Consider the following 52172-nt stretch of genomic DNA (forward strand, 5'->3'; position numbering starts at 1 on the left):
GCAGGTGCTTCGCCTCCGATATAGCGTAATTGTACTGCCCACTTGATCTTGATCACTAGGTCCTACACCAAACCAACGTATGTAACTTTAACATTAAGTGCAGTTTCGACACCTGGTCGTTGAGCACTTGATTGAGACATTTTTGCCGTTTTGGTCAAGTCTTCAAATTTTTTTTTTCGGAAAATAAAAATCATTACCATATCGACTAAATTGTAATAATTATGGGAGCGGGTTGTAATGACCTATAATTATATGGTGCTAATAATTCAAGTTTTTGCAGATACCTCGTCAATGTCGAGGTCAGTTTACTCAATCATCAAATACCTGATCAAATAGTTGGTGAGTTCATTCATTCATTCATTAATAGAACCGTTGCGATGATTTGTTATTATTACTATTATTTACTCAACGATTAACAAACTGAAATGTCGAGATATGAGTGATATTCTGTTTTTAAGCCTAATAAATGAAGGGCTTATAAATGATCGCGGGTAAATCACGTTGTAAGTGAGTGAAATACGTTGTTTCTACAGTGTGGAACAAAATGATTTTCATCTAGTTAGCTTTGGAATTTTTTCACATGTAAGTCTTCCTGCACCGCTCTACTTTTTTTGAAGCAGCTGTCAATAAATGTCATCGATCAAATTGACAATTATTAAAATGTTTACCTAGTGCCTAAAAATAACGATTGTAGTCATCCCATCCCTTCGCAATAAATCACATTTGGAATTTTGATGTATATTTTGAGGTTAGGGCGCTGCCTTCCTTTTTTCCATAGAGCGGCACTTCGTATTTTTACAAGGGTAGTGCAAAGGTAATAAAACAAAAATAATTTTGTTCCACACTGTAGTTTACCATTAGCTGTACTAATAATAATGTTATTTATAACTAAAAATTGTATTTTACCGTTTTGAAGTACCTTCTAGATAATCAAAATATGATTCATCATTATTTAAAGTAAAATAACGCATAAATATTACAATTGTATTTACCCAAGCTGTGATACATAGAGGTGTAAAATTGAGTAAAATTAAGTAACTGACGTCATTCATCGAAATAAATATAGTGCATGGTTGAAAGTATTTATTTAATTTGGGATAACAAATCAGATGTATGTATGACGTATTATTTTGTGATAAAATTTCTCAAGATTTTGTATCGAGCTTTTAACTCCTACGCCAAGTATCTATTGTATCGTGAGATATAAAAGGCTTCAAGCTGAAGAGTTTTGAAACATTTGAAAAAAATATTTCACTGTGCCTCGAATCACTCATTTACTTCGCTCAACAATGTTTCTTATTGGTGTTCGTTTTAATTTTGGAAATGAACAGTGTTCGCGGGGGCTAAGCTCTGGTAAGTAGAGCATTTTGTTTTACCTTTCCCTTTGCTTTCTTCTCGATAGCATCACGTATTTTTTTGGCAATTCATTTATCATACTATTTCCTTGTTGCAAAATAAATATGTAGTTGCCACTTTTTTTTTTGTTGAAGCGGATGTAATTTTCGACGAGGTCTTCATCCCATCCTTTTACTCTATAGATATCAAAGCGATAACTTCAATTTGTTGTGACAAATAAAAAAAAAAGTTCTTTACGTTGTTTACTAAGAAATCAGAATTTTCTCTGATTTTACTGCGACTTCTCCATCATGCTAAGTCATATCGTGAACGACATAACTGAATGTTCTTTTATATAACCTAGTTCTTTTACTAAGAAGAAAACTCAAAGTTCAAATGTAAGGAATAGTATATTACACTATAAGTGATGAAAGTGCCTGATTTTTCAACGAGCAATACACACGAGCGCCAGCGAGTGAGGATAGTATTGCGAGTTGAAAAATCGCACTTTGATCACGAATTGTGTATATTATTTTTTCCAACGTCGCTTTTGAAAACGAGTCTCAATTTTAAATTTCTTTATAATTATTTTACTCCCCTATTTTTTTAATCTTCCGGATCTGGAGTTTCAATTAATGCAAATAAGTGTTTTAAATTTTTTATATTAATAAGCAGGTAGTAGATTGTTAATGTAGTAGATTGTTAAATACATTTTTCTCACTAGTGAGTTTACTTTCTCCGTTTTCGTCACTAGTGATGCAAACGCCTATTTTACTCACTAAATTGAGAGATGAAAGTATCATTTTCATAAGCGATGTTGGAAAAAGAAATTATACTGCTCCTTTTAAAATTCATCCAAAAATTAAATTGAATTGAGTTTATGTGTCACTGATATTTTCTACAGTAAACAATTTTGAAGTACTCGTATATTTACAGTGCAAAAATATACTTATTGGCACTTATTTTTACGACAAATTTACACAAGTCAAAACCACAATGTTTTGTATTTGAATAAGAAGATTTTTTTGCTGGGGGAATGTCTTCATGAGTAATGCATTTCTCTCAAGTGGCGATTTTGTCTTTCTATAGACGTTTCAAATCACATTATCCTATGTTCATTTTGCCAAAGTAATACGGCAAAATTTACGTTTTTTGTATCTATTTACGGATAAATACTTCAAAAAAAAATTAAAATGCAAAAACAACCTTCTATATAATTAATCACCGAAGAGTCTAGGTGGATCGTTTGCTTAAGTCTGTCCAAACAGAAACGAGGAAAATAAAAATTTATCACGTAAGTTGAACGAACTGAATAAATCTTTACGATTGCGAGTCATCACATTAAAAATGTTTCAAACACATTGAACTTATCTCAATTTTGTGAATGAACATAAAAGCGCTGTGAAAAAGTTTAATGAAATCGGTACTCATTTTTCTAAATATTTATTTTATTTTGTTGTTATTAAGCAACAGGTGTGTTTAACATTATACGCATTAAGTACATTTCTGGATTCCCCTCTTCCAGTCCACTCGTTTGGAAATTTTTTGGTGGTAACCACATAAATTCACACACTGTACGTCTAATAAGATAGAGCCCCGCCTTGTTGAAGCTGTCGTTTCCTATTGGATGAAGCTAGTCTGCTTAAAATTATCGTGACCAATGTTCAAGTAAATAGATTTTGAATAATGTGTAATGACAAATCTCACTTGATTTTTCTCGAAAAAGTTTCAAATCAGATATTGCATTGTTACGATAAGGTAATTATGTATCTCATTTATCAAAATTAGGAAAATTATCCTTGATTATAAAAAAAATGATGAAATTAAATAATGGAACTTTAGATCTAAATGGTAAGATGCCAAAAATGAGATTATCTTTGGGAGAAATTGCTTAGTAATTAGATTAAATTTTAATTGCGTCTAATTATTACTGCTGCCTAATTGTCTGTGTAATTTAAAAGAGATTGACCGTTTCATAAAGACATAATTGTCTTTAGAAGGGTCAGTTTTGTGTATTAGACCTGAACATTTAAGGGATATTATTCCAGTAAAATCTGAAAAAATTTTTCTTAAAAAATAAATAATCAAAAATTATTAACTTTATGGTCAAATAAAATTATATAAAAATAACACATACTCTAAACGGTGCAATCGGGGTCAGAAAATTGGTCAAAAAAGTTGCCAAAACAATTTAGTTACAAAAATGTTTCTTCCTGAAGCAATTGCTTCACAAAGCTCTTTTAAATTATTCAACACAATCATATTTTGTTTTTTATATGTAATAATATATCTCTTTGTCATAGACAAAGCAGTATAAAATTTACCAAAGTTCGCAATGAATATCATCACAATCAGCATTCGTTTTTTGTGTAAGTGAAACCGTCCGCGGCGCCATAGTTGTAATTATAATAATCATGAATAATACCGAAAGCGCCGGCTCTTAAGATCATCGGAAACATCATATCCTCTTTGATAATTTATCAAAAACGGTAGTGATATTGTTCCCGCTGTTGTTTACTTTACATAACCTCGCGTTTAACAGCACCAATCGTAAAAATCTTTTTTCCAGTCGAAAATCCACCGGGGCCGTTACCTGCCGGACAATGACTTTGAATTGCAGCTAATAAATCTTCATAAACATTGTTAGTTCCAATTTCTCTGCAATAAACTAGTCTTTATTTGTTTTCATACTGGTGCAATAAATTCAGAAATTTTCTTGTACGGTGATGATTGATTGCTGTTGACTTTACGGGAGATCTAGATTTCAGTCCTGGAGCCACTTGCGTGGTTTTCCTCCGAGAATTAATCTGCACTACACCCCTTGTAAAGACAGTAGCTTCTTCAGGAACACCTTCAGTGAATCTTTTCAAAGTGAAACTTGTCTCTGTCGTCGGACGCTTGCACGGCCCTCAAATTTGAATGGTGCACAATTTCTGTGGGGGGTGGCAAACCCCCACTTGATCTATTAACATGACTTTAAATACTCTCGTTGTCACCTTGGCATTACTTTAAGAAGAGTAGTGGCAGTGGTGCAGTGCAGAAAATGTCCAAGCACAATTTTTGTAAGTAATTATTCTAATAATATTGTAGCATTCTGGTGTACATAACCTCATTAGTACTTTATATAAATATGCAATTTAATGACATCGTTACAATATCCGTAGATATCAATTAGCTGTTGACAGCAAGATCTCTTCAATTATCTGCACGCGAGCCCCCTCATTTTTATTTCTTCATGTCATTTTTGATCTAATACAGTTGTGTGTAGTTCACCGATCTTACTTTTATCTTCGTCGCCTTATTCATTAGTTCGAATTCTTCGCAATCTTGAGGTTTTCTTATTTTTTCTATTTAATTATTATTCTTTGTGGTTTAATCAACAGATAAATGTATAATCGTATGGAAATGACGCATGTATGTTTCCTAGCAATTATAACATTAGAACAATAATAATCATTCTTATGTAATTTCTAATAGAAAATTATCGAATCCCCTTTTATTATGATCTTAATTTTCTTAATCTCGCACATCTAGTTCCGGGAAAAAATTGTTGTGTGCGAGTTATGCGAATCATTATTAAAACAAACACCGTCTCAGGAAATGTAGGTGTGTTAAAAATTTACTTTTCGAATAGGTTTTTCCCATTGACGTACGATCGTTCCAGTTGCATTAGTGCAAGACCATGTCAAGTACACAACTAGGTTTTTTTTTCATTTGCAAAGGGTTTCTGCTAACGTCAAGATAAGTCACCATTCCTCGTTGGATGACGTGCAGATTTTTGTTTGTTTTGGGAAAAATCAAATCCCTATTAAATGAGATGCTGCAGCAGAAAAGTGAAAGTTGCAACGAGAGATTCTCAACAGTTGACACAAATATTTTAGATTCATTCGTAGATTCGTAGAAAAATAAAATAATTCATCAACAGTAATTTGAAGCTTTGGTTTAATAGTTAAAATATATCGGGTTTTCAGTTAATTTTATCCTCAAAACAGGCGTTGAAGAGTCGATTGTGAACGCACCACTCGTCAGTCTGCAGAGTAAAAACACAAACAACGCAAAAAGTGAGGTTAGATTTAAATAGCTAATCCGTGATCTGTAATCTGTGGTGCGTACACAATCGACTCTTCAACGCCAACGTTGAGGAGAAAATGAAATGAACACCCGATATTTCTGGCACCTATATTTTTGAACACCCGATACATTTGTATTGTACATTCTGAATCAAATGGATGTTTCAAAAAATGTAGAAACAAATCGAAACGTCTATTTTTATCTGCTGGAATCTGAAATAGATTTCGTAGATTAGAGAAACCTTGGAGTAGTGGAGCTTGGGGCAGTTAGCGTATTACTTAACAATTTTTCTTCCACGCAATTAACAATACCACTCGTTACACGTTTAATATCTTGTCTGTTGGACGTAATAAAATCACGATTAATTGCCGTCATTGTTTATATTTGCATTGGTAATATGCGGTGGAGTTTCCACAATTTTTGCCGTTTCTGACGGAAATTTCAGTTTACTGTTTACTCGGTCAAAGCAATTACAATTAGTTACAGTAAAGTAAAAAATGTCGGTGCATTTTCTATCAGCTCGTTATCAATCCATTTCATTCATCTTACACAATTTTTTTATCGGTGGCACCTGTGGTGGCGTTTCGCAACGTGATGGTACTTAATTAATAATTGGAGTGGTAAATTAATTTAATTTGATGCATGCACCAGGTACAATGGGCTGTGTGCCGACCCTCGACTGGGGCACATTGGATATGGTCGTATGATAAATTTTCTAGTCTGTGCACTATGCAAATTAGCCATCGGGTGTGAGAAATGTTCTCTACATTTATGAATGGGTAGCAAGGAAGTGGGCGAGGATACTACACATGTCTTATTGCAAGTGAAATTATTATATACATACTTACACTTTATGCAGGTGCCGCTTAACAAAAGAGAATTTCCACAATGGCAAAACTGCAATTTTAATTCGCAAACGCGATAATTGCCTGCATGTCTGCACTGGATTCCGATATGTAAACAACGTGACGAGGAACTAATTAGTAAATATGTTGAATTATGTATTTTATTTTATCTACGGCTGATTCATTTATTAGTAGTTAAGGTGATTCCCCGGGTGAGGACATGATTTGACAAGTTCTTACGCACACCTGATAAAGTTGCGTTCTACAAACATCATTATATATTTTAGTTGTGAGATTTGATTGGAAAATTTTATAAATTATGGACTATTGAACGGGCAGATAATTGCAAATTATGTTTGTCATAAATAATTCATAGATATTCAATTCAGTCATAAATAAAATTAAAGCCATAACTCATGTTCAACGTATGTTTACGCCGGTATTTTTATAAATCAAGGTGTATAGTTATTAAGTAGTAAAATTTAAATTAAATTAGTGAAAATAATCGCCGAACCCGGTCTAAACAAATATACCAGGTGTTTCGTCGAATTTGCATAATTGTGTCGCTCCCGTAGCATTCGTCAGCACCGCGTACAAAAAATTCATTTGTTATTATGATAGTAAAATTCAATATTGACAACGATTAGGTCACAATTTCAGACAAGCTAACAGTCAAGTTCAACATTTCACCTTGACATAGTAAATAGCAGTACATAAATTAATTGAACTGAGAAGCGCACGCATAAACCATATATACGGTGGCCCACAAATAATTTTGTCGTCCTTGTTTCACCTGAAATATAATCCTTTCGGTAATCCTTATTTACGATTGGCGTTTTTGCGGTCAACAAGTCGCGAGGAGGATCGAACCTCATCGGTTCGGTGGTAGACGACGTATGCAATGAGGACCAAAAAGAAAATGACATTGAATAATGGAGTGAAATGGGACGGAGGGCGTCGACGTGGGTGCGCATTCCAGATGTGTCCAGTGATTAGCCCGTTGACAGCAGAATGTACGAGAACAGGGCTGACCACCGGCACCCCTGAACCAGATAGCAGGACCGGGTTTAGAACTGATCCTGTACCGCAACATCGCGTTTTGTTGTTGCTGCACTTGCACCTGAAAGATTTGCAAGTAGACCGCGCGGTGGCGCTATCGACGCACCATAACTGGACGTTTTGCAAGATCCGGTGGTGAAAGTGAGAATTGAGCCCTGGTGCAGGGCCGGTCCTGCCGGATCCAGCGCTAATGAGCAGGCCGCCCTGTCGCTGGCTGCGTGTAAGAACCCGCCATTACCTGCTTCATTAAGACGGACTAATATGACATGATTGTCTCTTTCATACATATGTAACGCCCAATTACATACTCCCGACGATTATCTACGTTTACCTTATCACGCAACGATTTCGAACCACTAGTGCTGGCCCGCCGGGCAATTACGGCAGCTTTTTTAAGGTTTCGCTGGGAGTTGGTAGACGTCGCGACGGTGATCAGGTTTCCAGGTGAAGAGCATCCAAGAAAAATTCCACACAGGTCCATTCGCTGAATCGGGATGTCGGGGTATTACCGCAAGATGAGTTCAGTGAAGGCGCGTTTTTGGGCATGCAATTAAAAAAAAATCATCACAATGCAAGAACCGATTTGCATAAACCTACGTACAATTTTTCACGAGAAATTTCTATACAGGTGATCGTGAACAGTACTTTGGTATTTTTGCAGATTCAGGAGTCATTGTGAATTTTGTTTTTTGTCTGGGGAGATTCTCCAAGGATCATTATACTGTCAAACATTTTAACACATATAATTTGCTTGTCTGTTTGTTGCATCCAGATTCATTAAAATTTAAATAATCATGTTTAATTCACGAGGATAAAATAACAATCATTTTTATTCTTTGTTTACAAATTCATAATTCACACTTCTGCTAATAAATTACTGGGACCAGACTTGTAATTATCATCTGCGACACATGACTAGATAACACCGAAAAACTGAAAACTGAAATTTAGATTTAAGCATTTCTTAAATATTACTGATCCGGGGCATCAGTTTTTGCATTTGAAAAATTATTTTAAATGATTTGATCCTTTTTCACTGCCTAAATTTTGTTAACTAGTGTAGGTAGGTACTAAAAATAATTCACATTCATAAGAATTTTAATTTAAATGTAATAATTCGAATCTGGAAAAGTGTCCCGAATGCTTGCAGCATTTCCACGTTGAATGGCAAGGGAAATCCTCTCAAAAAGGAATTTCTTTGATTTTGAATCGCCTGATTCCGCGATAAGTCGGATTCCCATGACATTAATGAAATCGATGGTTTTAAACATTTACTTTAACGTTTTCTTGACAATTAAAGAAAAAATATAATTTTTTTAAAACAAAAGTGAAACTGAGAAATTTAATTTTATATCATTTATACATATTTGTATTTTTGTTTCTTGATTGCGTTATCTATTACCTGTTCAGTTCAAAACAAAACAATATTGCACAATTTAGGTATCAGTTGATTCATGTACATTTTATGATCCTTAAAAAATTTCTATTTTAAGAAAATTCTTAAGTATATTAGAAGCAAATATTTATTTATTTCTGGTGAAGCAGTAGATTCTTTTTAATTTTCGTTAAAGTGTACAGTGCCTTTTTAAAATAAATATATATTATTGAATATATTGTACAAACGTTTTAGATGTGGATTGTCAAACTCAAGGTCGCTTAAAACTTATGATTGAACTGTACGTTAGTGAGAAATCTGTCATAAATTCCAAATATGTACCTTATAAGCGCGCCTAGTTCCTTTTCCTGGTAGTGCCAACTTAACGACACATCTATGACGTTCCGACTATATTTTAAAATACATTAAAAAAAATTGAAAAAAGAAAAAAAAAATCCGATTGCTTCTTATACATAATTAAAAAAATGTCGCTAACAAAAAAAAAATATAAAACTTTTGTGAATCAATTTTCTTTTAAGATTTTAAATTTACAGTTCAGGTAAACATGAATTATTAATAAAAAATGCTAAAATACTCTTTTTTCATTATCTTATCTTATATCTTATCTTATCGTTGGTAATCACTTCCTTCATAGGTTTGTAAAAGCAGTCAGTTAAATTGTGGCGACCGAAAGAACAGGATATCATGAAGAAGACAAGTGTTCAAAAAATGTAAGTGATTGACAGTTCCTTTTCCCGAATAAAATGCATCTTCCCGGGAGCCCCAATTTTCCGCAAATGCTCCCGGGACTTGCAAAATTCCGGCGGATCTCGTTTTGCCAACAATTTCACGAACAATCGATGAATATTAAATGAGAATAGGTGTTGCACATGAGTCAGTCCGATTCCGACAGTTGTGATAGTCATCCAGCTCACGCTAATGAAGTTATAACATTGTGTCTGTTAATAGTACACAACGCTCAACTAGTTCACTTTCGTCCAATTTTCCAAGAGGAAAAAAATTCGATCGATTCAATCGGACGATTGATTATTCATCTGACGGGTCTAAAAGGAACTAAAACACGTGAAAGCCCGCGGCGACAGCAACGACGAATCTAGGCGGCGAAAAAAACCGATTTGCATATAAACAAAATTTAAACAAAACTCGGTGTAGTGCACGATCGATGACGCTCCTTCGAACTAACAAATAAACTATTTAACCGCGAAGAACCAAAATGTGCTGTTACCGTCGTCATTGTACGACGCACAGTGACGTCATTGCAGTCAATGGGATGCGATTTCTGGAAAAAAATTAGGGAAAGGGCCTATGCGGAAAATTGGTTTTGGTGGGGTCTCACGACGATTATTATTGTTATGAAACAATAACGTAGATAAAAATGGAGTAGACGTAATATGATGTCACAGTTGTAGTTGGCGGGTCCGGTTAGGTAGGTCCGGTCGAGTGGTCCAGTTGCGTCTGTTTCTGGAGCTTCTGGAGCTCTTCCGCGAAGGGTTCTGGCGCAATCGGGCAAAAACAGGAGGGTTTGTTAGAGTTAGCGTTTGACGAGACCGAGTAGTGGTGGTGGGGAGGATTATATTGTATATATAATATGGTACTATCGCGGTCTGAATCATTCGCTTTCATACATTTCATCAAAACTTATCCAGAAAGTTTCGGAAAGATAAGCAGCAAGCATGTGTTTGTTATGAAACAATCAGTATTCAGACCAAGTTCCAAGTTGAGTAGCAAGTCAAGTAGATGGCTCTGGTTCTCTTCTCAGGTAATTATTTGCATAGTGAGGTGATAAGTGTGTGTAGAATTTGGGACGATTAGTCATAGTGAGTGTTCGGCGTGGAACAGAGTGCAATTTTGGTCCAGCTCAGACCTCCATTCATCACAAAATTAATTTGTTAGTTGGTCTGGCGACCGCTCTGTAACACAAAATAAGCATGTTTAGAAGAATGTGTCGGTCGGTCCTCGAGCCCCATACGACCGATCTCGCAGTCTGTCCGCAGCCGCGATACCTTGCGCTTCACGTAAATTGCATGTCCGTCCTGATGATCCTCCGCGATGATACATCCAGCCGTCCCCGGACCCGGATTTCTCCGTGAGTCAGGCTCCGGGCGCCGCCGCCACCTGTTGCACCACTAACCGCCGCTTTCCCTTTCAGACTCGTTTAAATTCGGAATAGTCATCGCTTCAGTCGCAATACTCAGTTCCTGCCTGGGCGCACCGACGTCGACGAACCCATGGTGGTACAATGCCTGCAACACTGACATCAGGCTCAGGCACAGCAGAAGCACCAACGACCCTCTAGCCAAAGTCAAAGATCAGCTGAGAACCTTCGTCAGCAGCCTGCAACAGAGCGCCAAGAACATCAACATGCTGTACAAGCAAAAAGTGACCAACGCCAACGTACCCTACGGGAAGATCAAGTGGTTGAAGATGAAGAAGATGCTCAAGGATATGAAAAACGCGCGGCCTAACGTAAGTTGACCACGGATCGGTTCTTCTGACATTGTGCTAATCGACATTTTGCAACAGATGATGCTGCCGGAATTTTACAAATCGATCCAGTATTTCGCCGGTACCTTGGATCGGCTCCTAGGGGTGAGCATCAAGTCCAACGTCGCTCACATCCGTCAGATCCAACAAGAGCGGCTGCGCATCTACAATAACATCACCTACAGGATGCGGGCGTTAGTGTGTGAAGTTCAGGACAATTTTCAAACGTACGATATGCCGATTCCTCCAGGAATTTCGTTAGAGGAGATGAATATCGACTTGCCCAAAGAGTTAACGTTAACGGGCGCTCACATCCTAGATTTAAATTTCTTCAAAAAAGCTACTAGCTTTTTCAGAAAAGCTCAAAAACATTTAAAACAAAAGAAGAGAAAATCGGTGAAAAAGAAGTCGAATACAGTGAAACATAAAAAAAGGACGTGACTTGTGCATCAGATCTGATAATCAAGACTGTGATTTGTATTTTTAAATATTTATTCGATATTTATTTAACTTATTTTATTTATTTAAGTTTTTTACGATCAACAACAAACTGTCTGATCTTTTACAATGTAAGAATAAATGATTTTTACAGAAAAATCTTGTGTGCTTTTAGCTTATCCTTTGTGAACCTCTTGCATTTAGTCTAAACTAGTTTCCATCATTTCTTTTCTGGACATTAGTCTAGATTAAATTAAAAAAAAAAACACAAAAACAACAACAATAATTTATTATGTATGAAGCTGATCAGTTTTTCAAATAAAAATCCAGTAATTAAAAACTATAAACTGCACGGCCCAAGTCGTAAAAATCCTTAATTAATTACACGGTACGTCTTGAATCCAAATTGTTGACGTAGGTTACTTCCGCGTGGTCCTTTTTCCGGCACATCCTGATATTACATAAATCCACAAACGTAAGCGCCGATATCCGGGTCGTGTTCCGGACGTTGTTTGCTATTGTTACTTTTTTTTCGCCAATTTGTCAATGGTTTTCCACAATTGAAAGGGGATTACCTTCATTAAAAAAAATTCGAAAATGTTCATCAATGAATTTAAAAAATGCAAGATAAGACAAGCGTGCTCGTCGCAACAATGACATCACTCTTATCAATAAAATTGCTCAATTTCGACATTCCTTGCATTTTCTTCTAAAATGCTCTAATTTCTTTTATTTTAGAAAGTACTTAATCATGCAGGATGTCTTTTTTAATTACATGAACTTTAATTATGTCCAGATGAGAACCTTGTACTATCTAAATCTATAAAATTATAACAATTATGGTTTGAATAACGTTACTAATTTATCAGAAATAAAAAGTGGTAATTAACACGCCACTAATTTTCTATTTCTCCACTGTTTGATTTAAGGCTAATTATTATTTTAGTTTCATCTTACATCGACATTGTGGCGCCACCTTCTAATAACAGTTGAACAAGCTAGATAGTTTCCTATTTACCGGTAACGTACAACTCAAATTTATAGAAAATAACGTGTTAACATTCTTTTGACAATATATTTTAATACCTAAAAATATTGGTAGGTGGTTTGGTCAAAGTGTTTACGTCTTATTATTGGTATTAATGCTGGAGATGCTTAGTTGCACCTCCGCTACACAGATGGCTCTAAATCTAGAATTTTGTGCCTTTATACTTAAAAAATTTCTACTGCATTTTTGTATTTTATTCCACTATAAATTGCAAGATTATGTGCATGCTTTTCGAAACAAACAAGATCTTAATCTATGATTTGGTTTATTGTTGTTTGATAAACCTGGAACGCAAATAATTAACAAAGGTTTCATAACATACCAATCCAATGAATGATTAATATCTATTTAAAAAACTTACCAAAACTTTGATAGTAACTTAACAGATAAAAATGTCATCTTACTTAGTCATAATTTCAACGTGTAGATGAAAGTTCGGAGACATTTTTAAAACCACAGATTAAAATTATAAACCGGAGTCAGTGTTTAACATTACTTTTAGACAAATGATAATTTTGGCTAAATTTTTGCTTATCAAGATAAACCAAGTTTGGACAGGTACATTCAAGTTTATTGAAAGCAGATGACGGTTTTTAACGAGAGATATTGTGACGTCACTGATCGAACCAGGTTTTAACTTGTATAAAGGGTCCTCTATATGATTCTCTGGCGCCTTCCAATAGAAACAGTTAAAATTGTAAATAGAATTTAAATAACTAATTTAAGTATATGAAAACTATAACTATGTATGCAGAAAAAGTTCAATTATACCTGAGCAGTAAATTTTACTGTCTCTAATTAATTATCAAAGTTGAAACTAAATATACCTAATAAAAAATAGTAAAATATCTTGGGCGTAATTTTTGCTGGATTTGTGAAAATACAAAAAAAAAAAAATGTTTTGTTCGATACCTCTCCAGAAAGTGAGTCTGCATCCATTGTTAGCAGTTGGTGAAGGTTTCTCTTTCCCTTTCGTTCACTTCACTTTCGCACATCGTTTTTCGATCACTGCCTTTCACTCACTGTTTTTCATTCACCCGTGAATTTTTCCAATTCTTTCTGATAACGTAATTTTGATTTTTTAGGCAACATTTAGTACCTCGCGGCACTTGCCTTTTCCAGGACATCACCAGGAACATATAACTTTTCATCATCCATTTTCACAATTTTCACAACGTGCATACAACCACTTTAGTGACGTTACAGAACTTTGTTTATTTTGTTGTATTTTCCATAACAACAGATACGTACAAAAATGTGATTTATTTTTATTTAAAATTTTGAATACAAAGTTACAGATTGACTTTGTAAGGAGGTATCGAATAAAACTAAATACAGCACTTGAGAGTAAGACGGGTTTCGTTCACTTGAATTGCGTCGTCGAACACAGATCGCGTGAACGAAAGCTTTCACTTCCTCACTCTTACTGTAAATAACTATTAGAATAGATAAAAATCGGAAAAACCTGCACTTTTATGTTAATGTTAATATGAAAATAATATAAAATTGTACTATACATAATTTTTTAAATTATTAAGAACGATTGGGAAGAAACATTTTCCAAATTAGGTTGTCAAATTATTTCATTGTGCATATTCTCGGAAAGGGCAAAAACGTTGTGTTGTCATCAACTCTTGAGCACGACGTTCACATTCGTTCATCAGACTGTCAGAGATCGCTGATTACTAGAAATAATAAGCTTTTATAATCTCCTAAAAGGCCATGTTATTATCATCCATTTTTGTCAACTCTCACGTATTTTCCATATTATTAGCTATAGTTGCTAACTCTTTATACGCTGATTAGTGATTTGTTCTTATAACGTTAAAAAATAAAATTTTACTGAAAGATGTTTTGATTTTTTTGTTTTTTTTGTTTTTGTTTTTGTATATGACGTTTAGATCGCAGTAACGTGGCTATTTAAAAGATTAAATAAAAACTTGATTGACACCACTACTCCTTTACACAGAATGAACCAGATTGAATCTTGTAAGGAGCAGGATTACATGATTTACAGGATTTGAGCCGCTTATATCGTGTGTCTTCTTAAATTTCACCTCAAAGTAGGCGTTGAAGAATCGATTGTGAACGTACCACGGATTACAGATCACAAATCAGCTGTAACCTCACTTTTTGCGTTGTTAGTGTTTTTACTCTGCAGACTCATCAACGCCTACTTTGAGGTGAAATTTAAAAAAAACAGCCGATAGAAAGTTTGAGTAAATTTTTTATCCAGTGCTTATTAATTTAATGTAAAATAAAAATGCTAATAAAGGTTAACAAGAGATTTATTATTTAACCTACATTTTGCGTTTTCCTAATTTACCACATAATTTTCGTATTTAATTTATTTCTGTTTCTTATTTTAATTTTCATAATTGAGAGATTTATATTATTATCACAACACAAATTTAATATTCATCACAGATGACGAACAAGAAAAAAATTTATACGTATCTATTAATCACAAATAAAAGAGGTAGGTAGCCTTCTTTAGTCACAGATTTTGTTGCCGAATTTCCGTAATTTCTTGCCCAATTTTCCTTCATCACCAACCGTGGGTGTAAATTTTATTGCCCCACCACATTCCTATACCTTACATTGAAAACATCGCATGTAATCACCTTTGACCTAGGTCACTGCGGAACTTTCACTTGCCGGAAAACTTCATGTAATGGCGTCTTCCTAACTGTAAAAGAACAACCACAAACTATTTTACAACTTATTCTCACGCAAATCTTTACGACACATCGTACCTCATTAGATTTATTTTACGCAAATTCTATCCAAAAAACGTTACATAAAGCGTTTCGCACGACTCGTATATCACGTCTAAAGCTGTTTTCACGCAGATGGCGATTGCGTTAATTACCTATACATTCTTCAGTGCTAAAGAAAACTTGAAAGGGAAGCTAATTGTTTTGGAAAACTTCGTGTAACAGTTTTTCGTCAAACAACAGTTCAGTCTTCAGGCGTTACGTAACGCAACAGTAGCAGTAAAAACATTCGTGTGTCACGTTTCAGACGACTTAATAAAAACTAGGAACTGACTTAAGTTTACTCCAATCCGCAAAACTTAATCAACTTGAAAAGAGTCATTTATTTTTTAACGGAAACACAAACCGACAGTCACGATTGGTTGTTGCTGTGACAGCAAATGACTTGATTCAAAATCGCTGGTAATTGTGATAAATCTTTGATAATTTGTTTATGATGTGTTACGTCACATATTGTAACATCTCTCCCATTCTTTAATTACCCGAGTGGTGCAAACGAGCTAATACCATGAATCTGTAATGAGTTTGATGTAAGCTTGTGGCAAGAGTAATTTAGTTAAAATTGGTGGTGCCGCAATTGAAGTGTGACTTACATAATGTAAAAATATTTGATAAAGCAAATTTCGTTTGAGATCGTGTCATGAACAAACAATACCTCCATTAAGTCTTTCAGCAACTGTCAAATTGAGTGGTCTAATGTAAGAACTCAATCCAACGTGAACAACCACCAGGTTCAATTAAATTCAAGGCCGTTCTTTTTCAGTGATTTTCTCTAGTTTTGTTAGGGTTGCATAATTGTTTTGTTATTTGAACCAGAGAAATGTAGTTTACCATTATATTTTTTGTCGGTGCAATTATTGGTCAACACGTAATGATTTAATTATCTCTCCATCGGTTACATCTCCGACTTTCTTGCTATAAATTAAATGTTGCATCTCGAGCTAAACGCCGACGAAATTGTTTAATCCACGACAATAAAGTTCCCATAATTTTCGCTCATGTAATGCTCGAATTACATGCTTTATTCTCATATTGTAATAAAATTGGACAAATGAACAACACGTTTAAGCACTTGTTGCATTTCTCATCATTCTTCCATGTGCCACTTTTTTAATTCAATTATTTTGTTATTGTTGTGTTTTTCGCTCGTGCAGGCACTTGTGAAATATACCACTCCTTTTCCATTAAATTCGCATATTATTAACATTTTTGACTAAAGTAGAGTTGGAAAACTCCGTTTACTATTCTGTCATCGTTATTACAGCTAGTGAATCCATGTCATAAATGATAAAAGCACGACGGTTGATGCAGCGTGATTGCGCAAAAATTTTGGCAATCGTGTTTTTTAAATTTTGTTGAGAATTAAATTTACGTCTGCATAAACCGGTGATTAGTAATGGAAATAGTTATTGCTTTAAAATTGCATCATTTATAATTTGTTAAGTTATTATTAATATTAACCGTTAAAGTGACATGAAGGTTTTTCAGGCAATTAACAATTTATTTATACAAAGATGCGCCGATGCGGTAAACAACTTTCGCACCAATTGAAATTAAGAGCATCCTAAATAGTATGAGATTATTGTTTATAAATGAAGAAAGTCCTACTTTTGACTGTGTTAATTGGAAGGAAGCTTGAAAGTTTAATTAATTCATAATAGTTTAATCGGAAGATGTAAACTTTCTTGATGTTCATATTATTTTGTCATTGTACTCTTACCATTTGTTTCACACTGTTTGTTCTTATGGAAATGTATTATTAATTAAATACCAGTTACAATAAAAAGAGAAAAGTTTTAGAATCTAGTAATTAGCTTCTGTGTGAATCTATGAAATATTTAGTACTAAATTATAATAATTATTTGTTTGAAAACTATAACACCGAAAACATTAAATACATTTTAATCAATTAGGTGAAATCTAAGAAAACTAGAAAGAAGATTGGTCATGGAGAAAATGTTTCACATAATTTATGATCAACTTTTTTAAAAAGTTAAGAACTTGAATTTCTTCAATAATATGCAAAAGTTTGATATAGTGGAAATATTTATTTCCCGAAATGAACGTGGACAGGTTAATTCAGCAGTCGAGAGTAAGGCCGCTTTCGTTCACTTGCATCGTCAATTCGCGTGAACGAAAGCTTTGCGTTTCTCACTCTTACTGTAAATAACTATTTACCTAGTACGCGCAACAACCACGAAAAAAGGGAACCAACCAAGTTTAATGTATTACTGTCAACAAATGACCATTCGTTGATAAAAAATGTCTTTTGTCTATTTTATTTTAATTTCTCCTTGGTTTATTCTACATGTTGAAATTTTCGTAATAAACACATAATTCATTTTGCTTCTTTTTAAGGTTTAAAACTGCTGTTATATTCGTTTTTGAAGCTTTTTGAGCTTTTATACAGGGTGATTTACGAGGAATAATGAGCCCGACGGAATAGAAAATGCAACCCACAATACATTGCAACAAAAAGCCGGACATCGAAGCGGTAAATGTCCGGGTTTTTCTCCTGATGAATTGCGGGTTGCATTTTCTATTCCGTCGGGCTCATTATTCCTCGTAAATCACCTTGTATAATTTTTTTTCTAAAATTACATTTTTGAGATTTTTATTTTTACATTAGTAATCACTTAAAATAAAAAATTATTGTGTTAACAATTTATTTATCTTGATTTTTAAGAAAATACAGAGTAAAATAACTTCAAAGTATATTTGTTTATTAAACACGTCCCTTATGGCCGTTTCTTTCTTATTCTCATTTTTATCTCCATCAAACAGTTAAAGATTCATATTATTTGAAGCAAAATACAGCTCTTAAAACAAAGTGAAAGAGAAACGCCCAGATAGATAATGTAGAAAGATATTTATGTATATGTAATAAAATATGTAATTAGATCAGAAAAAATAAAAAACAATTGATTAAAATATAGACAGAGTAGAAAAAAAAAGAAGTGTATATTTTGTAAAAAGCTCGAGAGATAATAAGGTGAATGTAGCAAATTAATTAAATCTAGGACTAATCCAGAAAAAGTTATGCCAGCAGAAAATATTTTATTATGAATTTCCGATAATAATGCGGAATCTGGAAAAGTGCCCCGAATGCTTGCAGCGTTTCCACGTTGAATTGCAAGGGAAATCCTCTCAAAAAGGAATTTCTTAGATTTTATTTTAATGCAAGAAAATTTAAGTGCATTGCAATAATTAATACACATTTTTATATGACTTTTAATTTTGCTTTTTACTGTTTATGACTGGTTTGTTGTTGTAACAGGCTGTAATACTGAAACATTAAAAACAATTCGGTTAAAGTGTAGAAATTACATTTGACAAAAAGTAAACAAACAGAGTGTTGTAGAACAGTATTGTCTATTATTTTAAATTTTCTAATATCTGTTTTTATTATTTTTTACTTATCGATATGCAATATTCCAATTATTTTCTGCAACATTCCAGAAATTGTATTCGATTAATATATTTATATGAAATAAAACAGATTGAGACATCTTGTCTGTAAAGTCAAGTTCTTGCAATAATGACATTTATAACTTGATTTGCTATTTAATAGGTTGGGTTTATCTAGATTTCTTATTAAAAAGAAGAGATTCTTCATCTTCTCTAACATCGTCTTGTTGTCTTCGTAGTCTTTCTAGTATTGGTGGAAAAAGCCAGCAAGGTGGTGATCCAGATCAGTTTTTATGTGGTTTATTGGAGGACAACAATATTAAAAATTAAACAACAATATCAAATAATGAAGGTAGATGAACTCAAGTATAACAATAGTCAGGTGGGGAATTAGCCGACTGCAAGAGACTGTATAAAGCCGATAGAAAGTTCTTGTCGGGTGTTTGTCAGCAGGATTCGAGTGGAGTAAGTGTTGGTTGGTGTCCGGTGAACGCAGGAAGTGCGCGAAAATATGAAGTATCACATTGTGACGATTTTGATTATTGTCCTGTCGGACGGGTTTGGATATCCTCAAGGTGATGCTCAGGGTGAGTGTGACTTTTGCAAAATTGACAAAATTTCGTTCCCATTTGTAAATATCAACACGACCTACCTACACATAAATTATAATTATACCAACTTTGTTCCAAATTGACAATATCAGCGATCGAATCTGCTACTGACAATAGATTGCCACCAGAGCGAACACGAACTTGTTACAGTTTCCTTATTCAATTTCAAGGACAACGTGAATTGTTCCGTGAAATTTGTTTCCTTGTAGGTTGATTCCGAATGAGACTCGAGTTTTTTTTTACAAATTTACGGAAGATTGAGCGGCATTGTTAAAAATGTGCACAAGGTTGTTAGCAAAAATTTTATTCAACAAACAACATCTATTGTTTCGGCGTTTTCTCTCCTCGATCTTTTGTTGATGGTGTTTCTGGCGACCACGACAGTTTCTAAATCGTCTAATTTATTGCCGGGGTGAACTGGAAAAAATTTATAGTATTACATTTGTGGTTTTAAATGACAGAGCATCTATTGCCAAATTAGCTGTGCGGTTAGCTTGCTGTAACAGTTGCTTTCAAACTTGAAAATCATTGCTTCATTAGTGGAAGGATGAATATTTACAAATTTGGATACCTATCGGATATTTCTAAATTTAAACTATTTACTCATAATCACCCGAAACACCTCGCTTTATTATTTTTTTAAACCCAACCAATCCGCATTTACATTCGCAGTCAGATTTAATTGTCATCGCCAACAAGGCTGGTTGACAACATAAAATACAACACACATTTCATTGCTAATTATCGCTGTTGTATCCATTTTACGAATACATAATTAATTCAAAATTAAAATTCCAGTAAACATTCAAATTTCATTATTGACCTTAGTGTCCTCATCTTCCCCTTTGTAAAACCGTTGTTGTCAACGTCTATTGTCTGTTGATAATTTGCCATCACGCTTTGCTGCTGCGCAACAACCGTGTAATGCTCCAAGATGCAGTAATAAATAAACAGTGGCATTATCTGCTCATCACATCTCTAATTTGACGACATTTCACACCGTGTGGCAGCGTACGGTATATAATATGTGAGATCGTGACGAGGATGTGAATTACATCCAGACCGGCATGTAGGAGCTGGTTGTTGCCAAACCTTTCACTCACATTCTAGCCGCTCGTAAAATTGCTTGATGCACATCTCTAATCTCATACGCAACTAAATGTGCACATTAATTTGCTGTACCTTGCATACCTGGAATAGATTATATGTAATCTTCCTATATCTGATGAATTTCCTGAATTGACGAAGGAAAGTTGATCGTTCTTTGCAGTTAACATCCTTAACGTCTTTCTTGCGTGTTTCGTAATAAATTTAATGCAACACGTGGTGGTGATGAAGGTTTTAAGGTTGCTGATGTCAAAAATCATCTCACTTTCGCAAACGAATTATTGGCAGATTTGACCTTAAGGTTTGTAAACACAAACACAATTAATTATTCGCTTGTTCTAATAGAGAAATTATATAATTGGATGAGAAATTACACCTCGAAACAATAACACTTTTTCGACTCCATAAACAAAAGGTTGGACTTGATGATTTATTATCAAAATGAATTTAGAAAGTACGTTCATTTAAACTATTAACAAAATGTTTTCGGTCAATTGCCTTAAATTATACATTTGAAACAGTTCCTTTAATTTATGGCCAAGACGGATTTTTGACGCTAAACATCTCACGATCAGTTAAGTGATCGTAATAATTTTTTTATATTCCTTTTTGAAAGTGAGATTAGCTATTATATATGTTTCCGGTTTGTTTGAATATGCGAACTATTTAATCTGGCTGTTGGACCAAACCACACTTTCAAAAATTTATATAAATATAGAGGAATTTAGTTTTTAAATTTATGTAATGTCGGGATCTAACGCACTCTTCTAAATAAGGACTTGTAGGTCCTGCTTGTTACTTCATAATCTGAAACTTTTTAATGAAATGAACTCTTTGGTAGTTCATTTCTTATCTGGTTTTACGAAGATGGTTATTAACCCTGACACAGAAGACGTTCACTCACAAATAAAAAACTGTTTATAATTGAAAGGTCACGTATTGACGGTAATATATGCGAAACGTGAGTGGTGTTTCTTTTGGGACTTAAGAACTATCTACTCAATGGTATAGTGAAGTTTTTCTAAAAATGAAAATTTCTGTGAGTAGTGAGAACATATTATATCATTGTAAAAAGTAATTATTCATAAGGACATGACTGCAATTTTAAATCTCCATCGGCGGTTTAGAACTCTTTTTTTCAAGTTGTGTTGTTCTAGTGAAACATCGCTCCTACACTAAGTAGTATAGTCTGTTTCTGAGCTCGATGCCGCTCAGCCATAAAAAGACCGAAGCGCTGACAGATCCCAGTACGTCCAAAACATTTCATGAATAATTAATTACAAGCACCTTAGTCCATTCTACTGCTGCTCTAAAGTGCTGTCCCTTACCTGGCATCTTCCCCACATGATGTTTTCTCACTCTTACGCAGATTTCAGAACGAGGATGGCCAATTTATTAACGTGAGCCGAGCGCAAGTATCTTCCCGACAAAAGAAATTTGCATGTGCGTGTGATTATTATTATTGATTTATGACAACCCGGTTTTACGACTTACCGGCATCGAACTCAGAAACGGAGTATACCAACATTTGTACTTGACAGTTACTTCTAATGTGATATGAATCTCCAATTGTTGTTTATTTCCAAAATTAGCAGAATACCTTCTGGGATTCATCTTTTGGACGATGAAGCTCCCGATGAAGGTAAATGAGCGGCTCGAGCTTCAAACATATTGTTTTTATCATCAGAGCTCTCTTCAGCAACGTTACACCAAACTGATTAGTAGTTTTGCTTTTGCGACACCAAGATGTCTCCTGCCTATTGTGTTTCAGAGATAATAAGTGAACCATTCTCGGAGTATTTGAATAACATAGTTACATTGAAGTAATACAGCAAATTACTGACATAGTACTATCAAAAAACATCTTTGAAACCATTATTAAAAAAATTGGAATGAAAAAAGATCTAACCTAGTAATTTCTATTTTAAAAGCAAACGCTTAATGAAAAGATTTGAGCTTCCGCACTTAAGCTTAAATATTGTTTCGCTATTTTTAGGGACATGCTAGAGCGATGCTCCGTTATTGTCTGATGAGTAATAAATACTCTCAAATATAGTGTGTTCGTAAAGTTCGGAATAAATTCGATAAAAAGTACATATTAATTTCTGAGAAAAATACACCAAGAGATCAACTTTGTTGTCCATATTGTTCAGTACTTCACTTATGTTGACAGCTTTTCATCTCCTAATAATGACGTCATCAATAACTTTTTAAACGACAACCCCCACTTTTTTCTTCTTTTTCTGCCAGGCCTTTGTACTAGCTAAACAATGAATGAAAAAATTGATACCTTGCACAACATTTTTTTTGAGAAAATGACAAATTTTATTTCAAAAATTTAATTTAATTTTTTTGACACATTCCAAATTCCATACCTATTCAATTAAATTTTTAACTACCGCTTAGTAATATTTTTGTGACTCTTTTTTATGCCAAAGCCTTTTGTTAACAAAGTGATTATTATCATTCTTTACATAAGCTCTTTATTATCTGATTAAATTAAATTACATTTGTGGTTTTATCGGAAGTTGTGAAATATAAATAATGAAATCGGAAAAGTTGCATTGTCATTTACATTATTGTTAATAAAATTATCGAAATCGTTTAATTTAAGAAAAAAACAACCACAACAGATTAAACCCTGTAGAAATAACATGGGTCATAATATGCTGCATATTCATATATTATTTTATATAGTGGTGCAGGTTTTGCCAACCCAAGCCAAGTGAGTTGTCTTGATGACAACAATACCACCAACTTTGATAATAATTATCTAATAGTTGTAATCAGTCGACAAATTTAAATTTTATTTATGCGGGGAATGTGGATAATAAATTTACCAAACTAATTGTATAGAAGTCAAGCATAAAATTTTCGTGACAACTAACCACGATCTGTCATAAATCGTTGTTAAGATGGTGCGATAATTCACATAAAATAAATCAACTCCTGAGCTTAAGTAACAGTTGTGACTAAGTTTGGTAGCTGCGTGAAAATCTTTAAAATTATTAATTTATGGCATTTTCGTTTGGAAACATGTGTTTAAATAAATTGATGAGTTGGGTGGGTCGCTCTGTTGCCCAGGGAGCGTCATTACTTTTCGTGGTCTGAATATTTTGGCTTGAAAATTCCTCGTGGTGTAACACACCATGCAGGAAACATTATACGGATCTATCAATTGCAACTAATGTTAAAATTTGGTATGCAGGACAGCTCATAAAGTGAAACTAGACGTGGATCGATGAATACTGATAAAGGACCAATCCTACATTCTTACCGAAACAGTTCCAATTATTATGATTGACATTATGTTAATGGATAGGTATAGTTGGCGGTTTGAGCCGGAAGCCAATAAAATTATAAATTAATTTGGTTAAATCATCGCAACTTGTTATCTCACAGCAGAGAGTTAATTGCTTTGACACATTGTACAGTACCGGCTAAAGTTGGAATTAATTGTTGTGTTAAGACAAAAGGAAACTCACGTGCAGCCCCATGTTTTACATCTGCATTGATCAACTAATAGACAGTCAAGGTAAACTCTTATTGAGATGACTAACGTAACAACTTTCTGTTTTCGAAAGACGGATCAGGAACACCGTTCAAGTTCAATACTGCAGAGTAAAAAGCAAGCTTTTGGCGACACGAGTGAGATTATGCTAATTATTTTCACTTTGCACACAATTGAACAAGATTAATAAATTTAAATAAAGTTTGTTGTAACAAACAGGTTTTATGACGGCGATGCGATTATTCGTCGTGATTGATGGATGAAAGAAAGTGGAAAGCGAAATTTTGATGAGGATTACGCAACGTTCGATCCAAATCAAAATTTATTGGTTCATAATAGCAACGATACATATTCATTGGTCTCATTAGCTATTAATTAATAGGCTCATTCGAAATTTGCCAACACAAGATTCGTTGCGAATTTTACTTGCAAAAGAGTTTCTTTTATTAACAATTAGGTAAAGACGCAGTAATGCGATACGAATCTTATCATACTGTGAAACAAAGGAAGGAAACGCTCTTGGGCACTTGAGGTTTTATTTAATTTAATTATCGTTTTCGAAAGGGCGGAAATGGAAAACTGAAATTTTCGTAACATCTTGCGAAACTTATTAAACCTATTGTTTGCGTCAAGTGTCACAATGTTTACTTTTATTAATAAGGTTGTGGAAATGATATGGTACAGTGTATTGATTAATAAATATTATTAAACAATTTGTTGTTGAATGACAAATTAAGTAAAATTTTCACTTTCACTGAACTAGACTGAGTTCACATTGCTATTACATTTATTGGAATAACATTACATATTTGTTTAAATCTATTAATAATAATTTAAAAAAAAAACTAAATCTAACCTCACTTTTTGCGTTGTGAGGTTTTTACTCTGCAGACTGACGAGTGATGCGTTCACAATCGACTCTTCAACGCCAACTGTGACGAGAAATTTAAATGAACACCCGATACCTACTACAATTTTAGTGCTTAGTAAACTAATAAAAAAATCGAATTCTTTACATTTTATTCAAGCAATTTTGCCACTGCAGATTACTAAGATGCTATCTTATGAAATTTATTGCGTAAACAAAGATTCAATTGAAAGAGCACTGTTTCTTCGTGGTATTCAGGAGCAATTTTTTCCGTAAATAACAAATAAGTGTTTAAGATTCATTTGGTACCGGAATAAAAAATTATGATTCTATTTTTTGAGAAAGAGACAAGAATTCATCGATTAGATCTCGCAGATTTTAACCACAACGAAGATGTTTCCTGTCACATATTTTATTTCCATAATACCGTGCCTTGAATAAATTCGGAATTAGAGTAGGCTGTGATTTTATTATGAAGTTGGCAACATGCAATTTTTAGGCAGCACAGCAGTGACCTTGGACAGCACAGTACAGGTGTTTATATTTCGTGACATAAAACTATTGACAGTCTACCAACCGTTAAAAGACAAAATATATAGACCATAGGCTACTCTAATTCCGAAATTATTTGAAGGCACGGTATATTCTGCCCTCGTTTTTTTTTTTGTTCCAATAGAGACAGGTTTAAATAAATATAATTGTGATTTAATTATGAGTGATTGATATTTACTTTTATGGTGTTTTACCGCAGAATACACTAACATGCTTGACATTTGCAACTTTCTAAATTTAACATCAGAAAGAGTTTAGTTTATGTCCTTTTGTAGTAACAATACAGCAAAAGATTTCAAATGTAAAGCAGTTTCTAAATTATCACCAAATGTACCCATTTAGAAATATAACCTTTAAAATTCATTTTGCTTACAAAAGCAGCAAACAAACTTAACATGATTGGAAGTAACACATTTATATTTGATTTTTACAGTATTTGTGTTTTTACTATTGCACTTTTGGCTAAAAAATGAATTGACTAAAATGTCTCCATTTTCAGTAAAAAAATCTTGACAGAAAAGTTGGCCAATAGTTTCGCAATTTTTGTTAGAATCAGTATATGTTAATGAAAAAGTAAACTAGAAGTGATTAATTGCAACTTGACACTTTTAAGTTCATGATCAGAATTAAATGCAACGACTTTCAACTCCATTAATAGTCACAGAATAGTTTACTCTCACACCTACAACTTCGAGTTTTGTTTCTAAAGGGTATTCACATAATTTTTCACCAGATTGCACAATCCCAGCAATCTACAAACAAATTATCTAATACAATCACACAATTTTATCTACTATTTATTATAATTAAATTATATCGGGTCGTAAACAGCAAGGGCATAAATTAAATTACGTCACAATTCTCTTGCCAAGGAACAGGACTATTAATACCAGTAGTGATAGTAATTTTTTCCAACATCGCTTATGAAAATGATACTTTCATCCATCACCCAATTTAGTGAGGAAAATAAGCATTTGCATCACTAGTGAGGAAAATGGAGAACGTAAACCCACTAGTGAGGAAAATTTAAATTGGGTGATCATTTTCATAAGCGACGTTGGAAAAAATAGTATACACAATTCGTGATCAAAGTGCGATTTTTCAACTCGCTGGCGCTCATGAGTATATCATGTATTGCTCGTTGAAAAATCAGGCACTTTCATCACTTATAGTGTAATATACTATTTAAGCCCTGTCATTTACTTACTTTGTTCCAACTTTTTTACACCACTAGTGTTTACTTTTAATTAAGGATTTGAAGATACCTTAATTAAATTACTACTGACAATACCGCGGTCAAGTGATTGGTGATTTCACAACATCACTTATCAAATTAAGTGCTATTGACCGGCATTTTATCAAGTTCCTAATTGCCGTTTTTATAATATCTCCATAATATGATCCCTTCCTGTTATTTGATTTGAACAGGTAAATATTTGCACAACATCATTAATAATTAAACAAGAGAACCGGTCGATTAACACCTGTCAGGTATATAAATTTTGTAAACTTTCTTCGTGAGTTTCTATACTTTGACAAAATGTATACAAATAGTTTACTATATTACTCACATGCGGAGAGAGTTACAGTGACCTTCACGGAAGAAAGTAAAAGTTATCGCACTGATCCTTCCAGACACTCAACAGTGAAAGATTAAATAATTATTAAATAAAAGCGCAGAAGCGCCACATGTTCTTGAAATCAATCAATTTGGTTTTTGATTTTAGAAGGTGAGATCAACACGACAACACGAAGTTAGTAGGTTAATAATCATTTAGTCCATCCTTTTACCTCTTTCTTTCCATTAGTGGGTTTTTTAAGTCTGTTTGTGTCAGTTAAAATTGAATGTAGTTGGTTGAGGTTAATGCCACGATTTCTAAAAGAGCAAAATATATAGATATGTAATTAAAAAATGAAAAACACTTTTAAATTATAAGACGAAATGTATCAAATGTGCTGCATAAATTATTTGTTACGGTCGTTAGCTTTTATAGCACCACCATTCACGCAGCAACACGAAGAATTAGCAATTTTTCAATGACGATCACATAAGAATCGAATCTTAGTCATCAATCAAAAAAGTGATTTCTGTCACTGGGACAACCTTGCCGTTCCAACCACCACCGATTGTTAATTCAGCAGCGATTCGACATTGAAAATAACAAAAGTTCCACAAGATCCTTCCGCTCACGAAAACAACTTCTTCTACCTGATTGCGCAAGAAAGACATATGATTTGCTTATGGACAGATTTATTGTCGAATTGCTCATTTTAAATTCTGGTATAATAATAAAAGTAAAAGTTGTTGTTTGCCAACGTTTTTATCCAATGATGCATGAAGAATTGAACAATTTCAGTGACATCACGTCTGCAAGAAATATAGAAATCCTCCATTACCTATTTTTCAGTTTAGATAATTTTTACGTAAGACACATTATACGTACTCCAATCCAAAAAAGAAAAACAATAATTTTACAGACAAATACACAAGAAAAATGTTACACAAGCTGGAGTTTCTTTTGGACTGATTTAAATTAGCTCATTAGAAAGCTGTAATTAATTTTGTCTCAAAAAATCTGATTTTCAGCCTCTTCAGTCTTAGCTGTGCAAACCGCAAATGTTTTTTTTATCAACGAAAACTTGAGATTTGGGTCGTTTCTCCATTTCAGAAAAGTACCAACCCTGCGTGAGAAGTAATAACTGTTCATAAATATTTTATGGGTCGCGAGTAAATATAAGTGAAGCGTGTCTTCGTAGGGTTATGAATTGTTGATAAAGCCATAAACGTTGAAGGTGACACTTGTATCTTTCTTTCTCATGATTGTTCTTCTACCAACCTTGAAGCAACAACTAGTCGAAGGTTTAGAAAATTAGGTCAGGCTGTAAAATTTCGAATTTTTCGCGTTGGGGAGGTTAAAAGGAGATTCGCTAATTATGTCTTGTCTTGTAATAAAAATCTAATTATAAATTCTAATGAGAGCGAACACTGTTTGCATTTCACGCACCGATTGTCATGCGTGCTATTGTTATGCAATTGGACGTTTTTCTAGCATATGCAAAGAGAAGCGGTCAAAAATTGGTACGCTTATGCAATGTAGAAGACAACTAAACAAAACGAAAGGGAAAAAGTTCGGGAAAAAATCTGAAGATAATAGTCCTTAACGATTTACGAGAGCATAACTGAAAAGCTTCATTAAGTACAAGACATAATTTCTAAACAAATTTGCAGACTAACAGCGACTACTTAGTAGAGACAAAGAAAAATGATAGAAAGCTTAAGTGAATCAAGTTAAATATTGAATTGCGCAAGTGGAGTTGGATGGCACTCGAGTTGGCAGGATAATTGAAGGTTTCTTGTAGTGCACGCCACTGCTTTTAAATTTTCAACGTCTCTCAATTCGGTCCGGCTATCAGGATCGCAACAGCTCTTGGTTTCGCATTGTCGTTACACAATTCCATTGTTAACGGAAATATTTAATCGCCAGATGAACGAACCATAATGTGATCATAATTATTTTTTAAAAAGAAATTATGTTGTGGAGGAGATTATCACCGTTAGGTTCAGATACGCGGGAGAAAGTGACACTGCGGAATTAAAATGGCTATGAGAAGAACACGATCACATAAGATGCGGCTCTTCACTTTCAAATGAAGCACAATTATTGCATGTTGAAGAATTTATGGTATTCCCAGCCATAAAACTGTGAAGTCTTTACCGGGCGAATTTATGCGAACTAGATTCCACGTTATGTAGGAAATTGTCAAATTTATAAAGCTATGTAATTAGTTCCATTCCGGAGAATTTTTCTTCCTACAACTGGTAAAAATTAAGTAAGAGGTGTGTCATTTTACGGACGTTTTTCTATTGCAGGGTTTTGTTATCATGCATCATGTGAAATTCAGTAAAAATCAATAAGGAGGAAGTAATTTATAGCTGCTAGTTTTGTAATATCTAATTGTATACTGCACCCAATCTGTACAAAATAATTATGTTTGCTCGAGCCGAACTTATTCTTTTACAATAAGAAATCAGAAAAAAGTTTCCGCCATCGGTGAGAAATCTGAAATGGGAAAAAATGGCCAACAAGGAAATGGTGTGGAGTATAAAAACACTATTTATACGTCTAAAAAATATCTGTGGGCAAGTGACAGAAATTTACTACAATAAAACGCAACTGCCACAATTAATTATTGTAAAAGAAATTTGGATTACGTTTTACCTATTGTAAAATTACCATGCGTTAAAAAAGTAAAGCATTTGGAACAGTGTAAAATTTGAATTTCCCGCCGTTTGACAAGAATGACATTTGATTATTTTAGTCGGCGCATGATTGAACATGTTTGTTTTCAGCAAAGGGTGCCCTTAGATACTTGTTTCGAGAATAGGAATCGTTAGTTATTCTATTTTTAATGTAAAACATTGTAAAGAAAGAAACAAAACCGAAAGATTTTTTGTTTATAAATTTTAGGTTAGCTGTCAACATGCTCTAATTACAACTGTCAATTTACACTGTAAAAAAGCAAAAGAACAGACGGTTTCCAACGCCCAGGATTTCATTTGAACACCCGATACAAAGCTAAACAAACAAATTGTGTTTCATTGTTTGTTATTAATACTGGGTATTTCACGAGTGATAATGAGCTCGGTGGAATAGAAAATGCAACCCACAATACATTGGAAAATAAACCGGGATATGGAGGGGAAAATAATCCTCCTGGTGTATTGTGGGTTGCATTTTCTATTCCTCCGGGCTCATTATCGCTCCTGTATATTAGAAAGGGGAATATGCTTAAATGCCAAATATTGCTTTACCCCTGTTTAAACCATTTTGTAGTTGGATGGATTGATAAGTACTGTCATTTGCGTTAGTCGGAAATTTTTTTAGTTTAAAAAGTGACTCTATGTTTACATTTCAATAATCCTTGTCATCGTTATTCATTTTGATGAGTAGATAGATAGCCAAAGAACGTGTTAAAAATTTAACTGACCATATGGTGCCACATGCTTGACCAAAATTGCCTCGAATAAATTAAATATATTTACGAGTGGAGGAACTTTTAGAAGTGTAAATAGTTATGATATTCTGTTAACGATCTAGATAAAAAAAATGAGTTGCAAAAGATGCTATAGATCAGCTGTCAATGTTTATTAAAACAACTCACATTGACATTAAGTATCTTTTTAAAGCATGTAAATTATAATTGATATTGCAAAATGTATCATCACCTTTAAAAATATTTTAACACAAAGAGCCAAGCATGGGAACGATATTCTATCAGAAATTGCTAAAAAATGATTAAGTAAACTACATTTCGATGATGTGTCAACACTTTTACTTTTGTCACGTAACACAATCGTACTGTAGTAATTAATTTGTTAAATTAGTTTTTTTTCTGGCCGTGTTCTTGACTTTCAAATAAATCTTGCACAATTCCCACAACTACACATCTACCATTCAAGAATTCACGTATTAATTCTTGTCAATTGCAGGATTCGCTTTGAAAGCAGCAGCTCCGCAGGACGACAGCGACATGTACCTAGAACCTCAAGAATCCCGAGTGGAAAACCCCGGAGATCGGCAGCCAAGCCAGCAAACCTACTACCCTTCCTTTTCTCCATTCCAAAATCCACCTTTGGGCCACTCGAGACCGTTCTTCTTCCAGCAAGAAGGGGCGTACAGCCAACGACCTCACGGCGGTTATCAGCACCAACAACTTTCCTACGACTCGCCCAGATTCGCCGGATATAAAGACACCGGATACCGATCGGCTGCAAATGCGGAAACGCGAGGTCTGCTAGGATCAGGAAATTTCGGTGTGATCCGGGGTGGTACCTTCTATGATAAGGACGCCGAAGCTTCTAATTACGACAGGGATTACAGTCCCTACTTTAGGAATGGTCATGGTAGGCCGTCGTACCACAATGGAGTACCGAATCCCAGACCGTACCAACACGAACAATTCGAGAATTTCCGGGATTTCGCTGATATTAATACTCCTTCGAACACAGCGTATTCGGAGTATGTTGTTGTTTACGTTAATAAGAATGCCACCAAGCACAAGGAAGAAGATCTCAAGTTGAAGAAGAGGCCGAAGAATATTATAGAAAGCTTAGCGCTACTAGATGTGGAGACAACGACTACTGAAGTACCCCAGAAGAAGTTGTCGAAGTCGAAAGCTAAACTTGCTAAGCTTTTACCTGAGAAGAAGTATAAACTGAAGAAGAGTAGGAAAGAGATCAAAGCTTCTCGAGAACTACACGAACCTTTGTTGGCACTAAGCTAATCGTGTAAACTATTGTTTAAATTTAAACTGATATTTCAAATGAGTTTTGTGTTAGTTAAGTGATAATTAATGAATGCAGAACGTTAGTACCTGATCGAGTGCTGTCTGTATTGTCCCACGGTTGAGTATGTGTCAAAGATTTACTTTAAGCTCAACAGTATTATTAATATCGCTTTTTCTTTCTAATTTAATTTTAACTTTCTTTACCTAACGTAAACTTAATTTTAATTTTAATTTAAGTCGAGTGTAAACAATATAAATGACTGATGTGTTATTCGTTATAAGTCGAAGCTTTTGTTACCAGCAAAAGAGATACACTTTTCTGTAGGACTGTTTAGGTCTACGAAACAGTTAACTGACATCTTTAGAAGAGAAATATTTTTGGCGTCGATTGAAAACTATTACATTTGGCTTCAAAAAAAAAAACGAGAAATGAAATTTGACCTAATGTGAATTGGAAATTTAATTTGTAAATTTATGTCAATTTGTGTCTGTTTGACAGTAGTATTTCTGACACATACGTGCAGTTTTTTAACCTAAATTCTAAAAGGCCGTTTCAAACTATAAAAATTTAATAAAATTTGACAGAACTTTTTCTGACAGTTTCCGTTTTTTTTGAAGCCAACCGTACCTACCAACATGATGTACTGAGTAGGCCATTAAGGCCCATGACGTTGTTAGTAAAAAATTAACTGTCAATTATACTGTCAGTGATGTAATAATGGAATGGACAAACTAGACCAAGATAAATTTCATGTAGGTATCTCAGTTACCAGTTAGATTGTCAATTTTAAATTAAATTGTTAAAAACAAACTGTTTTGAATGTTTTATATTCACCGTAATATGTATTATGGAACAAATAAAGATTTTTTTTTATAAAATTAAAGTTTGATATTGGGTTTCTATAAAATATTGTTTGCCACAGACAATTAAACATAGTAAGACTGTCTATAATCAGCGACGCGCGATACTAGCCACGCGCTAAAGTAAGGCCGCCTAGATATACCTATAATAAGTTGCATATTCTTCAACTACTGCAATTAAATGTATAATTAGTTGCATACGGAGATATTTTTTATTGTTATTTATCTATTTTTAATATTATGGTTTTATTTGTAAAAAAAAACAAAGAAACAAACAATTATCCAAACATTTTATTCCATTATTTGTAGAATTTTTTATCAATTTTCATTAAAAACCATCTATGTATCTAATTTTCACTTCGGAAAATCATTTAAACGCCCATAGCTCCCTTATTAAGCCACATATGTTAATGAATTTTGCACCGTTGAATTGCTCTTGTCAAGGCGCTCCTTCTGAGCCGAAAATAATTTACCTGGATTTTTCCGTTTTAGAGAAATACGCAAAAAACCAAAAAATCCATATTTTTGGCTCTCACAGAAAAAAATGGGTTCAATGGCCGGAACTTTTACTATACCTGAATTCAACTCATCCTATACAATAACTGACAGCAATTTGGTTCGAATCGGCGACAAAAAATTTTTGGAAAATAACCACGTACCCCCCCCTTCTATCTAATTTTCACTTCGGAAAATCATTTAAACGCCCATAGCTCCCTTATTAAGCCACATATGGTAATGAATTTTGCACCGTTGAATTGCTCTTGTCAAGGCGCTCCTTCTGAGCCGAAAATAATTTACCTGGATTTTTCCGTTTTAGAGAAATTCGCAAAAAACCCAAAAATCCATATTTTTGGCTCACAGCAAAAAATGGGTTCAATGGCCGGAACTTTTACTATACCTGAATTCAACTCATCCTATACAATAACTGACAGCAATTTGGTTCGAATCGGCGACAAAAAATTTTTGGAAAATAACCACGTACCCCCCCCTTCTATCTAATTTTCACTTCGGAAAATCATTTAAACGCCCATAGCTCCCTTATTAAGCCACATATGTTAATGAATTTTGCACCGTTGAATTGCTCTTGTCAAGGCGCTCCTTCTGAGCCGAAAATAATTTACCTGGATTTTTCCGTTTTAGAGAAATTCGCAAAAAACCAAAAAAATCCATATTTTTGGCTCTCATAGCAAAAAATGGGTTCAATGGCCGGAACTTTTACTATACCTGAATTCAACTCATCCTATACAATAACTGACAGCAATTTGGTTCGAATCGGCGACAAAAAATTTTTGGAAAATAACCACGTACCCCCCCCTTCTATCTAATTTTCACATCGGAAAATCATTTAAACGCCCATAGCTCCCTTATTAAGCCACATATCGCAATGAATTTTGCACCGTTGGATTGCTCTTGTCAAGGCGCTTCTTCTGAGCCGAAAAAAATTTACCTGGATTTTTCGGTTTTAGAGAAATTCGCAAAAAACCAAAAAATCCATATTTTTGGCTCTCACAGCAAAAAATGGGCTCAATGGCCGGAACTTTTACTATACCTGAATTCAACTCATCCTATACAATAACTCTGACAGCAATTTGCTTCGAATCGGCGACAAAAAATTTTTGAAAAATAACCACGTACCCCCCCCTTCTATCTAATTTTCACTTCGGAAAATCATTTAAACGCCCATAGCTCCCTTATTAAGCCACATATGGTAATGAATTTTGCACCGTTGAATTGCTCTTGTCAAGGCGCTCCTTCTGAGCCGAAAATAATTTACCTGGATTTTTCCGTTTTAGAGAAATTCGCAAAAAACCCAAAAATCCATATTTTTGGCTCACAGCAAAAAATGGGTTCAATGGCCGGAACTTTTACTATACCTGAATTCAACTCATCCTATACAATAACTGACAGCAATTTGGTTCGAATCGGCGACAAAAAATTTTTGGAAAATAACTACGTCCCCCCCCCCCCCCCTTCTATCTAATTTTCACATCGGAAAATCATTTAAACGCCCCTAGCTCCCTTATTAAGCCACATATCGCAATGAATTTTGCACCGTTGGATTGCTCTTGTCAAGGCGCTTCCTCTGAGCCGAAAAAAATTTACCTGGATTTTTCCGTTTTAGAGAAATTCGCAAAAAACCAAAAAATCCATATTTTTGACTCTCACAGCAAAAAATGGGCTCAATGGCCGGAACTTTTACTATACCTGAATTCAACTCATCCTATACAATAACTGACAGCAATTTGGTTCGAATCGGCGACAAAAAATTTTTGGAAAATAACCACGTACCCCCCCCTTCTATCTAATTTTCACATCGGAAAATCATTTAAACGCCCATAGCTCCCTTATTAAGCCACATATCGCAATGAATTTTGCACCGTTGGATTGCTCTTGTCAAGGCGCTTCTTCTGAGCCGAAAAAAATTTACCTGGATTTTTCGGTTTTAGAGAAATTCGCAAAAAAACAAAAAATCCATATTTTTGACTCTCACAGCAAAAAATGGGCTCAATGGCCGGAACTTTTACTATACCTGAATTCAACTCATCCTATACAATAACTGACAGCAATCTGGTTCGAATCGGCGACAAAAAATTTTTGGAAAATAACCACGTACCCCCCCTTCTATCTAATTTTCACTTCGGAAAATCATTTAAACGCCCATAGCTCCCTTATTAAGCCACATATGTTAATGAATTTTGCACCGTTGAATTGCTCTTGTCAAGGCGCTCCTTCTGAGCCGAAAATAATTTACCTGGATTTTTCCGTTTTAGAGAAATTCGCAAAAAACCAAAAAATCCATATTTTTGGCTCTCACAGCAAAAAATGGGTTCAATGGCCGGAACTTTTACTATACCTGAATTCAACTCATCCTATACAATAACTGACAGCAATTTGGTTCGAATCGGTGACAAAAAATTTTTGGAAAATAACCACGTATCCCCCCCCCCCCTCTATCTAATTTTCACATCGGAAAATCATTTAAACGCCCATAGCTCCCTTATTAAGCCACATATCGCAATGAATTTTGCACCGTTGGATTGCTCTTGTCAAGGCGCTTCTTCTGAGCCGAAAAAAATTTACTTGGATTTTTCCGTTTTAGAGAAATTCGCAAAAACCAAAAAATCCATATTTTTGGCTCTCACAGCAAAAAATGGGTTCAATGGCCGGAACTTTTACTATACCTGAATTCAACTCATCCTATACAATAACTGATAGCAATCTGGTTCGAATCGGCGACAAAAAATTTTTGAAAAATAACCACGTACCCCCCCCTTCTATCTAATTTTCACTTCGGAAAATCATTTAAACGCCCATAGCTCCCTTATTAAGCCACATATGGTAATGAATTTTGCACCGTTGAATTGCTCTTGTCAAGGCGCTCCTTCTGAGCCGAAAATAATTTACCTGGATTTTTCCGTTTTAGAGAAATTCGCAAAAAACCCAAAAATCCATATTTTTGGCTCACAGCAAAAAATGGGTTCAATGGCCGGAACTTTTACTATACCTGAATTCAACTCATCCTATACAATAACTGACAGCAATTTGGTTCGAATCGGCGACAAAAAATTTTTGGAAAATAACTACGTCCCCCCCCCCCCCCCTTCTATCTAATTTTCACATCGGAAAATCATTTAAACGCCCCTAGCTCCCTTATTAAGCCACATATCGCAATGAATTTTGCACCGTTGGATTGCTCTTGTCAAGGCGCTTCCTCTGAGCCGAAAAAAATTTACCTGGATTTTTCCGTTTTAGAGAAATTCGCAAAAAACCAAAAAATCCATATTTTTGACTCTCACAGCAAAAAATGGGCTCAATGGCCGGAACTTTTACTATACCTGAATTCAACTCATCCTATACAATAACTGACAGCAATTTGGTTCGAATCGGCGACAAAAAATTTTTGGAAAATAACCACGTACCCCCCCCTTCTATCTAATTTTCACATCGGAAAATCATTTAAACGCCCATAGCTCCCTTATTAAGCCACATATCGCAATGAATTTTGCACCGTTGGATTGCTCTTGTCAAGGCGCTTCTTCTGAGCCGAAAAAAATTTACCTGGATTTTTCGGTTTTAGAGAAATTCGCAAAAAAACAAAAAATCCATATTTTTGACTCTCACAGCAAAAAATGGGCTCAATGGCCGGAACTTTTACTATACCTGAATTCAACTCATCCTATACAATAACTGACAGCAATCTGGTTCGAATCGGCGACAAAAAATTTTTGGAAAATAACCACGTACCCCCCCTTCTATCTAATTTTCACTTCGGAAAATCATTTAAACGCCCATAGCTCCCTTATTAAGCCACATATGTTAATGAATTTTGCACCGTTGAATTGCTCTTGTCAAGGCGCTCCTTCTGAGCCGAAAATAATTTACCTGGATTTTTCCGTTTTAGAGAAATTCGCAAAAAACCAAAAAATCCATATTTTTGGCTCTCACAGCAAAAAATGGGTTCAATGGCCGGAACTTTTACTATACCTGAATTCAACTCATCCTATACAATAACTGACAGCAATTTGGTTCGAATCGGTGACAAAAAATTTTTGGAAAATAACCACGTATCCCCCCCCCCCCTCTATCTAATTTTCACATCGGAAAATCATTTAAACGCCCATAGCTCCCTTATTAAGCCACATATCGCAATGAATTTTGCACCGTTGGATTGCTCTTGTCAAGGCGCTTCTTCTGAGCCGAAAAAAATTTACTTGGATTTTTCCGTTTTAGAGAAATTCGCAAAAACCAAAAAATCCATATTTTTGGCTCTCACAGCAAAAAATGGGTTCAATGGCCGGAACTTTTACTATACCTGAATTCAACTCATCCTATACAATAACTGATAGCAATCTGGTTCGAATCGGCGACAAAAAATTTTTGGAAAATAACCACGTACCCCCCCCTTCTATCTAATTTTCACATCGGAAAATCATTTAAACGCCCATAGTTCCCTTATTAAGCCACATATGTTAATGAATTTTGCACCGTTGAATTGCTCTTGTCAAGGCGCTCCTTCTGAGCCGAAAATAATTTACCTGGATTTTTCCGTTTTAGAGAAATTCGCAAAAAACCAAAAAATCCATATTTTTGGCTCTCACAGCAAAAAATGGGTTCAATGGCCGGAACTTTTACTATACCTGAATTCAACTCATCCCATACAATAACTGACAGCAATTTGGTTCGAATCGGCGACAAAAATTTTTTGGAAAATAACCACGTACCCCCCCCTTCTATCTAATTTTCACTTCGGAAAATCATTTAAACGCCCCTAGCTCCCTTATTAAGCCACATATCGCATTGAATTTTGCACCGTTGGATTGCTCTTGTCAAGGCGCTTCCTCTGAGCCGAAAAAAATTTACCTGGATTTTTCTGTTTTAGAGAAATTCGCAAAAAACCAAAAAATCCATATTTTTGGCTCTCACAGCAAAAAATGGGTTCAATGGCCGGAACTTTTACTATACCTGAATTCAACTCATCCCATACAATAACTGATAGCAATTTGGTTCGAATCGGCGACAAAAAATTTTTGGAAAATAACCACGTACCCCCCCCTTCTATCTAATTTTCACATCGGAAAATCATTTAAACGCCCATAGCTCCCTTATTAAGCCACATATCGCAATGAATTTTGCACCGTTGGATTGCTCTTGTCAAGGCGCTTCTTCTGAGCCGAAAAAAATTTACCTGGATTTTTCGGTTTTAGAGAAATTCGCAAAAAAACAAAAAATCCATATTTTTGACTCTCACAGCAAAAAATGGGCTCAATGGCCGGAACTTTTACTATACCTGAATTCAACTCATCCTATACAATAACTGACAGCAATCTGGTTCGAATCGGCGACAAAAAATTTTTGGAAAATAACCACGTACCCCCCCTTCTATCTAATTTTCACTTCGGAAAATCATTTAAACGCCCATAGCTCCCTTATTAAGCCACATATGTTAATGAATTTTGCACCGTTGAATTGCTCTTGTCAAGGCGCTCCTTCTGAGCCGAAAATAATTTACCTGGATTTTTCCGTTTTAGAGAAATTCGCAAAAAACCAAAAAATCCATATTTTTGGCTCTCACAGCAAAAAATGGGTTCAATGGCCGGAACTTTTACTATACCTGAATTCAACTCATCCTATACAATAACTGACAGCAATTTGGTTCGAATCGGTGACAAAAAATTTTTGGAAAATAACCACGTATCCCCCCCCCCCCCCTCTATCTAATTTTGACATCGGAAAATCATTTAAACGCCCATAGCTCCCTTATTAAGCCACATATCGCAATGAATTTTGCACCGTTGGATTGCTCTTGTCAAGGCGCTTCTTCTGAGCCGAAAAAAATTTACTTGGATTTTTCCGTTTTAGAGAAATTCGCAAAAACCAAAAAATCCATATTTTTGGCTCTCACAGCAAAAAATGGGTTCAATGGCCGGAACTTTTACTATACCTGAATTCAACTCATCCTATACAATAACTGATAGCAATCTGGTTCGAATCGGCGACAAAAAATTTTTGGAAAATAACCACGTACCCCCCCCTTCTATCTAATTTTCACATCGGAAAATCATTTAAACGCCCATAGTTCCCTTATTAAGCCACATATGTTAATGAATTTTGCACCGTTGAATTGCTCTTCTCAAGGCGCTCCTTCTGAGCCGAAAATAATTTACCTGGATTTTTCCGTTTTAGAGAAATTCGCAAAAAACCAAAAAATCCATATTTTTGGCTCTCACAGCAAAAAATGGGTTCAATGGCCGGAACTTTTACTATACCTGAATTCAACTCATCCTATACAATAACTGACAGCAATTTGGTTCGAATCGGCGACAAAAAATTTTTGGAAAATAACTACGTACCCCCTCCCCCCCCCCCTTTTATCTAATTTTCACATCGGAAAATCATTTAAACGCCCCTAGCTCCCTTATTAAGCCACATATCGCATTGAATTTTGCACCGTTGGATTGCTCTTGTCAAGGCGCTTCCTCTGAGCCGAAAAAAATTTACCTGGATTTTTCTGTTTTAGAGAAATTCGCAAAAAACCAAAAAATCCATATTTTTGGCTCTCACAGCAAAAAATGGGTTCAATGGCCGGAACTTTTACTATACCTGAATTCAACTCATCCTATACAATAACTGACAGCAATTTGGTTCGAATCGGCGACAAAAAATTTTTGGAAAATAACTACGTACCCCCCCCCCCCCTTCTATCTAATTTTCACATCGGAAAATCATTTAAACGCCCATAGCTCCCTTATTAAGCCACATATCGCAATGAATTTTGCACCGTTGGATTGCTCTTGTCAAGGCGCTTCTTCTGAGCCGAAAAAAATTTACCTGGATTTTTCCGTTTTAGAGAAATTCGCAAAAAACCAAAAAATCCATATTTTTGGCTCTCAAAGCAAAAAATGGGTTCAATGGCCGGTACTTTTACTATACCTGAATTCAACTCATCCTATACAATAACTGATAGCAATTTGGTTCGAATCGGCGACAAAAAATTTTTGGAAAATAACCACGTACCCCCCCCCTTCTATCTAATTTTCACATCGGAAAATCATTTAAACGCCCATAGCTCCCTTATTAAGCCACATATCGCAATGAATTTTGCACCGTTGAATTGCTCTTGTCAAGGCGCTCCTTCTGAGCCGAAAATAATTTACCTGGATTTTTCCGTTTTAGAGAAATTCGCAAAAAACCAAAAAATCCATATTTTTGGCTCTCAAAGCAAAAAATGGGTTCAATGGCCGGTACTTTTACTATACCTGAATTCAACTCATCCTATACAATAACTGATAGCAATTTGGTTCGAATCGGCGACAAAAAATTTTTGGAAAATAACCACGTACCCCCCCCTTCTATCTAATTTTCACATCGGAAAATCATTTAAACGCCCATAGCTCCCTTATTAAGCCACATATCGCAATGAATTTTGCACCGTTGGATTGCTCTTGTCAAGGCGCTTCTTCTGAGCCGAAAAAAATTTACCTGGATTTTTCGGTTTTAGAGAAATTCGCAAAAAAACAAAAAATCCATATTTTTGACTCTCACAGCAAAAAATGGGCTCAATGGCCGAAACTTTTACTATACCTGAATTCAACTCATCCTATACAATAACTGATAGCAATTTGGTTCGAATCGGCGACAAAAAATTTTTGGAAAATAACCACGTACCCCCCCCTTCTATCTAATTTTCACATCGGAAAATCATTTAAACGCCCATAGCTCCCTTATTAAGCCACATATGTTAATGAATTTTGCACCGTTGGATTGCTCTTGTCAAGGCGCTTCTTCTGAGCCGAAAAAAATTTACCTGGATTTTTCCGTTTTAGAGAAATTCGCAAAAAAACAAAAAATCCATATTTTTGGCTCTCACAGCAAAAAATGGGTTCAATGACCGGAACTTTTACTATACCTGAATTCAACTCATCCTATACAATAACTGATAGCAATCTGGTTCGAATCGGCGACAAAAAATTTTTGGAAAATAACCACGTACCCCCCCCTTCTATCTAATTTTCACTTCGGAAAATCATTTAAACGCCCATAGCTCCCTTATTAAGCCACATATCGCAATGAATTTTGCACCGTTGGATTGCTCTTGTCAAGGCGCTTCTTCTGAGCCGAAAAAAATTTACCTGGATTTTTCCGTTTTAGAGAAATTCGCAAAAAAACAAAAAATCCATATTTTTGGCTCTCACAGCAAAAAATGGGTTCAATGACCGGAACTTTTACTATACCTGAATTCAACTCATCCTATACAATAACTGATAGCAATCTGGTTCGAATCGGCGACAAAAAATTTTTGGAAAATAACCACGTACCCCCCCCTTCTATCTAATTTTCACTTCGGAAAATCATTTAAACGCCCATAGCTCCCTTATTAAGCCACATATCGCAATGAATTTTGCACCGTTGGATTGCTCTTGTCAAGGCGCTTCTTCTGAGCCGAAAAAAATTTACCTGGATTTTTCGGTTTTAGAGAAATTCGCAAAAAAACAAAAAATCCATATTTTTGGCTCTCACAGCAAAAAATGGGTTCAATGACCGGAACTTTTACTATACCTGAATTCAACTCATCCTATACAATAACTGATAGCAATCTGGTTCGAATCGGCGACAAAAAATTTTTGGAAAATAACCACGTACCCCCCCCTTCTATCTAATTTTCACTTCGGAAAATCATTTAAACGCCCATAGCTCTCTTATTAAGCCACATATCGCAATGAATTTTGCACCGTTGGATTGCTCTTGTCAAGGCGCTTCTTCTGAGCCGAAAAAAATTTACCTGGATTTTTCCGTTTTAGAGAAATTCGCAAAAAAACAAAAAATCGATATTTTTGGCTCTCACAGCAAAAAATGGGTTCAATGACCGGAACTTTTACTATACCTGAATTCAACTCATCCTATACAATAACTGACAGCAATTTGGTTCGAATCGGCGACAAAAAATTTTTGGAAAAATTTTATAACTCAAGAAATGTAGGGTTTGGGCAGGAAATTCTTAAATTTCTGAAAAGACGTAAGTTTCAATTATAACTCATGAAAGGGACGGTTTCGGCCGGAAATTATTAAATTTTCCAAAAAGACGTAAGTTTCTACATTTCATGCGAATTTCTTAACCAGGACTTTCGAGGCAAAAATTTTATAACTCAAGAAATGTAGGGTTTGGGCAGGAAATTCTTAAATTTCTGAAAAGACGTAAGTTTCAATTATAACTCATGAAAGGGACGGTTTCGGCCGGAAATTATTAAATTTTCCAAAGAGACGTAAGTTTCTACATTTTATGCGAATTTCTTAACCAGGACTTTTCGAGGCAAAAATTTTATAACTCAAGAAATGTAGGGTTTGGGCAGGAAATTCTTAAATTTCTGAAAAGACGTAAGTTTCAATTATAACTCATGAAAGGGACGGTTTCGGCCGGAAATTATTAAATTTTCCAAAAAGACGTAAGTTTCTACATTTCATGCGAATTTCTTAACCAGGACTTTTCGAGGCAAAAATTTTATAACTCAAGAAATGTAGGGTTTGGGCAGGAAATTCCTAAATTTCTGAAAAGACGTAAGTTTCAATTATAACTCATGAAAGGGACGGTTTCGGCCGGAAATTATTAAATTTTCCAAAAAGACGTAAGTTTCTACATTTCATGCGAATTTCTTAACCAGGACTTTTCGAGGCAAAAATTTTATAACTCAAGAAATGTAGGGTTTGGGCAGGAAATTCTTAAATTTCTGAAAAGACGTAAGTTTCAATTATAACTCATGAAAGGGACGGTTTCGGCCGGAAATTATTAAATTTTCCAAAAAGACGTAAGTTTCTACATTTCATGCGAATTTCTTAACCAGGACTTTTCGAGGCAAAAATTTTATAACTCAAGAAATGTAGGGTTTGGGCAGGAAATTCTTAAATTTCTGAAAAGACGTAAGTTTCAATTATAACTCATGAAAGGGACGGTTTCGGCCGGAAATTATTAAATTTTCCAAAAAGACGTAAGTTTCTACGTTTCATGCGAATTTCTTAACCAGGACTTTTCGAGGCAAACATTTTATAACTCAAGAAATGTAGGGTTTGGGCAGGAAATTCTTAAATTTCTGAAAAGACGTAAGTTTCAATTATAACTCATGAAAGGGACGGTTTCGGCCGGATATTATTAAATTTTCCAAAAAGACGTAAGTTTCTACATTTCATGCGAATTTCTTAACCAGGACTTTTCGAGGCAAAAATTTTATAACTCAAGAAATGTAGGGTTTGGGCAGGAAATTCTTAAATTTCTGAAAAGACGTAAGTTTCAATTATAACTCATGAAAGGGACGGTTTCGGCCGGAAATTATTAAATTTTCTAAAAAGACGTAAGTTTCTACATTTCATGCGAATTTCTTAACCAGGACTTTTCGAGGCAAAAATTTTATAACTCAAGAAATGTAGGGTTTGGGCAGGAAATTCTTAAATTTCTGAAAAGACGTAAGTTTCAATTATAACTCATGAAAGGGACGGTTTCGGCCGGAAATTATTAAATTTTCCAAAAAGACGTAAGTTTCTACATTTCATGCGAATTTCTTAACCAGGACTTTTCGAGGCAAAAATTTTATAACTCAAGAAATGTAGGGTTTGGGCAGGAAATTCTTAAATTTCTGAAAAGACGTAAGTTTCAATTATAACTCATGAAAGGGACGGTTTCGGCCGGAAATTATTAAATTTTCTAAAAAGACGTAAGTTTCTACATTTCATGCGAATTTCTTAACCAGGACTTTTCGAGGCAAAAATTTTATAACTCAAGAAATGTAGGGTTTGGGCAGGAAATTCTTAAATTTCTGAAAAGACGTAAGTTTCAATTATAACTCATGAAAGGGACGGTTTCGGCCGGAAATTATTAAATTTTCTAAAAAGACGTAAGTTTCTACATTTCATGCGAATTTCTTAACCAGGACTTTTCGAGGCAAAAATTTTATAACTCAAGAAATGTAGGGTTTGGGCAGGAAATTCTTAAATTTCTGAAAAGACGTAAGTTTCAATTATAACTCATGAAAGGGACGGTTTCGGCCGGAAATTATTAAATTTTCTAAAAAGACGTAAGTTTCTACATTTCATGCGAATTTCTTAACCCGGACTTTTCGAGGCAAAAATTTTATAACTCAAGAAATGTAGGGTTTGGGCAGGAAATTCTTAAATTTCTGAAAAGACGTAAGTTTCAATTATAACTCATGAAAGGGACGGTTTCGGCCGGAAATTATTAAATTTTCCAAAAAGACGTAAGTTTCTTCATTTCATGCGAATTTCTTAACCAGGACTTTTCGAGGCAAAAATTTTATAACTCAAGAAATGTAGGGTTTGGGCAGGAAATTCTTAAATTTCTGAAAAGACGTAAGTTTCAATTATAACTCATGAAAGGGACGGTTTCGGCCGGAAATTATTAAATTTTCCAAAAAGACGTAAGTTTCTACATTTCATGCGAATTTCTTAACCAGGACTTTTCGAGGCAAAAATTTTATAACTCAAGAAATGTAGGGTTTGGGCAGGAAATTCTTAAATTTCTGAAAAGACGTAAGTTTCAATTATAACTCATGAAAGGGACGGTTTCGGCCGGAAATTATTAAATTTTCCAAAAAGACGTAAGTTTCTACATTTCATGCGAATTTCTTAACCAGGACTTTTCGAGGCAAAAATTTTATAACTCAAGAAATGTAGGGTTTGGGCAGGAAATTCTTAAATTTCTGAAAAGACGTAAGTTTCAATTATAACTCATGAAAGGGACGGTTTCGGCCGGAAATTATTAAATTTTCTAAAAAGACGTAAGTTTCTACATTTCATGCGAATTTCTTAACCAGGACTTTTCGAGGCAAAAATTTTATAACTCAAGAAATGTAGGGTTTGGGCAGGAAATTCTTAAATTTCTGAAAAGACGTAAGTTTCAATTATAACTCATGAAAGGGACGGTTTCGGCCGGAAATTATTAAATTTTCCAAAAAGACGTAAGTTTCTACATTTCATGCGAATTTCTTAACCAGGACTTTTCGAGGCAAAAATTTTATAACTCAAGAAATGTAGGGTTTGGGCAGGAAATTCCTAAATTTCTGAAAAGACGTAAGTTTCAATTATAACTCATGAAAGGGACGGTTTCGGCCGGAAATTATTAAATTTTCCAAAGAGACGTAAGTTTCTACATTTCATGCGAATTTCTTAACCAGGACTTTTCGAGGCAAAAATTTTATAACTCAAGAAATGTAGGGTTTGGGCAGGAAATTCTTAAATTTCTGAAAAGACGTAAGTTTCAATTATAACTCATGAAAGGGACGGTTTCGGCCGGAAATTATTAAATTTTCCAAAAAGACGTAAGTTTCTACATTTCATGCGAATTTCTTAACCAGGACTTTTCGAGGCAAAAATTTTATAACTCAAGAAATGTAGGGTTTGGGCAGGAAATTCTTAAATTTCTGAAAAGACGTAAGTTTCAATTATAACTCATGAAAGGGACGGTTTCGGCCGGAAATTATTAAATTTTCTAAAAAGACGTAAGTTTCTACATTTCATGCGAATTTCTTAACCAGGACTTTTCGAGGCAAAAATTTTATAACTCAAGAAATGTAGGGTTTGGGCAGGAAATTCTTAAATTTCTGAAAAGACGTAAGTTTCAATTATAACTCATGAAAGGGACGGTTTCGGCCGGAAATTATTAAATTTTCTAAAAAGACGTAAGTTTCTACATTTCATGCGAATTTCTTAACCAGGACTTTTCGAGGCAAAAATTTTATAACTCAAGAAATGTAGGGTTTGGGCAGGAAATTCTTAAATTTCTGAAAAGACGTAAGTTTCAATTATAACTCATGAAAGGGACGGTTTCGGCCGGAAATTATTAAATTTTCTAAAAAGACGTAAGTTTCTACATTTCATGCGAATTTCTTAACCAGGACTTTTCGAGGCAAAAATTTTATAACTCAAGAAATGTAGGGTTTGGGCAGGAAATTCTTAAATTTCTGAAAAGACGTAAGTTTCAATTATAACTCATGAAAGGGACGGTTTCGGCCGGAAATTATTAAATTTTCCAAAAAGACGTAAGTTTCTTCATTTCATGCGAATTTCTTAACCAGGACTTTTCGAGGCAAAAATTTTATAACTCAAGAAATGTAGGGTTTGGGCAGGAAATTCTTAAATTTCTGAAAAGACGTAACTTTCAATTATAACTCATGAAAGGGACGGTTTCGGCCGGAAATTATTAAATTTTCCAAAAAGACGTAAGTTTCTACATTTCATGCGAATTTCTTAACCAGGACTTTTCGAGGCAAAAATTTTATAACTCAAGAAATGTAGGGTTTGGGCAGGAAATTCTTAAATTTCTGAAAAGACGTAAGTTTCAATTATAACTCATGAAAGGGACGGTTTCGGCCGGAAATTATTAAATTTTCTAAAAAGACGTAAGTTTCTACATTTCATGCGAATTTCTTAACCAGGACTTTTCGAGGCAAAAATTTTATAACTCAAGAAATGTAGGGTTTGGGCAGGAAATTCTTAAATTTCTGAAAAGACGTAAGTTTCAATTATAACTCATGAAAGGGACGGTTTCGGCCGGAAATTATTAAATTTTCCAAAAAGACGTAAGTTTCTACATTTCATGCGAATTTCTTAACCAGGACTTTTCGAGGCAAAAATTTTATAACTCAAGAAATGTAGGGTTTGGGCAGGAAATTCTTAAATTTCTGAAAAGACGTAAGTTTCAATTATAACTCATGAAAGGGACGGTTTCGGCCGGAAATTATTAAATTTTCCAAAAAGACGTAAGTTTCTACATTTCATGCGAATTTCTTAACCAGGACTTTTCGAGGCAAAAATTTTATAACTCAAGAAATGTAGGGTTTGGGCAGGAAATTCTTAAATTTCTGAAAAGACGTAAGTTTCAATTATAACTCATGAAAGGGACGGTTTCGGCCGGAAATTATTAAATTTTCTAAAAAGACGTAAGTTTCTACATTTCATGCGAATTTCTTAACCAGGACTTTTCGAGGCAAAAATTTTATAACTCAAGAAATGTAGGGTTTGGGCAGGAAATTCTTAAATATCTGAAAAGACGTAAGTTTCAATTATAACTCATGAAAGGGACGGTTTCGGCCGGAAATTATTAAATTTTCTAAAAAGACGTAAGTTTCTACATTTCATGCGAATTTCTTAACTCGGACTTTTCGAGGCAAAAATTTTATAACTCAAGAAATGTAGGGTTTGGGCAGGAAATTCTTAAATTTCTGAAAAGACGTAAGTTTCAATTATAACTCATGAAAGGGACGGTTTCGGCCGGAAATTATTAAATTTTCCAAAAAGACGTAAGTTTCTACATTTCATGCGAATTTCTTAACCAGGACTTTTCGAGGCAAAAATTTTATAACTCAAGAAATGTAGGGTTTGGGCAGGAAATTCTTAAATTTCTGAAAAGACGTAAGTTTCAATTATAACTCATGAAAGGGACGGTTTCGGCCGGAAATTATTAAATTTTCTAAAAAGACGTAAGTTTCTACATTTCATGCGAATTTCTTAACCAGGACTTTTCGAGGCAAAAATTTTATAACTCAAGAAATGTAGGGTTTGGGCAGGAAATTCTTAAATTTCTGAAAAGACGTAAGTTTCAATTATAACTCATGAAAGGGACGGTTTCGGCCGGAAATTATTAAATTTTCCAAAAAGACGTAAGTTTCTACATTTCATGCGAATTTCTTAACCAGGACTTTTCGAGGCAAAAATTTTATAACTCAAGAAATGTAGGGTTTGGGCAGGAAATTCCTAAATTTCTGAAAAGACGTAAGTTTCAATTATAACTCATGAAAGGGACGGTTTCGGCCGGAAATTATTAAATTTTCCAAAGAGACGTAAGTTTCTACATTTCATGCGAATTTCTTAACCAGGACTTTTCGAGGCAAAAATTTTATAACTCAAGAAATGTAGGGTTTGGGCAGGAAATTCTTAAATTTCTGAAAAGACGTAAGTTTCAATTATAACTCATGAAAGGGACGGTTTCGGCCGGAAATTATTAAATTTTCCAAAAAGACGTAAGTTTCTACATTTCATGCGAATTTCTTAACCAGGACTTTTCGAGGCAAAAATTTTATAACTCAAGAAATGTAGGGTTTGGGCAGGAAATTCTTAAATTTCTGAAAAGACGTAAGTTTCAATTATAACTCATGAAAGGGACGGTTTCGGCCGGAAATTATTAAATTTTCCAAAAAGACGTAAGTTTCTACATTTCATGCGAATTTCTTAACCAGGACTTTTCGAGGCAAAAATTTTATAACTCAAGAAATGTAGGGTTTGGGCAGGAAATTCTTAAATTTCTGAAAAGACGTAAGTTTCAATTATAACTCATGAAAGGGACGGTTTCGGCCGGAAATTATTAAATTTTCTAAAAAGACGTAAGTTTCTACATTTCATGCGAATTTCTTAACCAGGACTTTTCGAGGCAAAAATTTTATAACTCAAGAAATGTAGGGTTTGGGCAGGAAATTCTTAAATATCTGAAAAGACGTAAGTTTCAATTATAACTCATGAAAGGGACGGTTTCGGCCGGAAATTATTAAATTTTCTAAAAAGACGTAAGTTTCTACATTTCATGCGAATTTCTTAACCAGGACTTTTCGAGGCAAAAATTTTATAACTCAAGAAATGTAGGGTTTGGGCAGGAAATTCTTAAATTTCTGAAAAGACGTAAGTTTCAATTATAACTCATGAAAGGGACGGTTTCGGCCGGAAATTATTAAATTTTCCAAAAAGACGTAAGTTTCTACATTTCATGCGAATTTCTTAACCAGGACTTTTCGAGGCAAAAATTTTATAACTCAAGAAATGTAGGGTTTGGGCAGGAAATTCTTAAATTTCTGAAAAGACGTAAGTTTCAATTATAACTCATGAAAGGGACGGTTTCGGCCGGAAATTATTAAATTTTCCAAAAAGACGTAAGTTTCTACATTTCATGCGAATTTCTTAACCAGGACTTTTCGAGGCAAAAATTTTATAACTCAAGAAATGTAGGGTTTGGGCAGGAAATTCTTAAATTTCTGAAAAGACGTAAGTTTCAATTATAACTCATGAAAGGGACGGTTTCGGCCGGAAATTATTAAATTTTCTAAAAAGACGTAAGTTTCTACATTTCATGCGAATTTCTTAACTCGGACTTTTCGAGGCAAAAATTTTATAACTCAAGAAATGTAGGGTTTGGGCAGGAAATTCTTAAATTTCTGAAAAGACGTAAGTTTCAATTATAACTCATGAAAGGGACGGTTTCGGCCGGAAATTATTAAATTTTCCAAAAAGACGTAAGTTTCTACATTTCATGCGAATTTCTTAACCAGGACTTTTCGAGGCAAAAATTTTATAACTCAAGAAATGTAGGGTTTGGGCAGGAAATTCTTAAATTTCTGAAAAGACGTAAGTTTCAATTATAACTCATGAAAGGGACGGTTTCGGCCGGAAATTATTAAATTTTCTAAAAAGACGTAAGTTTCTACATTTCATGCGAATTTCTTAACCAGGACTTTTCGAGGCAAAAATTTTATAACTCAAGAAATGTAGGGTTTGGGCAGGAAATTCTTAAATTTCTGAAAAGACGTAAGTTTCAATTATAACTCATGAAAGGGACGGTTTCGGCCGGAAATTATTAAATTTTCCAAAAAGACGTAAGTTTCTACATTTCATGCGAATTTCTTAACCAGGACTTTTCGAGGCAAAAATTTTATAACTCAAGAAATGTAGGGTTTGGGCAGGAAATTCTTAAATATCTGAAAAGACGTAAGTTTCAATTATAACTCATGAAAGGGACGGTTTCGGCCGGAAATTATTAAATTTTCTAAAAAGACGTAAGTTTCTACATTTCATGCGAATTTCTTAACCAGGACTTTTCGAGGCAAAAATTTTATAACTCAAGAAATGTAGGGTTTGGGCAGGAAATTCTTAAATTTCTGAAAAGACGTAAGTTTCAATTATAACTCATGAAAGGGACGGTTTCGGCCGGAAATTATTAAATTTTCCAAAAAGACGTAAGTTTCTACATTTCATGCGAATTTCTTAACCAGGACTTTTCGAGGCAAAAATTTTATAACTCAAGAAATGTAGGGTTTGGGCAGGAAATTCTTAAATTTCTGAAAAGACGTAAGTTTCAATTATAACTCATGAAAGGGACGGTTTCGGCCGGAAATTATTAAATTTTCTAAAAAGACGTAAGTTTCTACATTTCATGCGAATTTCTTAACCAGGACTTTTCGAGGCAAAAATTTTATAACTCAAGAAATGTAGGGTTTGGGCAGGAAATTCTTAAATTTCTGAAAAGACGTAAGTTTCAATTATAACTCATGAAAGGGACGGTTTCGGCCGGAAATTATTAAATTTTCTAAAAAGACGTAAGTTTCTACATTTCATGCGAATTTCTTAACTCGGACTTTTCGAGGCAAAAATTTTATAACTCAAGAAATGTAGGGTTTGGGCAGGAAATTCTTAAATTTCTGAAAAGACGTAAGTTTCAATTATAACTCATGAAAGGGACGGTTTCGGCCGGAAATTATTAAATTTTCCAAAAAGACGTAAGTTTCTACATTTCATGCGAATTTCTTAACCAGGACTTTTCGAGGCAAAAATTTTATAACTCAAGAAATGTAGGGTTTGGGCAGGAAATTCTTAAATTTCTGAAAAGACGTAAGTTTCAATTATAACTCATGAAAGGGACGGTTTCGGCCGGAAATTATTAAATTTTCTAAAAAGACGTAAGTTTCTACATTTCATGCGAATTTCTTAACTCGGACTTTTCGAGGCAAAAATTTTATAACTCAAGAAATGTAGGGTTTGGGCAGGAAATTCTTAAATTTCTGAAAAGACGTAAGTTTCAATTATAACTCATGAAAGGGACGGTTTCGGCCGGAAATTATTAAATTTTCCAAAAAGACGTAAGTTTCTACATTTCATGCGAATTTCTTAACCAGGACTTTTCGAGGCAAAAATTTTATAACTCAAGAAATGTAGGGTTTGGGCAGGAAATTCTTAAATTTCTGAAAAGACGTAAGTTTCAATTATAACTCATGAAAGGGACGGTTTCGGCCGGAAATTATTAAATTTTCTAAAAAGACGTAAGTTTCTACATTTCATGCGAATTTCTTAACCAGGACTTTTCGAGGCAAAAATTTTATAACTCAAGAAATGTAGGGTTTGGGCAGGAAATTCTTAAATTTCTGAAAAGACGTAAGTTTCAATTATAACTCATGAAAGGGACGGTTTCGGCCGGAAATTATTAAATTTTCCAAAAAGACGTAAGTTTCTACATTTCATGCGAATTTCTTAACCAGGACTTTTCGAGGCAAAAATTTTATAACTCAAGAAATGTAGGGTTTGGGCAGGAAATTCCTAAATTTCTGAAAAGACGTAAGTTTCAATTATAACTCATGAAAGGGACGGTTTCGGCCGGAAATTATTAAATTTTCCAAAGAGACGTAAGTTTCTACATTTCATGCGAATTTCTTAACCAGGACTTTTCGAGGCAAAAATTTTATAACTCAAGAAATGTAGGGTTTGGGCAGGAAATTCTTAAATTTCTGAAAAGACGTAAGTTTCAATTATAACTCATGAAAGGGACGGTTTCGGCCGGAAATTATTAAATTTTCTAAAAAGACGTAAGTTTCTACATTTCATGCGAATTTCTTAACCAGGACTTTTCGAGGCAAAAATTTTATAACTCAAGAAATGTAGGGTTTGGGCAGGAAATTCTTAAATTTCTGAAAAGACGTAAGTTTCAATTATAACTCATGAAAGGGACGGTTTCGGCCGGAAATTATTAAATTTTCTAAAAAGACGTAAGTTTCTACATTTCATGCGAATTTCTTAACCAGGACTTTTCGAGGCAAAAATTTTATAACTCAAGAAATGTAGGGTTTGGGCAGGAAATTCTTAAATTTCTGAAAAGACGTAAGTTTCAATTATAACTCATGAAAGGGACGGTTTCGGCCGGAAATTATTAAATTTTCCAAAAAGACGTAAGTTTCTACATTTCATGCGAATTTCTTAA

At 34.5% G+C, this 52172-nt stretch overlaps 2 protein-coding genes across 7 annotated transcripts; both read left to right on the forward strand.

Moving 5' to 3' along the window:
* The first annotated feature begins 504 nt into the window (after positions 1 to 504).
* LOC138134731 (uncharacterized) lies at positions 505 to 32811 on the forward strand. 4 transcript variants are annotated; one of them, XM_069053196.1, is made up of 2 exons: positions 505 to 582; positions 31002 to 32811. In XM_069053196.1, exon 2 carries the CDS (start codon positions 31043 to 31045, stop codon positions 31793 to 31795), a length of 753 nt encoding a protein of 250 aa, XP_068909297.1. In that variant the 5' UTR covers positions 505 to 582; positions 31002 to 31042; the 3' UTR covers positions 31796 to 32811. The 4 variants fall into 4 exon arrangements, with proteins under 4 accessions (XP_068909297.1, XP_068909294.1, XP_068909296.1 ...); XM_069053193.1 differs by lacking the exon at positions 505 to 582 and adding an exon at positions 1110 to 1353; XM_069053195.1 differs by lacking the exon at positions 505 to 582 and adding an exon at positions 8725 to 9416.
* LOC138134732 (uncharacterized) lies at positions 4364 to 11787 on the forward strand. Of its 3 annotated transcripts, none has more exons than XM_069053199.1 (3): positions 4364 to 4397; positions 10856 to 11172; positions 11230 to 11787. In XM_069053199.1, exons 1-3 carry the CDS (start codon positions 4379 to 4381, stop codon positions 11629 to 11631), a joined length of 738 nt encoding a protein of 245 aa, XP_068909300.1. In that variant the 5' UTR covers positions 4364 to 4378; the 3' UTR covers positions 11632 to 11787. The 3 variants fall into 3 exon arrangements, with proteins under 3 accessions (XP_068909300.1, XP_068909299.1, XP_068909298.1); XM_069053198.1 differs by lacking the exon at positions 4364 to 4397 and adding an exon at positions 9441 to 10465; XM_069053197.1 differs by lacking the exon at positions 4364 to 4397 and adding an exon at positions 10474 to 10792.
* Positions 32812 to 52172: the final 19361 nt, after the last annotated feature.

This window comes from Tenebrio molitor, chromosome 7 (genome assembly GCF_963966145.1).
Source record: "Tenebrio molitor chromosome 7, icTenMoli1.1, whole genome shotgun sequence".
Lineage (NCBI taxonomy): Eukaryota > Metazoa > Arthropoda > Insecta > Coleoptera > Tenebrionidae > Tenebrio > Tenebrio molitor.

Excerpts from the sequence above, each read along its gene's own strand:
- LOC138134731 (XM_069053192.1), top strand. The coding sequence starts at position 19,373 with ATGAAGTATCACATTGTGACGATTTTGATTATTGTCCTGTCGGACGGG. Across the intron at positions 19,449-31,001 it reads TCCTCAAGGTGATGCTCAGG|GATTCGCTTTGAAAGCAGCA; the intron begins GTGAGTGTGACT and ends TGTCAATTGCAG.
- LOC138134732 (XM_069053197.1), top strand. The coding sequence starts at position 10,756 with ATGATACATCCAGCCGTCCCCGGACCCGGATTTCTCC. Across the intron at positions 10,793-10,855 it reads CCCCGGACCCGGATTTCTCC|ACTCGTTTAAATTCGGAATA; the intron begins GTGAGTCAGGCT and ends TTTCCCTTTCAG. Across the intron at positions 11,173-11,229 it reads TGAAAAACGCGCGGCCTAAC|ATGATGCTGCCGGAATTTTA; the intron begins GTAAGTTGACCA and ends ATTTTGCAACAG.